The sequence below is a fragment of the Lolium perenne genome, chromosome 3, assembly GCF_019359855.2.
Source record: "Lolium perenne isolate Kyuss_39 chromosome 3, Kyuss_2.0, whole genome shotgun sequence".
Taxonomy (NCBI): Eukaryota; Viridiplantae; Streptophyta; class Magnoliopsida; order Poales; family Poaceae; genus Lolium; species Lolium perenne.
Genome location: NC_067246.2, coordinates 145,334,258 through 145,406,346, shown reverse-complemented (window position 1 = coordinate 145,406,346; position 72,089 = coordinate 145,334,258). Strand labels below are relative to the sequence as shown.

General features: G+C 42.6%; 2 protein-coding genes across 3 annotated transcripts; both read left to right on the top strand.

Moving 5' to 3' along the window:
- The first annotated feature begins 30,711 nt into the window (after positions 1-30,711).
- LOC127327072 (uncharacterized) lies at positions 30,712-35,431 on the top strand. 2 transcript variants are annotated; one of them, XM_051353856.2, is made up of 7 exons: positions 30,712-30,895; positions 31,721-31,864; positions 31,953-32,032; positions 32,117-32,617; positions 33,574-33,924; positions 34,017-34,229; positions 34,453-35,431. In XM_051353856.2, the coding sequence occupies exons 2-7, from the start codon at positions 31,783-31,785 to the stop codon at positions 35,176-35,178; spliced, it is 1,953 nt and encodes a 650-aa protein (XP_051209816.1). In that variant the 5' UTR covers positions 30,712-30,895; positions 31,721-31,782; the 3' UTR covers positions 35,179-35,431. The 2 variants fall into 2 exon arrangements, with proteins under 2 accessions (XP_051209816.1, XP_051209815.1); XM_051353855.2 differs by having other exon boundaries at positions 33,469-33,924.
- A 19,312-nt stretch (positions 35,432-54,743) lies between these two features.
- Positions 54,744-58,546, top strand: LOC127327117 (GDSL esterase/lipase At1g09390). The gene is made up of 5 exons (XM_051353902.2): positions 54,744-55,215; positions 56,381-56,566; positions 57,272-57,426; positions 57,518-57,788; positions 57,988-58,546. Exons 1-5 carry the CDS (start codon positions 54,810-54,812, stop codon positions 58,236-58,238), a joined length of 1,269 nt encoding a protein of 422 aa, XP_051209862.1. The 5' UTR covers positions 54,744-54,809; the 3' UTR covers positions 58,239-58,546.
- Positions 58,547-72,089: the final 13,543 nt, after the last annotated feature.

Genomic DNA, 72,089 nt, shown 5'->3' with positions numbered 1-72,089 from the left:
AATCATATATGATTAACAACTGTACCCTATAAACATATTTTATTTCTATCTCTCTTCCTTACCTCCCATGATTGACTCATCATGGTCTATACTACCTCATATGACTCATAGTTATCACTTACTATCAGTTGTTTTACAAGTCTGGATAATTTACTTACTCATTACTTAACTTGGTCTATATTTTCTATTAGGAGATCTTAATTATCTTCATCACTTGATATTACTTCTATTACAGGTCTGAATATTTTTATTTAACCATAATAGGTGTTGGTACACATCTTCCAATAGGATATCTTCCTTATGGTTGTATCCTCTCTTTGGACTACCATGTATTGTATACCAACTGTGATCTACTCATCTATGGTTTGAAGGACTTAATGTATGCTACATATTTGGGATTAGCTAACTAACTTCACTTAGGAAGGATAGATAAGAAAGGTTGGCTCAAGTGTGTCAGGATTATTCTCAAGTGAATATCCATCTCAAGTCATAAGAAGTATTTGGTTTACCTAGGACAACTTCCTATAGACACTACCAATCCTATAGGTCTCCTTTAAAGGTTTTTAATCCTAGGGTCAAAGCATTTGCTCTGATACCAACTGTGGTGACCCGGCATACCACTGCATGGTGTAGTATGCAAGTCTGATATAACACCAATGAAACACCGTTCCACTAGTATTATATCGCTCAGAGTGGTACAACAGAAACATATGCGGGTCCAAGGCATGTCTATAGAATTACATACAGGCTCTGTTACATAAGATCAGCACAGCCTCCTACTTTACAATGAGGTAAATCTGCAAATAACTCCAGAAGAACGACTCGTAGTCTAGTCTTATCACGAACTCTATTTGTAGAGTATTTCACTAACTACAGAGGCTAAGAATAGACTCTAGCTAAATAGGAGCTAGGTTTAGGAAGCTAGTTCCCTTCTATGGCTAAACTAGGTTTTCTCCTTGTGGTATCTGACTCCTCTGACAGCGTCCCGTCTCGTGAAGTAATTGTTGACTCCTCGGTCTTCGAGTTGCACTGTAGATCCTCCTTTGATGCCTCCATATCTAAGCAGGGGATTTAAGAGTGGGATGAGTACGAGCGTACTCAACAAGTTCATTATAGGAAAGAGGTGTTTAATGCACTAGCTACAGCATTAGACCAGAAAGTCTAATACCAATGCAGGTTTTCATAACCATTTCTTCAAAAGGTTGCTTTTATTCAGAAGAGCTATGTCCGTCAGCCTTCACCGGTTTACTAGAACTTCATGGAGCTCCTTTCCGGCCGCGTTCGCAGTTCCATATCCGTGAACAGGGAGTGACTGGTCACAGTTCGTTACACTCTGCAGAGGTGTGTTGCTTTACCCATAAGAGATCTTAACCTTGGTGCCAACCGGGCAATTGTTCCCGTCCACACTTCCTTTGGTGTGAGGCCCGGTATAAGGTCTAGCCAATCATGTTCCTCCGCTACCTCGAACACCCACCCTTTGTTGCATACCCCGACCCTGGGTCCTCGTCGGTCCTCTTATACCACTTAAGGATGGACCCCGACCACGACAACAGTTTGGGACTCGTTAACCAAACTCCTTCGCCGTAGGCGCAACCCATCATAGACCGCAATACCGTGGGGACTTTAGGCTTCCCCAGCCCACCGCTTGCACTTCGAGCGACAAGTGTCTACGGACTATGCCGTGGGGACTTAAGGCTTCCCCAGCCCACCGCTTGCCCTGACAGATACAAGTGTCTACGGTAAAGCGCATCCGTTGATGAACGAGAGGTGGAAACACTTTTGACTACTCCGTCCCACTCCGGATCTTATGGTTAACACGGATATTACGGCACAAGAATCATCAGACATTTGTTGTTTAATCCTAGATGGATATAAGCCCGTGCAATGGAACCTCCACCATATCAACACAATCCATGGTTCCATTGCCCACCACATAGTCATATTCATAGTTATGAAAGTAGTGGTTTTGATTTTTGTGCAGTAGTGATAACCATAATACTTTGCAAGTAATTTGATAAAAATAATCAAATGACATGAGCAAGTGATGAACTTGCCTTTCTTGACTGCAAGATTATGCAGGCAAGGTCTTCGATACGTGATAACTCCAAATTCTGAAATAGCATCATCGTCCGGTAAGGACGATGTTTAAAAGATTGGCAAGGATGCAATAATGCATAAGAATGAGATGCAATCGCTCTAAGCGTGACCTAACCCCGATGATTTAGGATCAGTGAGTTGTAATGATTGGTTCAGGGTGTGTTGCACTTTTAGAGTGATTCACATACAAGGTTCTTATTCAGGTGTGATTACTTGGTATTATCAACAGGTAGATAATAAAGCATAGTAATCCATTGAGCACACAAAGAATAATAGTTGGCATAATGTTATCAAGTAAAGAACAGTGGTCAGTTTTAGTACTATATGGCATGGTTAATGATTGATTATCATATACTTCAAAAGAATAACTTTTGAAGAACATGTTCTTCGATAAAGAACAAGTATGGTATTTAGGTTGGGTTTCTATGGTTGACTATGGTTTCATGTAGTTCTTTGGAGTAAATATTAGATAGATCCCAACAAAGTGGGATTCATCAACACCTAGGGCTTGTAAGGTTAAGATAATCCTAGGTATCCTAAGCAATTCATTATACAGGTTGTTGTCAAGGTTGGTTTATCTTGCTAGTGATAGCTGGCTAGGGTTTATAGGTCCTTATAAGCAGGGTTGGTGATGATTCCTTATTTTCTTCAAAAGAATAACTTTTGAAGAACATACTTCTTAAATAATAAGAAGTATTGCAATTAAGGTTGAGGTTGTCTTGTATTAGCCATTGGATTCACTAAGTAAGGAATGGTGATTTCCTAAATAGGATGTTAATAATTATCTCACACTAATAGGGTTTAGTGTGTATGGGATATGATGTCAATATTAGCATGGTTGCTATTGGAGTTCATCACAATGGTGTGATGCTAGTTAAGGTTAATTAAGGATGAGATCCTTGTGATAGGAACTAGGTTTGATTAAGATGAACACATGGGATACTAATTAGTAGTGATAGGGTTCCCATATGTTATGTGGATTTGAACAAGCATTTAGTTGCTAACTATGAATCTATGGTTACTAATGAAGTAACATGATCACATGTTACTTAGGGTTCATGTTTGGGAATAATTTAGGGTTCATATGAAATAGTGGAGCTAGGGTTTCTAGTTGAATTAGGGTTTTGAGTTCACACATGAGATGATGAATTTACTTTTTCTACCTTGTGGAACTAGGGTTTACTAATTATCAATTAGTTCTTCGATTAATAACTTCATTTGTAAAGTTGAAGTTATTAATAATTTTGAAATAAAAATAATATTGGATTTGACATTTTATTATTTTTAATGAATTCCTAATTTAGGTAATTATTAATTAGGGTTTAAATCCTTTTAATAAGGATTTAATAAGTTATAAATAAAGATAATTAGTGTTACTATTTTCTTTATTTACCTTACTGGTTTTTATTTGTTTTAGATAGTTTTCCTAATTATTGAATTTTAATTGAAATTTTGAATTAAATTAAAGGCTTAATTAACAGGTATTAAACAATTAAATTTTTATTAAAAATAAAAATTTCATATTATATTTTTATTAGATAGAATTTACTTCTATAAGAATTTTGATGTCTTATTTTTATTTTTCTGAGTTGATATGATTTTTCTATAATTATTTGAAGTTGCAGTATTTTCTGGAATTTAAATTTAAAATGAATAGGCTAAACACACCCGGCTATCTACCCAAACAGTCACTGGCTGGTGGGCCAGTGACCAGGTCATCTGCCACGCAGGCATTGACCAGGGTCAAAATCGCCACGTTGGCAGAGGAGCTCACTGCCGGTGGTTTTGGCGGCGATCGACGGCGTTTCCGGGCGAGCTAGGATGGGCTCTGGGTTCTTTCGAACCAGCACGCCGAGGCAGACCAGATGGTGGCGGCGCCGCCCCGAATTGGTCGCCGGAGCTTGCTTGCCGGCGAGGCCGAGCGGCGGCGTGGACATGAACACGGTGCGGCGGCACTACGGCGGGCTAGAGAGCAAAGCGGCATGTCCGGGGATTCAGCAGCTCACCAGAAGGACGCAGGGCGTGACGGCGTGGTCGGGGATGGTCCGAGTCGCCGGAATCGACACCTCCGGCCGTCGGGAGTGGCGAGCTTGGTGAGGACGTTGCAGGAGGCTTCGGTTCAATTCCCCTTGTGGGTTGGGCGAGAAGAGCACGGCGGTCACGATGATGGCCACGGCTTGGCCAGGGGAGGTTCCTACCGGCGGCGTTGAAGATTGCCGGGCTAGCTAGGTTTTCGGCCTAGAGAGAAAATTGAGCAGAGAGAGGGGATTCTAGGGTTAGGGTTTGTCTGGCGGCGGCGCATTGAGCTTTATAGACGCCAGGGAGCGGCGGCGAGGATCTTGGCGTGGCCAGACGGCGTCGAGTCGACAATGAGCAGCTTGTCGGGATGGACGAAGACGATGGTCTCCACCCGTGCGAAAACAAGACGAAGGGGTATTGGGCTGTCATATGGGCACAGTCGTTGGATTGTTGTTGGGCTACGCACAGGCTCCGTGGCCTGTTACGGTAAGTCCTCCTCCTCTCTTTATTTCCTTTTCTCTTTTCTGTTTTTATTTTCTGTTTTATATTTCTTTCAAATTTTGAATCTCTGGTTTTAATTCAGCTTTGAATTCTTTTCTGTTTTGCAGATGTTCATCAATTTGTATTTCATGAGGTCTAATTCAAGGATCATTGTATTATTGTATTGTTTTTGAATAAACACAAATATTTGGGAGCTTTTGCTGTAATTTTCATTTAGGCAAGAATTCAAGTACTCATTTTAATTTCCTTTTTCATTTGGAACACCACTCCCTTTTGGAATGGTTAGAGTTAATATTTATACTCCAAGTGTTTTAGAAGGGATGATTAGGATTTGTTCTCTTAATTGAGAGTTTGGTTCCTGGCATATGATTCAATGTGAACACTCCTTTAGTAAGGTCTTGTAAGACTTACTATACTCCTATTTAAGGTTAGCACTGGTATTATAATTTAATGACACCTTGAAATACCTAAAGTAGGTGTTTCAATCATCATAGTTTGATATTGGGTTTAATGATAAGTGGTTGATCACCACCATAGGTTTTAATTATGGATTTAGCATTAGGTGACTCTTATGTTTAATAATTGAAGCATAAGGATTAACTAGAGAGCAATTATAGAGTTCTAACTATATTCACCTTATGATGCATGGTTTGGAACTTAATTATGGCCTGGTTTTATATTATGATCACCATAGTGATACGAAACTAGGGTTGAGATATAACTCTGGTTTATGGAATTGGAATGACATCATATTGCATTTGCTAGGGTTTAATCTCCCCTAACCAGGGTAATATGGTTACTTGCTTCATATTTTATGTGCTTCCCTAATTACTAAGGATTTGAGAATTGGTTTTATCTTCTACCAATTAACTTCAATTATTATCCTCAATTTATCATTAAAGTAACTACATTGGTTATAGTTCTTTTTATAGTTAACTTTGGTCATATGAATAGATGGTTTCTCACTATATTAAGTATGGAGTTTGACTCTAAGGTTTCTTAGGTCCTTTAATTGGGGACTAGTTGGGATATAGATGTGACAGGGTTCTACTTATGATCACCATGTGGTTCACAAGTTAAAGATAGGATATAAGCCTAGGGTTGCTTACTAGTTATCTTCCTGGAATTTTATGTGGGGATGAGATCTACTCATTCTAGTAGGGTTTAACTTATCCTCACATATCTCAATAGCATGATCATGGATTAGGCATGATCAACTTATTCTTAGTATCTCTACCTCAAGTTCTTATGGTTTATGATCATCACTCAATTTATAATGATCAAGGGTTGGCTTCCTAAGGTATCTCTCCTTGAATGGGTTTCTCACTCCCAAGATCAGGTGTTGTCTTGATCAATTAAATATTTACTTTCTTTTATAGTTTCTTGAATGGGCATGGTTATGGTTGTCTCAATTATCTAGAGTATAACACCATAGGTTGAGCTTTCTCATTTAAGAATGGTTATTCTAGGGTTTATGGTGTACTCCTAATATCTCCTTAGGTATCTAGGCTAAGGTTTCATTTGTCTAACTTAATTGGGTTAGTCTCTTCCTCACCTTATCAATTCAGGGGTATGGTATTATTCCATGTGATATTGGTTTGTCCCACCACTCCAAGGGAAATGGTTTTCAACCTAAAACTTTAATTCAATGATTGTCCTTGAGTCTTAAATAGGTAAAGCTAAGGTTGGTAGGAGTGGTCTCTCTCTTATTTGGGGAAGGTCTTTAATACTAACCTAAGGTTAGGCTCCATGGGGATTGATGTGATCATCAATATCTATGTTTAGAATAACTGGTCTCTCTCTCTAGGAATGTCTTGAATAATATCCTAGGCTACTCTTAAAGATAATGATTTGAATACTTGGATGTATGTCCAAGATTTAACTCAAGGTTTGTTAATGCTTCTCTAATAATTATAATAGAACTCTCACCTTTCTAGGTTTGATGCCTAACTATTTGGTATAGAGAAAGATATATTTCTAGAGTTGATCTCCTTGTTATGTTTCCAAGAATTAAGTAGAACGAATACCATAGGGTTCATGGTAGGATCATGGTTTGGTTTAAGACATGGAAAAGATAAGTGAAGACTAGTTTCTCCAATTATTGTTGCTTGATTTCCAATTGAATGAATGTTCATATGTTATGGCAAGGAATATCATGTTGTGGTCTTTAATAGGATCAAGTAGTTGATCATTGATTTAAGTGTTGTTGTGTTAGATGTAATTCCATTTGATCTAAGTCCTTAGATCAAATCATCTCTACCCAAAACAAGGTTTTATCAAAGTCACCTTGAGGTTTATAGCGCTTGACTTGATGAGCTACTTCAATTCCACCAAGGTCAAGTGAAACTTCAGTTACTGTGACTGTTTTACTTTAAAGCGCGAAAATTCCCCAGATTTTCTATGCATGGATGCAATGCACACATCTGTTTCCTCTATTTCTGTAACCCCATTACCTGGGATATTACAATTATCCTCTTATATTTCTGTAATTTATCAGGATAAATATAACTCATAAGTAATACAAGTGACATTATCTTGGTACATAATGATAGGTGATTCGAATAAATCTCCACATGAACTCACATGTGGCCAATCATTCTACGAATTCATACACATCTTCCGATGCTTCATATGATTTCTGCACAATGATCACCGGAAGGATCCATTTAGAGTCTATTCTGAAGGCTTCCTTCTGAATACTCTTCCAGTAAATCCAGTCTTTGATATGGCACTGTTGGGATCAGATAATTAGCCAATATCATATATCACACATTGGTTCCATCTTGATTTTCATACTAGAATTAATCAAGAGTTTTGTGCCTTGGATATATATCTTAGAATAATCCATACACAAACCTTATACCTTTCGGGGGATTGCACTCTCAATAAATTGCCAACAAACATAATGTCAGGCCTGACGTATTTTGCAAGATATCTCAGTGCTCCTATGGTAGATATGGAACTTCAGCTTCATCTATCACTTCACCATCTTCCCACCTTTTCAAGGATTGGTATCCCATATTAGGTATAATATGACCATATGTGTCTCTGATATTATATATCCGTATTGAACTTATTCAATATTTTGGGATATATGGAGACTGATATACATTTATTCCTGGGGGAACAAGCTCAAGTTAAAAACTTAAGCATGATTTGGTTTTACCCAAATCTCCGTCTTAAAATGATTGTGTGTATCTCAAATGTCTCGCATAAAGACATTGATTATAAGATCATCAACACCATTTAGGTGACGTAAAATCCAATTAAGGATTTATCCATGAGTACACATCAACAATCATTAATATTAGAGTTATCCTTATCATGGAAGAACTCACACGGTCGGTTGTACCACATGATTACTTCCGACTACTTCAAGTCATAAAATGACTCTAGAAGTTTCACACATACATGTTGCGATTTTCCTTTGGATTCAGAATATTAAGTCCTTCAATGACTTTAATATAAAGTCCAAATTGAGTGACTAGTGGGATTATGCAGGCACAACTACATACATCGACCACATGGATCAGTACTGCCAATTTGGATCCAATGCGAGAGGAATCGGGGTGACGGGGAGAATGGAAGTGTTAGGGAACACCGAGGGAGACGCCACGGTGGTGGGGCGCGAGAGGAAGACAGTGGCGGCGGTGGTGCGCCAGAGGAAGACGGTGGCGGCGGGGCGCGGCGACATGGATGGGCAAGGGGATGAGAGTGGGAGGGAGGAGGGTGAATGGCGAGGACAACAAGTGGGAAACGTGTCCGTGCGAGAAGCCACGGAGGGTGCAAAATTGGAAACTCCAAAGTTGGCGGCTCAAAGTTTTCTTCGATAGAAAATGCCCTGAAAGTTGCAAGCAGTCCGTACAAAGCCCGTTACACTTTTCATCTTCTACCCACGGATCAAAACTGGCCGACGGATCCGCCCGGCACGGCACAAGCCCAACACCTAGGGGCGCGTTTGGTAGCCTGCATCTATTTTGTGCACCTGTTCCCGATCGTTCGCTCAAGTATGCGCAAGCGCAACCAGATGTAGGGTGCACCAAAAGCACCCGATAAATGAGATGTGCGATTCAGAATTACACCCTCCCTTTTTTAGGGGGGCAGAGGGAGTATATACGGAGGGCCCGATCTGATCTCGCACACATTTTGGTTACTAACAATTTCTTCTACACGTTGTTGCAGAAGCCAAGCCATGGTTATCTGGTTGCCTCCATTTAGCATATCGGGTAATCAACCGTCGTTTGGTTACGTGCAAACTGGCTAATAGGTTACCCAACGACAATGTGGTGAGATTATGAAGTATATAGGGATAATTGCGATTCATGCGATAACTTTTTCTAATATATGGCACATGATCACAATCATAGTAGTACCATTGGATCACAATCAAGACGATAGTGTCAAACCCCAAGCGCCACTGCCGAAATAAGAGTCGTACAACCCAAGGTCCACGGCTCGAAAATAGACTCGACTGCACATGTGCATCAAGCGGTATGTACAGGGAGATTCCCCATTGTGCCGACCGATCGCTCTAGTGATCACTTCATTGGCATGGTAGCGCTGGATGAAGGGAGTCAATTCTTTTTTTTTTTTGAGAAGCAGCGGGCGGAAGGCTGGCTCACTCTCCTCCTCTCAGGCTCTCACGCGTCTACAGTACTGTTGCTGTCAAAACCCACCGGCGGGCAGCGACGGGCAACACCGTAGAGCCGGGAACAACCTAGGGCTGCGGCTGGCCGAGGTCCCTCCGATCGACGGCCCGCAAAGCCTTCTGGTACACACGTCCGATGCTGATGCAAGGGCGTGCCACCTGACCTATACCTGGTCAGGAAGGTGATGGAGATGCCTCGCTTAGTTTTCTGCATGGCATACACGTAAACATTAAATACGAGCCTCGATCGGCTCTCAGGTTATCCTGTGAATCGGCTCAAGGAGCCGATCCACCCATGATTCGTACGAGGTGCACGAATATATGGTGGTCCTGCTTGATCAAGATAAAGCTAATGAGATCTACGACGATTTAGGGTTTTCACCGCATAATCGGATCATCCTACTCAGGATTGGGCCTCGCGGCCACGCACGGTGATCATAAGCCGATCCTAGACAAGGCCTAAAAACCAACACGAGGTTGATCCCCGGAACATCCTGTATAGGACTAGCAAACGACACCCTACGTGCCGCTGGATCCTCCAGCCCTTTGTAAGGCCTAACTATTGCAGATATTAAACTAATCCTTGATGAACAAGGAGCAACCGTAACGGATCAGATCTACTAAATAATGATCAAGCGGGGTGCCGCCCCTACACCTAAGATAGGTGTAAGGGCGGCTAGATACGCAAGGGTTGCACTACGATAGCATGTTACGCGAAGAACTATGCTAACCCTAACATATCTATGATAACTACGTTGCTCGCCATCAAAAAGGCTTCAGTACGAGCAACGCATGAACAACATAAAGCTTGTGCTGCCTAGATCGCAAGATGCGATCTAGGCAGCATGTTGCTTACCGGTAGAAACCCTCGAGACGAAGGAGTTGGCGATGCGCCGAGATTGATTTGTTGGTTGAACGTTGGTTGTTGTTTATTCCATAAACCCTAGATACATATTTATAGTCCAGGGGACTTTCTAATTTAGGCGTGCACCTAACCGTGCACGGGTAAAACTCTATCTAAGATACGATCTATTATATTACAGATATATGGGCAATCTAGCCCAACTTTGCATATAAGGCCGATCCACGTATTTTCTCCGTATATAATCTTCAAGCCCATCTTGATCGTGGCCCACCTCTGACTCGGTCAAATTCTGGTGATAACACATGCCCCCCTGGGTTTGGAATTATCAATTCCAAAATCACTCCGTTTTTTCTTCGTCGGGTCATGTCATGGCAGAGCAGAACCGTCGCAGCATTCTTCATCATGATGCCCTGTCTTCTCAACTATTCCGCGTGATTTGACCGCTGTCTTTGGGCACCGCCTCCTCGGAAACTGCTGTGGCATTGAATTTCTACCATAGCCCCTTTATTTAACCGCTCTGAGCAGTTTGCCATTTCATCATCTTGCTCTGTTCTGGCCATCGGCACCCAAAAAACCCCCAATCTCCCATAGCCATGTCTTCCTCTTCCTCCTCTTCCTCGTCGGTCTTTTCTGACTCCTCCTCCTCCCGCGAGCCGACGCCAGAGTGGGGCTCGTTGGCGGCGCACGACATTCTCGCCCCGACGACGTGGGACAAGGAGGAACACGATTCCTCCATCTGGTCTGAGGATGACAAATCCCTGACCGACGGCGAGGGCGACCTCCAATTCCTCGTCGAAGGGGAAGAGGAGGCGGAGAGCGAAGACGACCGCTTCTCCTGGGATGATTTCACCTCTTCCGAGGAAGAGGCGGAGGAGGACGACGACGACGACGACTCCCTTGAAGGTTACCCACCAGCGAAGCGCCTCCGCACCTGGTGGGATGATGACAGCGAGGACGACGATGAGGAAGATGAGGCTCCCGTAGAAGGCTACGGAAGTTCCGATGAGGAGCCTTTCAGCAGCTGCGCCGGAGGCAGCGACGACGAGGGCAGCAACGGCCCCTAGATTAGGGATCAGTAGTAGTAGTTGGCTTTTGCCCTTTTCTCCCTTGAGCAATCGGCTCTTTCTTTGTAAGGAATCCCCCTATTAATGAAGAAAAATCCCTCAATTAATTCCGCTTCCTTGTCAACCTTGCCGATTATCGAATGGGGCTGCCGTACAGAGAGCCGATAGCAGAACATCGGCTCATATCGCGATCCGAGGTCAAGCTGTTGCCTAAACATGCAGTCCAACAGGCCTCAATAGGCCTAATTCTCGTCCAAACCATCAGAATGAACTCCTCAGCAACCCCTAAGAAATTCGTCTCACACATCATGATTCCTGGTCTGAACCGATTCTGTTAATTTGCTAGTTTGGGCTTATTCCTCTAAAGTCGATATCAGCGTATCGGCTTTGTTATTCTGAAGTCGATGTCCGTGCATCGGCTGTACTTGCATACTGTTATCTCCATACGTCTTCTCAAGTCAATGCCTGCGCATCGGCTGTGATGATTTTTTTTTTACTGGCCGATTTTAAATCGGCCCTCACATCTTACTGCCCGTCATCCCACATGCTTGGGAAATATTTCTTGAGGTGTTGACCATTGACAGCTACTGGGAACTTTTCGCCGTCTAACTCTTCCAACATGTATGCATTACCCTTCAAGGCCTGGACAACTTTGTACGGACCATGCCAATTAGGAGACCATTTGCCATATGCCTTGTCCCTGGTTCCTAACGGCAACACAGCTTCCCATACTAGATCACCAACTTGGAACTCCTTTGGTCTAACCTTTTTATTGTAGGCACGAGCCACCCTGGCTTTGTTCTCCTTAATCTTCTCCAACGACCAAAGCCTAAGCTCTGTTGCGTCCTCAATAGTGTCGCTCATCAAAGCTGCATATTCTTCAGTTGTCAGATCATTCTGAAACGTGACACGTCTTGATCCAGCCGTAATTTCCCAAGGCAATACGGCTTCCTGTCCATAGACGAGCTGGTACGGCGAAGTCTTTATAGCTCCATGGCACGACATGCGGTAGGCCCATAATGCTTCTGACAACTTCTCATGCCAATCCCTAGGGTTCTCATCAATTTTCCTCTTGATCAGCTTGATTAGACTCTGATTGGACGCTTCAGCCTGCCCATTAGCTTGAGCATAGTACGGGGATGATCGGATCAGTTTAATCCCCATGTCATCGCAGAACTTCCTGAATTCTTTAGAAACAAAGACCGAACCTCCATCGGTCGTGATAGTTTGGGGAATCCCGAACCTATGAATGACGTGTTCTTTCACAAATTTGATCACATCTTCTGATTTCACCTTTTTCATAGGGACGGCTTCCACCCACTTGGTGAAGTAATCTGTGATAACCAAAATCCATTCATGCTTTTTGCTCGACGCCGGATGGATTTTGCCGATCATATCCATGCCCCACCCCCGAAACGGCCAAGGTTTGATGATAGGGTTCATCGCTGATGCTGGTACCATCTGAATCTTCCCGAACATCTGGCACGCTTGGCACCCCTTGTAATAATTGAAGCAATCTTCAAGCATGGTGGGCCAATAAAACCCTGATCGCCTGATTAACCACTTCATCTTATGAGCCGACTGATGAGTTCCACAGGCGCCTTCATGCACCTCATGTAAGAGCCGATTAGACTCAGTTGGCTCCAGGCACTTAAGTAGTAACCCTTCCAACGTCCTGTAGAACATATCGTCTCCTATGAGGACATACTTCATGGCTTTGTACCTTATCCGTTTAGGTGCCCCCCGAGCCGAATCTTTTAAATAATTGAAGATTTCGGCTCTCCAATCATCCTGTTCCAGGAATTGTACCTGAACCTCCGACCCGTCAGATATATCTATATAGCCTGACGCCATTTGTACGAGATTGTTGGCCTCGGCATTTTGGGATCTTGGGACCCAATTAAAGTTGATGTACCAAAACTGTGTCATCAACTCACGGCATTCCACCCAATATGGGAAAAGCGATTCACTTTCGCACTTATATTCATCCGTGAGCTGGTTAATCACCAACTTTGAGTCTCCAAAAAGCTCTACTGCTTCTGCCCTGGCTTCCAGTAGCAACTCCATTCCCTTACGTATTGCCTCATATTCTGCTACGTTGTTGGTGCAAGGGGTAGATAATCTGATGGAGAAGGAGTATTCTGCCCCCCGAGGCGACACGAGCAGAATGCCGATGCCACAACCATCGTCACAAACCGATCCGTCGAAGAACATGGCCCATGCACGTATAGATAGTGCTGCTATATTGGTACTGATCCGTTCAGCGATAAGATCGGCCAACGCTTGTCCCTTGACTGCTTTCGCAGGCTGATACCGGAGATCGAACTCTGACAACGCAAACATCCACTTACCAAGTCGGCCTTTCAGAACAGGGGCCGACAACATGTGCTTGACAACATCTGACTTGCATATGACGATGATCTCTGCCGTCAAAAGGATGTGATGAAGCTTGGTGCAGGTAAAGAACAGGCAGAGGCAAAGTTTCTCGACCTCAGGATATCTTGTCTCCGCGTCCAGCATCCTTCTGCTGAGGTAGAAAACGACCTTTTCAACGCCCTCGTAGAGTTGCACCACTACCGAAGCGATGGATGTGTCAGCTACTGACAAGTAGATGTAGAACGGCCGATCTTGCTGGGGCGGAACTAGCACAGGCGGCGTTGTCAGATACCGCTTAATCTCATCAAACGCCTATTGCTGTTCTGCCCCCCAGTGGAACTCGTCCTCAGATTTAATCTTCACCAGCGCCATGAACGGCTCGATTCGCCCTGACAGATTAGAGATGAATCGTCGAACAAAATTGATCTTGCCGATGAGACGTTGGAGCTCTTTCTTCGTGGTTGGCGGCTGCATGGTACGCACCGCCTCCTGACTTTTCAGGCCGATCTCAATTCCCCGTTCATGAACCAGAAAACCTAGGAATTGACCAGCCGTCACGCCAAAAGCACACTTCTTTGGATTCATTCTCAGTCCGAACTTCCGAGTTCGGTCTAGGACGCGCCGTAAATCATCCAAGTGTCCCCCCATGGAGACAGATTTGACTACCACGTCGTCGATGTAGATCTCCACCAATTTACCGATCAGATCATGAAATATATAATTCATGGCTCGTTGGTATGTCGCACCAGCATTCTTCAACCCAAAGGTCATGACCACATATTCAAACAAACCTACTGCTCCTGGTACTCTGAATGCGGTCTTGTGTATATCTTCCGGAGCCATGAAGATCTGGTTATAGCCGGCGTTGCCATCCATGAAGCTCAACACCTTGTGGCCAGCAGCGGCATTTATCAATGTTTCTGCCACCGGCATCGGATATTCGTCCTTTGGAGTGGCTCTATTGAGATCTCGGAAATCGATGGCCACACGCCATCGGCCGTCCTTCTTCTCTACAGGCACGATACTGGAGATCCACTCAGCATACCTGCATGGCCTGATGAACCCGGTGGCCAACATCTTCTCGATCTCTTTCTTGACTTCTTCTAGAATTTCGGCTCTCATCTGACGTGCTCGTTGTTGGAACGGCCGAAATCCTTTCTTAAGGGGGAGCCGGTGTTCAATGATGCTCCTGTCCAACCCAGGCATCTCCGTGTAATCCCATGCAAAGCAATCCGGGTATTCCTTCAACAGAGCTATCATCTGTCCCCTGAGCTGTGGGTCTAACTTCTTGCTGATAAAAGTCGGTCGCGGCTTATCCCCAGGACCAATGTCGACTTCCTCTAGCTCATCAGCCGATGTAAACCCATACCCTAGCTTTCCGTCACCTGTGAGGTCGACGCCACATACTGGGAGAGCAGGTGGTATGGATAATACGGGCCGATCGCTAGAATCGGCTTCCATCTTGATCATCACCAGGACCTTTTGGCAGTGTCGGGGCCGATCGCATGGAGCAGCTTCTTCCTTATCCTCGCTATGAGAGCAGCTGCCCTCGTCTCCACCCTCATCAAGGCGGTGCCCCAGTTCTACCATGTGGATGTTGAACAAGTATCTGGGCTGGCACCTCGTGGGGTAAGTGTCTTCAGCGGCGCATGACGGTGGATCAGGCACTTCTGGTGTCGCCAACGCGAATGACGACGGTGGAAGGGGCTGAAGTGGCACTTCTCCTTGGTAGGTCCCGAGAGCTGGTCCTGATAGAAAGTGCTGATGTTTCATGACCTCCTGGATCATCCGAAAAGCAACACGCTCCAAAGTATTCACCAGGCTCTCAGAATGGCGATGCAGCGAGTGAGTCACCATGCAGCTAATCTCCTGGCGCAGGGACCTGGTACGTTCTTCTGACGGGACGGATAGGTCCACTCCATCGAGCGCGCCTTCCGGTGAGAACCCCTTCCACCGGATGCCATGTGCACGGGTTCTGTAAAAAGAGCCGATGAGGTCGGCTTCGAGGATGACTTTGATCTCGTCATACTTCTTCTTGAGCTCGTCGGTCAGATCCTCGTACGTGACTGGAGTGCCGTCCGCCATCTCAGATGTAGATGGCGAGGTGGTTGATGTCGGAGCTTGTCCCACCGGGCGTGCCAGAATGTGTTGCTGTCAAAACCCACCGGTGGGCAGCGACGGGCAACACCGTAGAGCCGGGAACAACCTAGGGCTGCGGCTGGCCGAGGTCCCTCCGAGCGACGGCCCGCAAAGCCTTCTGGTACACACGTCCGATGCTGATGCAAGGGCGTGCCACCTGACCTATACCAGTCGGGGAAGGTGATGGAGATGCCTCGCTTAGTTTCCTGCATGGCATACACGTAAACATTAAATACGAGCCTCGATCGGCTCTCAGGTTATCCTGTGAATCGGCTCAAGGAGCCGATCCACCCATGATTCGTACGAGGTGCACGAATATATGGTGGTCCTGCTTGATCAAGATAAAGCTAATGAGATCTACGACGATTTAGGGTTTTCACCGCATAATCGGATCATCCTACTCAGGATTGGGCCTCGCGGCCACGCACGGTGATCATAAGCCGATCCTAGACAAGGCCTAAAAACCAACACGAGGTTGATCCCCGGAACATCCTGTCTAGGACTAGCAAACGACACCCTACGTGCCGCTGGATCCTCCAGCCCTTTGTAAGGCCTAACTATTGCAGATATTAAACTAATCCTTGATGAACAAGGAGCAACCGTAACGGATCAGATCTACTAAATAATGATCAAGCGGGGTGCCGCCCCTACACCTAAGATAGGTGTAAGGGCGGCTAGATACGCAAGGGTTGCACTACGATAGCATGTTACGCGAAGAACTATGCTAACCCTAACATATCTATGATAACTACGTTGCTCGCCATCAAAAAGGCTTCAGTACGAGCAACGCATGAACAACATAAAGCTTGTGCTGCCTAGATCGCAAGATGCGATCTAGGCAGCATGTTGCTTACCGGTAGAAACCCTCGAGACGAAGGAGTTGGCGATGCGCCGAGATTGATTTGTTGGTTGAACGTTGGTTGTTGTTTATTCCATAAACCCTAGATACATATTTATAGTCCAGGGGACTTTCTAATTTAGGCGTGCACCTAACCGTGCACGGGTAAAACACTATCTAAGATACGATCTATTATATTACAGATATATGGGCAATCTAGCCCAACTTTGCATATAAGGCCGATCCACGTATTTTCTCCGTATATAATCTTCAAGCCCATCTTGATCGTGGCCCACCTCTGACTCGGTCAAATTCTGGTGATAACAAGTACCCTTGAGGGTTTCTCACCTCTGGCCGGGCCGCCGACGACCACTCCGCCAGAATAGTTGGCCGGAGTGCGTCTCGGTATGGCGCCGGAGTAGTTTAGGGTTAGGATCTGTAGTTTCTTTGTGGATCTCGGCCACTGGATCCATGGTGTTTATAGGGTTGCTGCTGCCTGCTCTTCTGCTCCTGCGGCTGGAGGGAAGCGGGGTGGCGGCAACAATGCCTTCCCCAATAAATCGGTGGCTTCTGGCTCTGTTCTTCCACGATCTCTCGGCGTTGGTGAAGCTCTCCTGTCCGGCCGTGGTGGCGAGGGGGAGTGCAGATCTGGTGCGGTGAAGAGGGTTCATGTTCCTCTCCTTGCTGGCCATGGTGGTTGATGACCCACAAGTATAGGGGGTGTATCGTAGTATTTTCGATAAGTAATAATGTCGATCCCAACGAGGAGCAGAAGGTGTTGACAAGCAGTTTCGATGAAGGTTTCACTGTAAATGCTCACAGACAAGTTATCAGGGGGTTTTGATGTAGCAGATGAATAAAGTACGAGTAAGTAAAGTGCGAGAGAAATAATTGCAGTGAGTGGCCCAATCCTTTTTAGCACAAAGGACAAGCCGGTTTGTTTACTTATAATGACCAAATGTTCTTGAGGACACACGGGATTTCAGTCTAGTGCTTTCGCGTCATATAGCTAATTAATCTTCATTGTTTTGATAAGTGTTGTGTGGGTGAACCTATGCTAATGCACCGCCCTTCCTAGGTCTAATACATACTTGTGATTATACCCCTTGCAAGCATCCGCAACTACAAGAAAGTAATTAAGATAAATCTAACCACATCCGTAAACTCTGAGATCCTGCTATCCCTCCTGCATCGATATACCAACAGGGGTTTAGGTTTCTGTCACTCAGGAAAGCCCAGCAATTGGCAAACGAGTACAAGATGTATTTCCCTAGGCCCATAAAGGTGGAGTATCATGTAGTCGACGTTCACATGACACCACTAGAAGAATAACACCACAACTTAAATATCATAACATTGAATATTACTCAACCATAATTCACTACTAACATTTAGACTTCACCCATGTCCTCAAGAACTAAACAAACTACTCACGAGACATCATATGGAACATGATCAGAGGTGATATGATGATGAATAACAATCTGAACATAAACCTTGGTTCAATGGTTTCACACAATAGCATCAATAACAAGTAGAAATCAATACCGGGAGAGTTTCCCCTATCAAACAATCAAGATCCAACCCAAATCGTTACAGCGGTGATGAGGTGCAGTGGTGGAGACGGCGGTGATGATGATGGAGATGATGGTGATGACGATGGAGATGATGTCCAGCTCGATGACGGTGACGATGGCGTCGATTTCCCCCTCCGGGAGGGAATTTCCTTGGCGGATCTCAGCCTACCGGAGAGCTCTTTTCTCTCTGGTGTTTTCCGCCCCGCAGAGGCGGCTGTGATTCTTCGCGACTATCCTCTGGAGCTTAGGTTTTCGGGACGAAGATGTACGCGAAGGAGAGGAGGCCAGAGGGGGCTGTGGGGCCCCTCCCCACAAGGTGGCGCGGCCAGGCCTTGGCCCGCGCCGGCCTGTGAGGTGGGCCCACGGCGGCCCTCCTCGGCTCCCCCTTCTGGCTCCCTTCGTCTTCTGGAAAAATAGGATTTTTCATATAAATTCCGTCAATTGTTGATCTTCCAAAATATTGCATTCTGACGGCGCTTTTTCCAGCAGAATCCTGACTCCGATGCGCGATCCTCCAATAATCATGAAACATGCAAAATAGATGAAATAACATAAGTATCATCTCCAAATATGAAATATATCAATGAATAACAGCAAATTATGATATAAAATAGTGATGCAAAATGGACGTATCAACTCCCCCCAAGCTTAGACTTCGCTTGTCCCCAAGCGAAACTGAACTCGGTAAACAGGACCACATGTTTATGGAGTGAAGAGTCGATAAATAAAATACGGACAAGAAGCATCATATTCATTCACACAAGACATTCTAGTGAACAACTTCCTCATATAATTCAACTTGAAACAAGTATAAGGTAATCACAAATAAAGGTGCACAAGAAATCACAATTGGTGATGGCAAACTTCGTTCTTGGTCAGAGAACAATTAACATGTTATACTTATCTATCGAGCAGCGCTCTCATGTTAAAGTTTATATGGCATAACTTGCATACTCAATCATAATAATCTCCTCATAATCATTGATAACTTCCAAAGTTATATTCATTCGGATAAAACTTGTACTAAACAAGGAAGAGTAAAAGACATGATGAAGTAAATCACAATATAGATGGTTTGATCACAACAACTCAAATGCTTGCTTAAGATGGAGGGAAATAGGTTTACTGACTCAACATAAAGTAAAAGACAGGCCCTTCACAGAGGGAAGCAGGGATTAAATCATGTGCTAGAGCTTTTTCAGTTTTGAAATCATATAAAGAGAGTAAAAGTAACATTTTGAGAGGTGTTTGTTGTTGTCAACGACTGGTAGCGGGTACTCTAACCCCCTTGCCAGACAAACTCTCGAAGAGCGGCTCCCATAAGGTTTTATTTTAGGTTGGCACTCCTCCCAACCTTTGCTTTCACAAACCATGGCTAACCGAATCCTCGGGTGTCTGCCAACAGTCTCATACCATGAAGGAGTGCCTTTTTATTTAGTTTTATTTAGATGACACTCCTCCCCTCCTTTGCTTTCTCAAGCCATGGCTAACCGAATCCTCGGGTGCCTTCCAACAATCACATACCATGGAGGAGTGTCTATTTGTAAAATTATGAAGATTAATTAATCGGGGCTGGGAACCCCATTGCCAGCTCTTTTTGCAAAATTATTGGATAAGCGGATGAAGCCACTAGTCCATTGGTGAAAGTTGCCCAACAAGATTGAAAGATAAAACACCACATACTTCCTCATGAGCTATAAAACATTGACACAGATAAGAGATAGTAAATTTTGAATTGTTTAAAGGTAGCACACGAAGTATTTACTTGGAATGGCAGGAAATACCATGTAGTAGGTAGTTATGGTGGACACAAATGGCATAGGTTTGGGTTAAGGTTTGGATGCACGAGAAGCATTCCCTCTCGGTACAGGTTTTTGGCTAGCAAGGTTAATTAGCAAGCATAAAAGTTGAGGAAAACAAACAAATATACATGTGATAGAAACAATCATGCATCTTCCTTGTAAGCACAAACAATTTTAACTTCAGAATAATAAGCTAAGGAGCTAACAAGAAAGAAAGACAATGAAACAACATATCTACATGTATTTCTCTTTTCTACTTAAACCTCAAAGTGTTGTTGCTATTGACCAGTGCTAAGTTTGCCAAAACCAAATAGATTTACTCAATGCTCCCAAAGTGATACCAATACTAATAACAAGATCAATCATATAATAGAGATTGCAAACTAAAATAAGATGTGTAATATGTAAATGATAAGACTTCTCATTAATATTCCATAACGATAACTCACACCAAGGGATACATAGACAACCAACTAAGGAGAGATACTTCCACACTGCAACCCATCTTATATGATAACTTCCCTACTCATGATTTGACACTACTTATAGTAAAAAGTAAAAGATAGTGATGATGTGATACCGTGGCACACCCCCAAGCTTGCCAATACCGATGATGAATTACTCCTTCGGTGATGGTGGTGATGATTTCTTCCCATCATCAGACTTCCAAGGAAGAGGCTCTCCATCAACAAATGACATCTTGGTCTCGGGAATCCTGAAACTAGCAGCATAGCTTATGTGTTTAAACCTGTTTTCATACTCACTGTTTTGATTCTGAACATCATAGAGTTGCGCTTGGAGTTTGTTGGTGGTGTCGTGAAGTGAGAGAATGTCGTCCCATAGCTTTGCAGTCTCCTTCTTGTGTCCATCAATAAGTTCAGACACAATCTTGTGGAAGATGCCCACTTCACGCTCAGCCATCTTCTTGTAGTTGAAGACCTCTTGTTCTAACTTCTCCATCCTGTCTTCCAAGCTTCCTTCTCCTTTGGGACCCTGGACATCTTTGATCTGCAACTCTCCATCAACGAGCAGCAATTCCTTGGGGTGCATCTTCAGCTCGTTCATGTACGGGTTGACGACGTCCTCAAAGAAGCTGTCCTTGGCAGTTCCCGATGAAGACATGATGGCTCTAGATCCAAAGCAGATCCCGGCAGAAACATCTCGAAACAAAACACGTCGAGAAAACGATATACGGACCTCCAGGGGTCCGGGGGATTATATAGCAAGAATTTTTACGACAAAAGGAAAGTACCAGGTCGAACCAGAGTCGGAGAGGGGCAACGAGGGAGCCACCTCATAGGGCGGCGCGGCCAGGCTGGGGCCCGCGCTGGCCTATGGGGGCGCGCCCTCGCGCGTCTCCACTCCGTTTCGATCTCGTAATTTTTCATATTTTCCAAAAACAGCAAAAACATTGTTCGGAAAGTAAAACGCGAACGCTTTATTACCAGTACTGTTACCTATTCAAAGTCGAACTCTGCCGGACTGTCAATTTGACCTTTGATGAAAGCTTCGGGAGTTTCCACTCGAATAACATCAACATCTTCATTATAGGAATCACCTGAGATATAATGCTTGAGTCTTTGTCCATTCACCACTTGTGAGGCATCGCCTTGGAGAGAACTAATTTTAATCGCCCCTGAGCGATATACCTCCTCAACGACATATGGTCCTTCCCATTTTGAGAGTAATTTCCCTGCAAAGAATCTGAGACGAGACCGATACAATAGGACTTTATCCCCAATATTAAATTCTCTTTTGATAATCCTTCTATCATGCCATTTCTTAACTTTCTCTTTAAAGAGTTTAGCATTTTCATAAGCTTCACTTCTCCATTCATCTAGAGAACTCAATTGTAGCAATCTCTTCTTACCGGCAAGTTTAGGATCTTTATTTAGTTCTCTTACAGCCCAATAAGCTTTGTGCTCTAGTTCTAAAGGTAAATGACAAGCTTTTCCATAAACCATTTTATACGGTGACATACCCATGGGATTTTTATAAGCAGTTCTATAAGCCCATAGTGCTTCCTTCAATTTACTAGCCCAATTCTTTCTAGATTTATTAACAGTCTTTTGCAAGATAGATTTAATCTCTCTATTTGATAGTTCTACTTGCCCACTAGTTTGAGGATGATAAGCAGAAGCAATTCTATGATTAATACCATATTTAGCAAGAGTTTTTCTAAAACCAGCATGAATAAAATCAGAACCTCCATCAGTCATAATATATCTAGGAACTCCAAATCTAGGAAAAATAATATCTAAAAGCATTCTTAGAGAGGTCTCACCATCAGCACTTTTTGTGGGTATGGCTTCCACCCATTTAGTAACATAATCAACAGCGACAAGTATATGAGTGTTACCTTCTGAAGAGGGAAAAGGTCCCATGAAGTCAAATCCCCAGCAATCAAATGGTTCAATGACAAGAGTATAATTCATAGGCATTTCATTGCGTCTGGAGATATTACCAAACCTTTGACATTCATCACAGGATAAAATAAACTTCCTTGCATCCTTGAAGAGAGTTGGCCAATAAAAACCTGATTGTAGAACCTTTTGCGCGGTTCTATCTCCGGCGTGATGTCCTCCATAAGCACTACCATGACATTTACTCAATATCTCTTGTTGTTCATATTCGGGAACACATCTTCGCAGAATACCATCCACTCCTTCTTTATATAAATGTGGGTCATCCCAGAAATAATGCCTCAAATCATAAAAGAATTTCCTCCTTTGCTGGGCTGAAAAGGTTGGAGGCAAGTACTTGGAAACAATAAAGTTAGCATAATCAGCATACAGTGGGCTATCTCGCGAGCTCACCTTTATTACAGCCAATTGTTCATTTGGAAAACTATCATTAACAGGAACAGGATCATAAGCAATATTTTCCAATCTAGACAAATTATCAGCAACAGGATTATCAGCACCCTTCCTATCTACAATATGCAAATCAAATTCTTGCAACAGAAGCACCCATCTAATAAGCCTTGGCTTAGCATCTTTCTTTTGCATCAGGTATCTAATTGCAACATGATCAGTATGAATTGTAACTTTTGAATCAACAATATAAGGTCTAAACTTATCACAAGCAAAGACTACAGCTAACAATTCCTTTTTAGTTGTAGCATAATTTCTTTGAGCAGCATCAAGAGTTTTACTAGCATAATGAATAACATTCAACTTTTTATCTACTCGCTGTCCAAGAACAGCGCCTACAGCAAAATCACTAGCATCACACATAATTTCAAAAGGTAAGTTCCAATCAGGAGGTTCAACTATAGGAGCAGTTGTTAAGGCTTTCTTTAGAGTTTCAAAAGCTTCCTTATAATCATCATCAAAAACAAAAGGTACATCTTTTTGAAGAAGATTAGTAAGAGGTTTTGATATCTTGGAAAAGTATTTAATGAATCTCCTATAAAACCCAGCATGACCAAGAACACTACGAATACCTTTAACATCCCTAGGATAGGGCATCTTCTCAATTGCTTCAACTTTAGCTCTATCAACTTCAATACCTCTCTCGGAAATTTTATGTCCCAATACAATTCCTTCATTAATCATAAAGTGGCATTTCTCCCAATTAAGAACAAGGTTAGTTTCTTCACACCTCTGCAAAACTTTATCGAGGTTCCGCAAGCAATTATCAAAAGAATTCCCATAGACAGAAAAATCATCCATGAATACCTCTACAATGTTCTCGCAAAAGCCATGAAAAATAGCAGACATGCATCTTTGAAAAGTAGCAGGAGCATTACATAAACCAAAAGGCATGCATCTATAAGCATAAGTTCCATAGGGACAAGTGAAAGTGGTTTTCTCTTGATCCTTAGTTTTAACAGCAATTTGTGAAAACCCAGAATAACCATCAAGAAAGCAAAAATGAGTATTTTTGGATAACCTTTCTAACATTTGATCAATAAAAGGTAAAGGGTAATGATCTTTCTTAGTAACCTTATTAACTTTTCGATAATCAATGCACATTCTATACCCTACAACTACTCTTTGAGGTATGAGCTCATCATTATCATTAGGCACAACAGTCATTCCTCCTTTCTTAGGAACACAATGCACAGGACTAACCCATATACTATCAGCAATAGGATATATAATACCAGCTTCAAGAAGTTTTAATACCTCATTTCTTACCACATCCTTCATCTTAGGAATTAGACGACGTTGATGTTCAACAACAGGCTTTGCATCATCTTCCATATTAATGGCATGTTGGCAAATAGAGGGAGCAATCCCCTTCAAGTCATCAAGAGTGTAGCCAATAGCTCCTCGGTGTTTCTTCAATATTTCCAATAACATTTCTTCTTCAAACTCTGAAAGCTTAGAACTAATAATAACAGGATATATTTTCTTATCATCAATATGAGCATATTTAAGATTATCAGGCAATGGTTTTAAATCAAAAACATGATCTTCTTTTGGTGGCAGTGTTCTACCTAGATCTTCTACAGGCAAGTCATGTTTAAGAATAGGTTGACGAAGGAAAATTTCATCAAGCTCATTTCTTTCTTCCCTAAAAACTTCACTCTCACTATTCTCCAAATGTTGCTGCAAAGGATTATTAGGAGCAAGAGCAATAGATGCACACTGTTCAACTCTAAAATCATTATTAGGCGAATCAGCTTTATAAGGAGTTTTGGCAAATTTAGAGAAATTAAACTCATAAGATTCACCAGCAAATTTAGTCAAAATGTTCTCTTTCTTGCAATCTATAACGGCTCCACAAGTATTTAGAAAAGGTCTACCAAAAATGATAGGACAATACTTACTAGCAGCAGAACCAAGTACCAAAAAGTCAGCAGGATATTTAATCTTACCACATAGAACTTCCACATCTCGAACAATACCAATTGGAGAGATAGTTTCTCTATCAGCCAGCCGAATAACCACATCAATATCTTCAAGTTCACAAGAACCAATTTCGTGCATAATCTCCGTGTAAAGCTCATAAGGAATAGCACTAATACTTGCACCAATATCGCATAAACCATAATAACAATGATCACCAATTCTAACAGATAGCATAGGAACACTAGTTTTCTTGGACTTATTAGGACGTGAAACAATATTAGAAGCATCTTCATAGAAAATAATATGACCATACTCCACATTTTCAGTCACAAGATCTTTAACTATTGCAACAGCAGGTTCAACTTTTATTTGCTCTTCAGGTTCTATAGGTTTCTTTTCACTTTTATTAACCGCACTATTTATAACAGAGTACTCCTTCATTTTAGCAGGGAAAGGAGTTTTTTCAATATAAGCTTCAGGAATAACATGATCAACAGTTTCAACTACAACACATTTATTTATAGATGAATAAATTTTATCTTTATACGGTTCATGATACTTATCAAAGTTCTTCTTAGGCAATTCATAATGGGAGGCAAAAGCTTTATAAAGATTTGCAACGACTTGAGAATCAAGACCATAAGTAGCACTAATATTACGAAATTTATCAGTATCCATAAAAGCTTCAATGCATTTATAATCATATTTTATACCTGACTCTCTATCTTTGTCGTTCTCCCATCCTTCAGTATTCTCCTGGATCCGATTAAGAAGGTCCCTTTTAAACTCTTCTTTGTTGCGTGTAAATGATCCAGAACAACAAGTATCCAGCAAGGTCTTGTCTTGAAAAGAAAGTCTTGCATAGAAATTATCAATAATAATATTACCAGGAAGCTCATGAATGGGGCATTTGAGCATTAAAGACTTCAATCTCCCCCACGCTTGGGCAATACTCTCTCCATCATGAGGCCAAAAATTATATATGCGGTTCCGATCCTTGTGAATTTCACTTGGAGGATAGAACTTAGAATAAAATCGGGGCACAATATCATTCCATTCAAGAGAATCCCCATTATCCAGTAATTTATACCAATGCGCCGCTTTACCAGACATCGATATAGAGAATAGTTTCTTCCTCACTTCATCCATAGCAATACCTGCACACTTGAATAAACCGCATAATTCATGTAAGAACAGTAAATGATCTCCAGGATGGACAGTTCCATCCCCTGTATAGCGGTTATCCACAACACGTTCAATAATTTTCATAGGTATTTTGTATGGAACTTCTTCCTCACCTGGCGCCTCATCCACTACCTTTGCAGTAGTAGTAGATTTTCCAAATAAAAATTCAAGAGAAGATCTCTCCATAATGAATTATAGCAGCAGGCAGGAATAAAATCAGCACAAACAGTAAAAGTTTCCCTTACCAATTCCACTTACCAATAGCGCTCCACTCCCCGGCAACGGCGCCAGAAAATAGTCTTGATGACCCACAAGTATAGGGGGTGTATCGTAGTATTTTCGATAAGTAAGAATATCGATCCCAACGAGGAGCAGAAGGTGTTGACAAGCAGTTTCGATGAAGGTTTTACTGTAAATGCTCACAGACATGTATTCAGGGGGTTTTGATGTAGCAGATGAATAAAGTACGAGTAAGTAAAGTTCGAGAGAAATAATTGCAGCGAGTGGCCCAATCCTTTTTAGCACAAAGGACAAGCCGGTTTGTTTACTTATAATGACCAAACGTTCTTGAGGACACACGGGATTTTAGTCTAGTGCTTTCGCGTCATATAGCTAATTAATCTTCATTGTTTTGATAAGTGTTGTGTGGGTGAACCTATGCTAATGCACCGCCCTTCCTAGAACTAATACATATTTGTGATTATACCCCTTGCAAGAATCCGCAACTACTAGAAAGTAATTAAGATAAATCTAACCACAGCCTTAAACTCTGAGATCCTGCTATCCCTCCTGCATCGATATACTAACGGGGGTTTAGGTTTCTGTCATTCCGGCAACCCCGTAATTGGCAAACGAGTACAAGATGTATTCCCCTAGGCCCATAAAGGTGAAGTATCATGTAGTCGACGTTCACATGACACCACTAGAAGAATAACACCACAGCTTAAATATCATAACATTGAATATTACTCAACCATAATTCACTACTAACATTTAGACTTCACCCATGTCCTCAAGAACTAAACGAACTACTCATGATACATCATATGGAACATGATCAGAGGTGATATGATGATGAATAACAATCTGAACATAAATCTTGGTTCAATGGTTTCACTCAATAGCATCAATAACAAGTAGAAATCAATACCGGGAGAGTTTACCCTATCAAACAATCAAGATCCAACCCAAATCGTTACAGCGGTGACGAGGTGCAGCGGTGGAGACGGCGGTGATGATGATGGAGATGATGGTGATGACGATGGAGATGATGTCCAGCTCGATGACGGTGACGATGGCGTCGATTTCCCCCGTCGGGAGGGAATTTCCCCGGCGGATCTCAGCCTGCCGGAGAGCTCTTTTCTCTCTGGTGTTTTCCGCCCGCAGAGGCGGCTGTGACTCTTCGCGACTATCCTCTGGAGCTTAGGTTTTTGGGACGAAGATGTACGCGAAGGAGAGGAGGCCATAGGGGGCTGTGGGCCCCCTCCCCACAAGGCGGCGCGGCCAGGCCTTGGCCCGCGCCGGCCTGTGAGGTGGGCCCACGGCGGCCCTCCTCGGCTCCCCCTTCTGGCTCCCTTCGTCTTCTGGAAAAATAGGATTTTTCATATAAATTCCGTCAATTGTTGATCTTCCGAAATATTGCATTCTGACGGCGCTTTTTCCAGCAGAATCCTGACTCCGGTGCGCGATCCTCCAATAATCATGAAACATGCAAAATAGATGAAATAACATAAGTATCATCTCCAAATATGACATATATCAATGAATAACAGCAAATTATGATATAAAATAGTGATGCAAAATGGACGTATCAGTGGTCTGAAGGAGTGGGGGCAAGACCCTCTGGTTTTGGATCTGGGAGGTGGAGGTCATGGTCGTCGGAGATGTTTGAGGTGGTGGAGGTCTTTGTTGCACGCCTTCCCGGCCTGCCGTGGCGGCAAGGAGGAAAGGTGCGGCGGACCGGCTACTCTCCAAGGTCAGCATCGACGTCACCTTCCTGCGTGGTGCTATGTGCGTTTCGTCTTCGAGCTCAATCACGCGGATGGCTGGCTTGCCTCCGCGCTCTTCTGCTGGCATGGCGGCATGTGGAGGTACTTCCTCCAAGCGGGTGGAGCTCGACGCCGGGCTTCCACCAAGTGGTTTGTCCCCGGTGGTTCCTTGGTGTCCAGCAGCAACTGAGCTTCGTCGGATTCGGGCGTTCGAGCTTCTGTGCCCAGTTCATCGGCGGCGACGCCTTGAGGATGCCGATGACTGGTGGTGGGGGAGCACAGGGACCTGATTGCGTTTCTACTTTCTATTCCAGGGTGTTCCTTGTAACTTTAGAGGACCATTTTCAAATTCCAGGTTTCTCAGAGCGAGAGATGCCAAATGGGCCTCTTTGTAATTTGTACCCGCCACGTGTGTGCTGAATGAAATCCCACCCTTGTTCAGATTTTTTTTGTCATTTTCGTTAAACCTACTTATTTAATTCTACGATTCGCCCCGTTCGTTAATTTGGTACATTTAGTTCGGGTGTGGCTACTCCTTAGTTCCTCAATTATTGTACATTCAAATCTAACCGGATTCCTACCCATCACAACCGGTAGACTTTTTTGGCAGAAAAAACAAGGCACCGAATAAGAAACAAATCCCGTGTGCTTGAGGAGGCATGGAGGGAATATCACACGTACATGTATATTCCTCTTGGCACCAAAATAATTTCATGAGCATTGTAACTGGCGCCAAAAAGTCCATGCATGATCATCTCCTGCAGATTGAGGATCGCAAGATGGGCATCTTTGGTTCCGCCTCCAAGTGAGGCCTCGCCACCACTATTGATACATGGCCCTTCCTTGACGACTCGTCGGCGGCAGCTTAAAACATCATCCTTCCTTGATGCCTTATCACTCGCAGTGAGGCAAGAGACAAAGAAACAAGATACATATCACTACTCATCTCACCTCTCACCTTTATCCATCCCTAGGATCTTGGGTACCTACAAGTCCATGGATCGAGACATGAGACAAAAAAACAAGATACATATCTTCTATTTAATCACCACACAATATTCTCATGTATTAGATGCACATAATTGATGCGAGGATTCACCTCAACCCGCAGCCCGTGAGGACTACTCACTCATATCAATAAGATCAATGATGGTTTCCTGAAATACATTATTCAAAAGAAAGATTTCACCTGGATTGCAATATTAACATTAGTTGAAACACAAAATCCAATGAAAAGCAAATGAAACCGAGAGATAAGTGGTGGAAAATCCGTAGTAAAAAATCATCAAAATTTAGAGCTATCACATATATATGAGTTTGGCATCTATATGCAAAGTGTATTGCCTATTACTGTGTTGAACCTGCGAACCATAAAGTGACAGTTAGAGAAAACAATGGTGTTATGCGATAATTTGAGGATATTATGTGTTCATGAAGTGTTAATGTTTTGTTTCGGGCTATTTGAAAGGATAGGTCTTAACTGCCTGTAGTTCCAATTTAGACCCAGTGAAATGAGCATGCAAGAAAGATAAAAGACGTTATGCAAATTCTGTTGGTTAGTATGCATAACTACATTAGGATCACATATCTACAGACAACAAAAGTAGAGATAAATATTATGTTATTAGGATTACATTATAAGATCAATATCATTCATTTAACACCCCGTCATCATCTCATGCCTACGCATTTAGCCACTAAAAGTTACACGTTACCATTTCCGGTGAAAACTGGTTGCTGCTATTGTTTATTGCTTGTTTTATTGCTTTGAATCAACTTCCATAAATTTTTGTTAGTATTGTTATGTTCCCCTTCAGTTGAATTATAATTAGTTGTATCAAGACATCTAGCAATCTAGCTTTCCGTGGTTCGATACTCTTATTTGGTATGAACAAACTGTACACTTACACTCGTAAAACCATTTTCTAACGGCATTGCTGGGAGTTAAACGCTTTCGATCTTTGTTTTTTTATTTATCTTAATTTGTTATTGTTATACTAAAGTTGTTTACTAGTCCACGATGAGTGGCTGAGGCTTATGAACCAACCCAAAGCTTACACCAAGTTCAGGGACTTCAATATTGCCAGCATGAAGGGAGACCTGAACGTAAATAGTGGTAATAAAATTAATCCTCATTTTTTTGCAAATTGTCGCAAAAAATAAATTTTGCAGGAGATAGTACCGATAAAGATTCATATGAACACTTAGGCTAGCCATAGTGCTAGTATCATAGTAGTATAATGCACATTGGTCCCATAAAAATGCTGATGTGGCAGCTAATTAAGGAGGAGAGAGGAGATTAGAGTAACATAGGTAGATACTGTATCATAGCGCATGTCACGAGCAAAATTAATGCTAAACAAATCTTGTGCACAAATTTGCATTGAGATTCTAAAAAACAATAAATATAGCATGACTATGATACTACTTCATGATACTAACCACTATAGAGATAGTATCATATACAAGTATATGCATGATACTACTACATGTTACTTACCACTATGACCAGCCTTAGATATTTCTTTAAAAATCGATGAGAAACTTTTTAAACTGAAGATTGTACCCGCTGTCATGGATAAAACCGACCTCCTCATTTCAGACGGCGTGTCCCAAGCGGTTCCTACTTGACACGGCAAGGGGCCCCAACGTGTCACGTTAGCCAACCGTGCGTGACCCGACTAGCAGGGTCCATGTGTCATAGGCACCGTGCCGGGGCGCTACTGTTCCCAACCGCCATATATATTATATTATATATATATATATATAGGCCAAGGGTACAACCGTGAAACCGCAAAAGGAAAGCCTGAATAAGTAAAGAAACGGAGACGCAAATAAAAAAAAAACTCGTCTCCAACTTCGCCTCTCGCATTTCCCGCTTTGCCTCCTCCACCCTCGCTCCCCCTCGCCTGCGTCGTCGCCGCCTCTCTCCTAGGTTTAGGGTTTCCGCCGGCGGCGACCCCAGTCAAGGCTTGTATCATCATCACGGCGTCACCGGTGAGTCTCTCTTCTCTCCCCAACCATCTGATCCCTGCTTCTCGGCACGCCTCTCCTACTCTCTCTCCTTGGCCGTAGCGGTGCCGGTTCCACCCTTAGTTGCCGTTCCGGGATCGCGCAAGATTGGATCTGTTTTCCCCGTGTCCGGCCGGGGAGTTTGGGTTGGCGGAATCATGGCGTGGAGTATCTGGTTTTGGTTCTGTGTAGATGGTTTTTGGATCTAGGATCTCCATCCATCGGGGCGGTGGCGTGTGGACTGGAGATCTGTTGACAAGTCTCCTTCATTGTTTTAAGCTTTTCTTAGGGGAAAGAACAGGTTGATTAGGGTATTGCGTCTTATGGTTGTTGCAGCCGTTATTAGTTCGATTTATTATTGGGCGGACTAATTGGTAATTTGAGCGGCTAACTTCACTAGATTAGTTTCGAAATCAGCCTGTTGTTTTTCTATATAAGTGGTAGAATTAGCTGAGAATATGACAAACTGCAGGCTTATTTTCTTCTCTTAATTCTTTTGAAAGGATGGTGGTAACCTATTGTTATGTGGCCAACCTAGAAAATCTTGAATGATACTGAGTTGAATCTAATTATTTGTATCACACCATCCTCTCACATGTTTATAAGTTGTTATATATATCTTACTGAATTGCATATTTCCTTGCTTATTTTTGTGTGTGCCCTTTTAACTAGTATAAAATACCTACCGAGAAAGATCTTGTAGCGCAATACGTGGAGTTTGTGTTGCTGTTTTTTTCGCCTCCTTCATTCATCTGTGTGAATCACACTTGTTATTTTTTTGTATAACAGTTTCATTATTACTCATTGCAGCCAAGTTTAGGTACTAGAGTAGAAAGAGGGACGTTTTCTTCCAAGCTGTGAATTTTATAGAGATGGAAATGACCCCTGAACAAATGTATGGACAAAGCCTTTATGTCCCTGCTAATGGAAATCCCTATACATATGGTTATGCAGGTAAATTCTTAACTTGCAGCTGGCTGTTTACGCTGCCTTGTTTCTTCCTCTGTCATTAGATTGTAATATACTCTTCTATTAAATGCAGATGTTGGATCACCTATGGATTGGTATAACCATCACAACTCTTTAGGATTAGGATATGATGCTCAAGGTGTTTATTATCCGGTATAACCACCAGAACTCTTCAGAAATCTTTCTTCGCTAGTTGCTCATTTTAGGTTCGTCAAATTTAACATGTTTCTCTCACAGGCTTTCAATACCGATGGCACACAGTGTGTTTACTATGCTACCTCTGACAATGGATCCATCCATCCTTCCTACAGCCCTTACCATATAGATCCTTCTTTCATGGTTGATGGCTCGTTTCCGCCACAAGAATATGTTGCTGATGCTGACCCTACATGCCAAATAATTCCCTCACCCTATTACATTCCAGCCGTTCTTCCTTATGCACAAGATGGTGTCCTGGGAAACACAGCAACACCACTTCACCCATCCAGTGTTGCGTTTATTCCAAGCATGCCAGTTTATGCTGCAACTTCCACAAATCATTTATTGCCTTCAGTTGCACCTGTTGCCCCCAAAAGCGATCTTGTCGTGAATCCACCTGTACAGTCTACCATTGTCTCGTCAAAGCAGTTTCAGAACCATGCAGTGCTACCAATGGTTCAATTGCAGAATCCACTTCCAGTGAAGCAAGAGCTGGCAAATGGGTTGATGGCGTCTGCTAAACCTCCTCATACTTCACAGGTAGGTGTGCGGGTTCTTGTGTGACTTCCTTGCTGTTGTCCTCTTTTGGAGGTTTGCTGTATAGCAGTACAGTAACATTCTCTATTTTTTTTTATTGAGTTCAAGCTACTGTAGGATTCAACGTTTTTTCTCCTTATGTGGTGTATAAACCCTTCAGCCTTCAATATGAAAAATAATCAGAACATGTTCCAGTAAAAAGGAAAAACTTAGAATGATAATCATGCTGTCATTCTGAAGCTTTTGGGCACCAGTAGTTTTTGATGCTGTAATCTGAATAGATAATTATTATTTCCACAACCTGCGAGATCTGTTTAAAAAATAAACTTTTCTATATATTAGTCTTAATTTCTTTAAGATCTTTTTGTGTTTCTTGGGGGGCCTTAGCTTGGTGACATTGTGAAGATGTGCATATTGGGAAGTAACATCGAATGTGAGAGTACTTTTCAAACTGCTATATATTTTTAGTGTGAAATAATTGCCAACTTGCCAGCCCTTGCCCCCTTCTTTTGGAGGACAGGGTGGGTGCAAATGTTCGATGGTTAATCATTAATGTAAATATCTAATAGAAGGTGGTTATCTGTAACTGCAGCATGAAGATGCATTTCGAATGTTCTTTTTTGTGTACCATGGCAGGATAGTTTGTTTATATTTTGAATAATATCATATTTTATCTGAGCATAGTAGCTTCTATATTCTCCAGTGGATGTAAAACCTTGTACTTTCTCTGCGTGGTCATTCAAGCACCCTCATTAATAGATTTGCACTGTTAATATCACAGTTGACACATTATTTTCCTGTGCAACAAATGTGTCTTTCCACCTTGAGCTGACAAATATTATTGCCATGATTAGGCATCTACTGATATGATCGATAGACCAATGCCTACTGTAAAGCATCTACCAGCGGCAAAATTATCTGGAAATAACCATTTTGCATGTGTTGGATCTGATCCTCAGAAGTGGGCTGCTGCTGAGAAATTCCAGCCGACTTCAAAGCCGAGTGGCCATCTGAATGCACATGCCATAGTTGCGAAATCCTACACATCAAAGCTCGCCGTTGCCAATTCAGATGGGACAATCCTTATAAGACCTGAACAATATAATGGCAGCGATGTACGAGTGGACTATCCATATGCAAAATTCTTCGTTATCAAGTCAATTGGTGAGGCGGATGTCCACAAATCAATCAAGTATGGTGTATGGTCAAGTTCCTCCAGTGGAAACGGCAAGCTGGACTGTGCATTCAGGGATGCTGACAAAATAGCTAGGAGGAATAATACAAAGTGTCCAGTTTATCTGTTCTTCTCTGTGAGTAGTTCTAGCTCTTACACTTCCATTCTTTTTAAAATATTGTTTTGTGCTTCAAGTTCAGATTACTAATCTGAGACGTGATTTATTAGGTGAATGGTAGTGGCCACTTCTGTGGCATGGCTGAGATGGTTGGTCCGGTCGATTTTCATAAGGACATGGACTTCTGGTGCCAGGATAAATGGACTGGTTGCTTTCCTGTAAGATGGCACATCATCAAAGACGTACCTAACTATACCTTGCAGCATATCTTGCTTCAGAACAATGAGAATAAGCCCGTCACACACAGCAGAGATACACAAGAAGTAAGTATTCCTTTTAAGTTCTATTGAGTTGCAGCATCTATCTTCCAAATTATGCAACGTGAAACTAGTTTTGGTCCATGGAGTATCGGAGTGTACAATAGTTTTGACATAGTTTTGTTGAATTATGTTCACCTAGCATTTTTTCTGTTCTTTTGGGAGGTTTCAAGTGTACAATTGGCGCGTGTTCTTTTCACGATTATGATGATCTATATTTCAACTGCAGATACCGTACATTCCTGGAATATCTATGGTCAAGATCTTGAAGGATATCAAAGTGAAGGAGTGTCTGTTTGATGATTTTATGAGATACGAGGAAGATGAAGCAAGAATTAAGCAGCACCGATGGTCTAAGTTGAGCCACAATGCTCCAGATTTTGTGCCAGTCTCACAGCGTAGAAGGGATGCGTCTGAGGCTCCGCAGCCAAAATTGGGAAGCGTTCTGATAGACAGAACGTCAGAGATACAGAATGTGTCGGATAAACCACAGGAGTGTAATGGGACCAAACATCAGGATCCATGTGCAGATGCTGCTGAAAAACAAGTTGGTGGCGAGGCTGGGAAAGAGAATGGACATCAAGAAAGCCGCTGTACCGGTAAACAGGGTAACGAAAAAGCCCCGAAGTCTTTAGCTAGCCAGCCACAGACTTCAACATTGAAGACAAGTTTGGATGGGAAGCAACAATACTGGAAGAAGGTGGAGCCCCCTAGAGTGAATCCTGATGGTGCTGCTGTACAGGGATCATCAAAAGTAGCTGAAAAACATGTAAACGGAGTCAACGCTAGCTCAGCAGTTGTTGCTTTGGAGACACCTGATGAAGAAACAATTTCTACGAAAGTTGGTTCTCTTACTGTCAGTGGCAAGGCAAGGAAGGCTGACGATGAGAGTCGCTTGGTTGATGTTGTGACCATTGGCTCGTTGCCAATCCGTGTCAGCAAATCTGTTGAGTAGTAGGCAGTTTTCCTTTTGGGTTGGTAGTCTCTTTCTGGTCCGGCTTTAAGCATTATATTTCAGGTTTAATGGGGTGATGAATAGAAGAAAAACAGTACCTCGATTCTAGTTTCCTGGTCAAGAAAAAAGATCGACAATTTTCCCGACAGTTTGTTCTTTGTTTTCTGCAAAGGATGCAAGGACAGTGAAAGATGTACTCTCTTGAAAATCAAGAAAAAAAAGTGAAGATGAAAGTAATTGTGTGGATTTGGGATGCCAGCTTTTCCATTTGCTTTATTTTCTTGCATTGAATATGTTGATTGACGCGATTTGTCACTGCAAATACTAGTATTCTCTGCTCGGCTCCAATTCGTGGTTGCTGTTGGGTGAGCCATATTCTGTCGCCAATTTTGGGCCTTACATTTGGTAGCATATCTGTTGATGGAACCATGCTACTGTGCACTTACCCTGTTTTAGCGTCAAATGTTTCCTGAAGGTGCATTTCTTTTGAGTTACGTTTGGGACAATTTCTTTTGAGTTGATGTTTGCGGCAAAATAATCAAAAGGAGTATGATGGATACGTTGTCCCCGCTTCTTGTTTTGTCTAGACGCCCGTATCCATACGGTGCTCTTTGGTGCTGAGTAATACTTGTTACCTTACGAGATGTGATGTGCTGAGCAGGGCCAGTGTCACCCACGGCTGAAAAACGTTTGCGACCCAGCTACACACTTGTCCTTGACATCTCTGCCAGGCGAGGATCCCGGCTTTGCTTGTGTACTTGTTTAGCATGTCTGATACCGACACTTGCTCTCTCGTAGTAGTACCGGCGCGAGGCAGAGGTCCGTGCAGAGGCCACCATGAATGGCCGAAAGAAGAAGCCATAACCGGCGCTAGCGCTAGCTATCGTGTACGCCAGCGCAATCCGCACTTGTGCTGCAAGCGACGGTCCAAGATGGATGCTGGCGTACATGGTCCTGCAGCCACAAGTGCCGTGTTGCTTCAGGGCGGGGTTGCTCCGATGCCACGGCCCGGCACCTACCCGACCGACGACCGACGAGAGCGTGTCCACGAGGCCGATGCGCCGTCGCCGTTGCAGCCGGTGGCGTACGGAGCACACTTTTGCCGCGGAGGCCACGACCCGGCTGGGAAAAGAAACGAAAGCCACTAGACTGCTGCCGCATCTCACCAACCACCACTGTCATGAGTCGCACGATCCATCCTCTCGCGGACGGACACGGGTCCAGCCCAGCCGATAAGGGCATCTCCGGTGGGCGACGCAAATAAACCGTGGGTGTTCCTTTCGATCCACGCGGATACTAGGTAGGAAAACTTCAACGGTCTGATCTAAATGAACTGATCTATCCATGACAATTCGTCAACGGCTTAAATTTAGGTTTCAGTTGCATCGATGCGGACAAAGAGTTTGTCCGCGCGTGTGCCCTCGCATTTCCCTCTTCTACCCTAGGGTCCCCCGACATAGAAATGATTTCCTCTCGTGCCACCAAAAAGTTGACCCCACCGCCTCCCCAACACCTTCCCCCACGCCAACCCCTACCCTTGGCCACAAAAAGAAGGTTGCGACACCAAACAAAGAGATGACACCGATGGAGAGTCACCGACACCAAGAAGCGAGGTGAATGGCACGCCTCCGTGCAGGACAGGAAAGTCCAGCTGGTAGCCAACGTCTCTTCTACGGCTGCCACAAAGATGACTATGGTCCTTCAGGCCAATACCAACGCCAAGGTGTTGACCTGTATATCCGTTGCACATGTCGTTCTCTTAATCAAGCAGGAGGCGCTTGCCAAGGTTCAAGCAGCTTCCGGCGATGCCTCTTCGGCGTGCTCAGTGATGTCCCAAGCCGCAAAGCCTCATATGGTATGTTACACGCCTCATGTGCCGCATCTTCGGTGTGATCATCGTCACTGGAGATCCCATTCTACAAGGAGTCCTTGCGTCTCCTGTCCTTGACCTTAACCACACGCTTGTGGCCGACGACTTGGGGTTGACGCCTTGCAAAGAGGCAAGGGCGATCCCGCCGGAGCACATGCCCATGCCCTCACAACCTATTCGACAAAATTAATGACTGATGCTATGCCGATTAACAAGGTTTGCCCGCGACCCATATGCTTCCTTGTCCATTATCTTTTGCGATCGGGCCTCTCGGCACGCGATGATCGATGGTGTCGGCTGAAAGTTGATGGGATTCGTAGCATAGAATTTTTTTTCCTACCGCAAGAACGAAAACCAAGCCAAGATGCAATCTAGAAGATGGGAGCAACGAGGGGATCACGAGACTAACCCTTGAAGATTTCCAAAGCCTACGAGATTAGATCTCGTTGTTGCAGAAGATGATCACTTGCCGCTTTCAAAAGCGCGTAGAAGGTCTTGACGGTGCCACAATCGGGCAGCACCTCCGTACTCGGTCACACGTACGGTGTTGATGAAGACGACGTCCTCCTCCCCGTTCCAGCGGGCAGCGGAAGTAGTAGATCCTCCTCGGAATCCCGGCAGCACGACGGCGTGGTGACGGTGGTGGTGGAGAACTCCGGCAGGGCTTCACCTATGCGCCGCGGGAGTATTATGTGGAGGAGGGGCGCTAGGGTTTGGGGAGAGGGGGTGTGTTGGGCGCCGGCCACTTGGGGGCTGCGGCCAACTATGGCTTGGTGTGGCCGGCCCCTCCCCTTTGCTCCTCATTATATAGGTGGAAGCCCCCAAGAGTTGTAGTCCAAGTCTTCGAATAAGACCCCAACAACAAAACTTGCCATAGGTGGGAAACGTACTCAAGGGGGAAGTCCTACTCAAGGTGGGACTCCCACCTTTCCTTGAGGGGGGGGGGGGGGGGTGGCCGGCCACCTTTAGGTGGAGTCCACCTGGGACTCCTCCCCTTAGGGTTGGCCGGCCATACTAGTGGAGTCCCTCCGCCTTCCATAGTGATTTCTTCCGGACTTTTCTAGAACCTTCTAGAACCTTCCATAAATGCACCAGATCATTTTCAAACTTGTAAAATGACTTCCTATATATGAATCTTATTCTCCGGACCATTCCGAAACTCCTCGTGATGTCCTGGATCCCATCCGAGACTCCGAACAAAACTTTGAACTCCATTCCATATTCCATATCTACTTAAACGACATCAAACCTTAAGTGTGTCACCCTACGGTTCGCGAACTACGCAGACATGGTTGACACTTCTCTCCGACCAATAACCAATAGCGGGATCTGGAGATCCATAATGGCTCCCACATATTCAACGATGACTTAGTGATCGAATGAACCATTTACATACGATACCGATTCCCTTTGTCACGCGATATTTTACTTGTCCGAGGTTTGATCATCGGTATCTCTATACCTCGTTCAACCTCGTCTCCTGACAAGTACTCTTTACTCGTACCGTGGTATGTGGTCTCTTATGAACCATTCATATGCTTGTAAGCTAATTAGATGACATTCCACCGAGAGGGTCCAGAGTATATCTATCCGTCATCGGGATGGACAAATCCCACTGTTGTTCCATATGTCTCAACTCACACTTTCCAAATACCTAATCCCACCTTTATAACCACCCATTTACGCAGTGGCGTTTGATGTAATCAAAGTACCCTTCCGGCATAAGTGATTTAAATGATCTCATGGTCGAAAGGACTAGATAACTATGTATCGAAAGCTTATAGCAAATGAACTTAATGACGTGATCTTATGCTACGCTTAATTGGGTGTGTCCATTACATCATTCACATAATGACATAACCTTGTTATTAATGAGATCCAATGTCCATGATCATGAAACTATGATCATCTATTAATCAACAAGCTAGTTATACAAGAGGCTTACTAGGGACTCCTTGTTGTTTACATAGCACACATGTATCAATGTTTCGGTTAACACAATTATAGCATGGTATGCAAACATTATCATAAACACAAAGATATATTATAATAACCATTTTATTATTGCCTCTTGGGCATATCTCCAACAGTCTCCCACTTGCACTAGAGTCAATAATCTAGTTTACATTTGTAAAGATATAACACCTTGGCCTTCCGGTGCTTTATCATGTTTTGCTGACGGGAGAGGTTTTAGTCAACGGATCTGACACGCTCAGAAACGTATGTATTTTGCAATTCATTTGCGTCTCAACGCATAACTCATTTTCCAAATGAGTCGGCATAATCATATATGTTCAGTCCTCTGGTGGAACCTTAATTCCGCGGTCTGAAATATGTCACTAATATTGTCATACACAATATAGCTTCAAAGTTCTGACACTATCGGAACTACACCAAGTTCTCAAAGAACTCTTCGACTTAAACATCCTCAGTCATTGTCAAACAATGACATACTCTGCCTTCGATTGTAGAATCCGTCACAATATTTAGAACTCATCTAAATCTAGCATAGACAACTTCTAGCTCATTGTGCTACCTTTTAAACAACACTTAGCCTAATTTGAGATTGAAATTTTATTTTTATATGTGACAAAACTAATATCGGTGCAACACCTTACAACGATTTGTTTGTCATTTCTCCATACAAAACTATATATATATATATATATATATATATATATATATATATCATTGGTTCTTCTAAAGTACTCAAGGATATTCTTACTGTCATCCAATGATCATCACATGAATCATTCTGGTATATGCTCATAACACTTTAGAGCACAGGACATCTGATTTTGTACATATTATTTGTGATCTAAAATCACTCATGTGTTTTTACTCATCGAGTGTCAAATACACTCAAGTCTTGTGAAACCTTCACATGAAAAGAACACCTTCTTAATATTTCTATATTGAACTACTTCAATATCCATTTTATGTACTTGAACTTAAACTTATTATGTGTTTCAATCTATCTTCATAGGTCTTGACACTAAATATGTTTCAGTTCATACCCTTTTCATTGAAGTTAATTCTCAATGAAACCTTTTATAATCAAGTATATGATTACATTATTTATAACCAACTATATGTCATCTACATAAAGTATTATAAATATGTCTCAGCGCTCCCACTTAATTTCTTGCAAATGCAAGCATCTTCATCGTTTCTAATGAAATCAAAAACTCTTTGACTATTTCATCCGGTGAAGATTCCAACTCCGCGATACTCACTTCATCCAATTGAAGTTTGTATACCTATCTAGTATTTCACGGACCAGCAAACCTCTTGGTTGTATCTTGTATACACTTTTAATACACACTTCTGTTAAGTAATGTATTTTGCCATCCTACTAGCATATCTCATGGGGGAAACATGGCTGGTCGATGGAGAGGCATCGGTGGTGATGATGGCGATGATCTCCTCCAATTCCCCGTCCCGGCGAGGTGCCAGAACGGAGTTTCTGGTCCCGAGACGGAGTTTCGCGACGGTGGCGGCGTACTGGATGGTTTCTGGCGACTTCGACTTCTCGTCTCGCGTTTTTAGATCGAAACCCTTAAGTAGTCCAGAGGGGGGCGTCAGAGGCCAGCCGAGGCGGCCACACAGTAGGGCGGCGCGTCCCCCTCCTGGGCCGCGCCGGCCTGGTGTGTGGGGGCCTCGGGCCTCCACCTGGCTTGCCCTTCTGGCTCCGTAATTCTTCTGGAAAAATAAGACCTTCGACATAAATTCCGGGGATTTTCCTGAAAGTTGGATTTCTGCACAAAAACGAGACACCAGAGCAATTCTGCTGAAAACAACGTTAGTCCGTGTTAGTTGTATCCAAAGTACACAAATTAGAGGCAAAACAATAGCAAAAGTGTTCGGGAAAGTAGGTACGTTTTGGACGTATCAACTCCCCCCAAGCTTAGCTTATTGCTTGTCCTCAAGCAATTCCGTTAACAACTGAGTGCGATAAAAAAACTTTCACGAACACATTTGTTCATATGATGTAAATATCCTCATGATATGACAAGTACTTAAGCAATTCATAATAAGATACATGCAAATAAAATCATCCAATAGCTATGTCAATCATGGAAAAGGTACCAACAAATTAACAATAAGCATCATGAATCATGTCTATCAGCAGGATTGCAATGTTCATAAAAGGATATGATAAAGTGGTATCTCGCTTGCCCGTATTTGTACAGCAAAATATAAATGTTCGGGCACCTTCGAAGTTCATGGAAAGACTGGAAGTAGAGATTATCAAAGATAAAAGCATCAAAGTTATACCACAGTTAATCACATTTTGGGACAAGCATATTATACTAAGAATGACAGTTGTGCTCTCAAAAAAGTGCTCAAAGAAAGGATGGTGACTCAATGTAAAAGTAAAAGATTGACCCTTCGCAGAGGGAAGCAGGGATTAACATGTGCTAGAGCTTTTTTATTTTTCTAAAGACAGAAGTAAAATGGTTTTGAGAGGTGTTTGTTATTGTCAATGACTGATAATGGGTACTCTAACTACCTCGTCAACCAGACTTTCAAGAGCGGCTCCCATGAAGGACGTTATCTCTACCAGCAAGGTAGATCATCCCCCTTCTCTTTTGTTTATACATGTATTTTAGTTTCATTATGGATGACACTCCCCCCAACCTTTGCTTACACAAGCCATGGCTAACCGAATCCTCGGGTGCCTTCCAACATTCTCATACCATTGAGGAGTGTCTATTTGCAAGTTAAGTTGCTTACTGATAAATCAGGGCAAAGCATGTGAAGAGAATTATTGATGAAAGTTAATTAATTGGGGCTGGAAACCCCGTTGCCAGCTCTTTTTGCAAAATTATTGGATAAGCGGATGTGCCACTAGTCCATTATGAAAGTCTGTCAGGAGTAAATGACAAGATTGAAAGATAAACACCACATACTTCCTCATGAGCTATAAAACATTAACACAAATTGAGAAGCATTTTGAAGGTTTTAAAGGTAGCACATGAGAATTTACTTGGAATGGTTTGAAATGCCATGCATAGGTATTTATGGTGGACACTCTGGAATAAATTGGTTTTCAGGGGTTTGGAAGCATGAGCAGCGTTCCCGCTCAGTACAAGTGAAGGCTAGCAATAGACTGGGAAGCGACAATCAAGAGAGCAGTAACTGTCATAATCATGCTTGCGACAAAATAAATTAACGGAGGCATAAAAGTGATACAAGAACTCTGAGGTAAAGTAAATCATCGAGGCTTAATTGACTTTTGTTCAGTCATATGCATGCGTGAGCATGTGCCAAGTTGATTCAAGTGAATTATTCAGAGGAGGATACCACAATGTCATATCTATCTATGAATAAAGCAATGCAAGCAAATATTTATGACATGCTACTCATATTAATAAATTGGAGCTAATCATGAGAGATCATGAACTACTAGACTTTATTAAATGACATATACCTCACATGAACCAACTAAGCATGCTCACATGGATGAGTATATGTACAAAAATGAAAACAAATAGAGTTCATACCAGCCTCTCACCACAATCGGATTGTTGTAGATCGTCATTATTGCCCTTTCACTTGTGTAGCTTGAATAATATGGAGTGAAAACCAAGCTCCAACCGCCGAAGACCACTGAACTCCATAATGAAATTTACAAAACCAAAGAAGAACAACAAATATTTTTGGTGTTTTCGAATTGGAAACAAGAACAAAAGGAAACAAGCAAACAAAGCAAAATCTTTTTGGATTTTCTTATAGCAAACCAACGATAGCAAATAAAACAAAAATGAAAGCAAGAAACCAAAATAAGCAAATGATAAAGAGAAACAACAGAAATATTTTTGGTCTTTTTGTGTTTTAGGAAAGAAACAAAGCAAAAACAAGAAAATGAAAACTAGAAGAGTCACATAAACACAAAGCAGCAGGAATTCGTCAAACTTGACAGCAGTACAGTAATCGATTTTTAAGAAATTATTCCGCTGCCCAGATCGAAAAGTGTTCAACTAATGAAAGTTAGATAACAACCTGGGGAACATGCACAAAAATTGGCTTCGCAAAATAACGTTCTGGATGTTTTTGAGAATTTTTTTGGTATCAGTCCAGAATCTGTTTTCAGGCAGCACTTCCCCAAATATCATCCCCCTCTTATTAGAAAACCACTCTAAGAAGCTAAACAAGTATGTACAAGTATCCAGCAACCATAATATGCAAAGAATGAGTGATGCCGGTATACCAGATCAATCCCATGGTGCCCATGAACATTTTTGGGTGTTAAAATTATTATTACAGGGCATAAAAAGATTTTTCAAACCTCTAAACAACTTAAGCATCTTGCAAAACAAGTAGTGCTACAGTAAGTAAAACAAATGGAGAAGGAAAGAAATGTTGTTTAGCTCTTCTATGCATATAAAATATACTTGTTAACAAGGTTGATCAAGTCTTGCCACCAAATAAATTTTACATAACATAAGAAGAATTAAACCTCAAATCAATCATGTTACCTTGTATTGTATTGATATGGATCCAATCACAAGAGTTTGATATTCTTCTTTAGGCTCATATATTGGACAATCAATATCTCCCACCTTGATAGATCTCAAATTAGAAATTGTATTAACTCCATATACTTTATCAATCCTCTTGGGAAAATAAACAGTATGTTCCTTGTCATCGACATTGAAAGTAACTTTTCCTTTATTGCAATCAATAATAGCCCTGCGGTGTTAAGAAAAGGTCTCCCAAGAATAATATACATATTATCATCTTCAGGCATTTCCAACACAACAAAATCAGTTAATATTAAGCAATTTTGAGTAACTTGAACAAGAACATCCTCACATATACCAACAGGAATAGCAGTAGATTTATCAGCCATTTGCAAAGATATATCAGTTGGTATCAACTTATCTAAATAAAGTCTCTTATAAAGAGAAAAAGGCATAACACTAACACCCGCTCCCAAATCACATAGAGCAGTTCTAACATAATTATTCTTAATAGAACAAGGAATAGTCGGTATACCTGGGTCGCCAAGCTTCTTTGGAACCTTGCCATTGAAAGAGTAATTAGCAAGCATAGTGGAAATCTCCTCATTAGGAATTTTCCTTTTGTTAGTGACAATATCTTTCATATACTTTGAATAAGGAGGCAATTTAATAGCATCAGTCAAAGGGATTTGCAGGAATAAAGGTTTTATCCAATCACAAAATTTATTATAGTGTTCTTCTTCCTTTGATTTTAATTTCTTAGCAGGAAAAGGCATTTGCTTTTGAACCCAAGGTTCCCTTTCATTACCATGTTTCTTAGCAATAAAATCTTCTTTGATATACTTTTTATTTTTAGCATGCTTTTCAGGTTCTTCTTCAACCTCTTCTTTATCAGAAGCATCATTCTTATCGTTATCTTTATCATGTTCATTACCGCTTTCAGTTTCAGCATCAGAAATAGAAATACTATTAGGATCATTAACAGGCTCAGAGGATTCTACAACAGTTTTATGTTTCTTTTTCTTTTTCTTAGATGGGGCACTAGTTTCAGTTCGTTGAGAATCTTGTTCAACTCTTTTGGGATGCCCTTCAGGATATAGAGGATCCTGGGTAGAAACACCGCCTCTAGTTGTTACTTCATAAGCATGTTTTTCTTTAGAATTGTTTTTTAACAAGTCATTTTGCACTTTAGTGAGTTGATCAATTTGAGTTTGAACCATATGAAAGTGTTTAACAAGCATCTTAACATCATTGGAGGTTCTCTCCACAATACCATGCAATTCACTAATAGCTCGAGAATTTTCCATTAAATGATTCTCTACTCTCATATTAAAATTTTCTTGTTTAACAATATAATTATCAAACTCATCTAAGCATTGAGCAGGAGGTTTTGAATACAGAATATCTTCCCTAGTAAAGCGTTCAAGAGAGTGTACCTCAATCATGGATGAAGGGGGAGTGATCTTACATAAATCTTCTATAGGAGGTAAATTCTTCACATCTTCGGATTTAATACCCTTCTCTTTAAGAGATTTCTTGGCTTCCCTCATGTCTTCATCATTTAATTTAATCATACCCCTCTTCTTCAATATTGGTGTCGGGGTTGGTTCAGGTGTAGACCAATCATCATGATTCCGGCCTATTCTAGCCAATAATTCTTCAGCGTCGTCTGGAGTTCTTTTCCTGAAAACACAACCAGCACAACTATCCAGGTATGCCCTAGACTCAATGGTTAATCCACTATAAAATATATCAAGTAAATCATGCTTTTCCAAATCATGTTCAGGCCGAGCTCTAATAAGAGAGCAAAATCTCGCCCAAGCCTCAGGCAATTTCTCTCCATCTTCCTGATCAAAATTATAAATTCTCTGCAAAGCAATATGTTGAGCACTAGCAGGAAAGTATTTCCGGAAGAAAACATCAAGCAATTCTTTTGGACTATTAATAGAATCAGGTGGCAAACTATTATACCAAGTTTTAGCATCATCCTTTAATGAGAAAGGGAAAATTTTAGCAACAAAATATGTACGCTTCTTAACATCATCATAAAACAAGCTACTCAGAGTAGACAGCTCAATCATGTGTTCTACAACACTTTCTTTTTCAGTACCACAAAAAGGTGTTTTCTCAACAATAGATATATGAGATAAATCAAGAGAAAAATCATAATCCTTATCCTTAATGTTTATAGGAGATGTGGCAAATTTAGGATCAGGAGACAGTTTATATCTAACAGTATGTTGTGCAAGCAACTTTTTAATTTTTCTTGCATCAGTAGTAGCATTGCATTTATCAATGAAATCATCATCAAGTTCCACATAATCCTCATCAGGATCATCACTAGAGTATTCAACAGACTCAGGTGAATTAACAGGTGTAGCATCATTTTCATTAGGAGTTTCAGCATTTTCAATTTGTCTAGACCTAGCAATTGTAGCATCTAGAAAAGATCCTAACGAACCATCATTATCAAGTACAGTAGAAGCATCATCAAAATTATAAGAGGAACTTTCAGATCTAGCAGAAGTACCAGCATGTGAAGCTTGTGGTGGTGAAACAAGTTTATCTATCACAGATGGTGAATCAAGAGCAGCAGAGGTACTCAGAGTTGTACCTTTTCTTGTAGTGGATGGTAATATGGCGACTTTAGTATCGCGAGGTTTACCCATGATGGAGAATTTGCAGCGAACAATATCAATCCAAGTGAACTTCCAAATAAAGCTATGCTCCCCGGCAACGGCACCAGAAAATAGTCTTGATGACCCACAAGTATAGGGGATCGCAACAGTCTTCGAGGGAAGTAAAACCTAATTTATTGATTCGACACAAGGGGAGACAAAGAATACTTGAAAGCCTTAACAGCGGAGTTGTCAATTCTGATGCACCTGGAAACAGACTTGCTCGCAAGAGTTTATCAGTAGTAACAGTTTTATAGCAGTAGTCAAATAACAGCAGCAAAGTAACAAAGACAGCAGTAGTGATTTTAGTAAACAGCAGGATTAAAATACTGTAGGCACATGGATGGATGACGGGCGTTGCATGGATGAGAGAAACTCATGTAACAATCAAGATTTGGCATTTGCAGATAATAATAAAGCGGTATCCAAGTACTAATCAATCAATAGGCATGTGTTCCATATTTAGTCGTACGTGCTCGCAATGAGAAACTTGCACAACATCTTTTTTCCTACCAGCCGGTGGCAGCCGGGCCTCTAGGGAATCTACTGGAAATTAAGGTACTCCTTTTAATAGAGCACCGGAGCAAAGCATTAACACTCCGTGAACACATGTGATCCTCATATCACCGCCTTCCCCTTCGGTTGTCCCAATTTCTGTCACTTTGGGGCCTCGGGTTCCGGACAACAATACGTGTATACAACTTGCAGGTAAGATCACACATGGATGGGGGAAACATGGCTGGTCGATGGAGAGACATCGGTGGTGATGATGGCGATGATCTCCTCCAATTCCCCGTCCCGGCGAGGTGCCAGAACGGAGTTTCTGGTCCCGAGACGGAGTTTCGCGATGGTGGCGGCGTACTGGATGGTTTCTGGCGACTTCGACTTCTCGTCTCGCGTTTTTAGATCGAAACCCTTAAGTAGTCCAGAGGGAGGCGTCAGAGGCCAGCCGAGGCGGCCACACAGTAGGGCGGCGCGCCCCCCTCCTGGGCCGCGCCGGCCTGGTGTGTGGGGGCCTCGGGCCTCCACCTGGCTTGCCCTTCTGGCTCCGTAATTCTTCTGGAAAAATAAGACCTTCGACATAAATTCCGGGGATTTTCCTGAAAGTTGGATTTCTGCACAAAAACGAGACACCAGAGCAATTCTGCTGAAAACAGCGTTAGTCCGTGTTAGTTGTATCCAAAATACACAAATTAGAGGCAAAACAATAGCAAAAGTGTTCGGGAAAGTAGATACGTTTTGGACGTATCAACATCCAATGTTCATGATCATGAAACTATGATCATCTATTAATCAACAAGCTAGTTATACAAGAGGCTTACTAGGGACTCCTTGTTGTTTACATAACACACATGTATCAATGTTTCGGTTAATACAATTATAGCATGGTATGCAAACATTATCATAAACACAAAGATATATTATAGTAACCATTTTATTATTGCCTCTTGGGCATATCTCCAACAAAAGGACGAGATATCACCTATGGGGGATGGGCTCTTTAAATTTTTTGATGGACTTGACATCTAAAATAACATTTATTTCAGAAGCATAAAACCTAAATATGCTACGCTTAACTAAATGCACCAACAACAAGATACACTAAGCAAGATAAAGTACTTCAAGCATGCTGATTATCACAAAAAAGTAAAACCGCATATAGAGATAACCAAGACACACGGATACGAAGATGTATTCCTGTGTTCTTCCACATGAAGTGAGGCACGTCACGTTGGAGAGATATGGGCTATCACAAAGGTCTTCTGAACTCCACGAAGACCCACCTTCTTCTCCAAGCCAATTTCATGAGGGACAAGGTCATTTCCTTATGGCTACCTTTTCCTCCACTCTAGAGATGGAATGCTCCATAACCACTTCACAAACTCCACGAAGGAGAAGTCGGGCCTCTTCACAATCTTCCGCGAAGAGGTCACCCGATCACCAACCACCAAACCAATTAGGAGGTCACCCTCCAAGAATAACAAGCTCACGTTCTCTCACTTGAACTAATCGTAATGGAGAGATCAATACTATGCAAGGATGCAAAGCAAGAACACCAAAAAAAGTGCTAAAATCCTTGTCTCTCAAATACCACCAAAGCAACAAATGCTATGGAGAAACTAGAGAGGAAGAACAATGGTGGAGGTCAACCAATGACTGCAAGATATAGATCTCAAGAGTTCCCCTCACTTAGAGGAGGAAAGGATTGGTGGAGGTGTTATAGATCTAGATCTCCTCTTTCAAATCCCTCAAAAAGATGCCAAAATCATAGGAGGGGCGGTAGAGGAAGCAAGCTCAAGAAAGTCAACAATGGCGGGATAAAATAAGCTCTAGAACCCTTGCTAAACAATGGAGAAGAAGTCCTTTTTATAGGAAAAGTAAATACAACCGTTTAGGGGCCAAAACGGGCAGCCCGGTAGCTAACCCGGTCCAATCTGACCAAAAACCGGACCCATAACCGGGCTCCCACTATTACAAAGTTGCCAGTTTTGGTTCTAGACCCGGTAGACCGAGTGGACTACATGCATAAAATTATCCTTACGAAAATACGATATCTTTGGCATCCGTACTCCGATTTTAGCAATGTTGAGCTTTTTGAAAATCTAAGAACAAGATCATCTGATGAAGACTATAAAACCCAAGAAGGAGCAAGAAATTAAATGTCACAAGTGGGGAGAAGTGAAACCTCCCAAAATGAAGAACCGATAAAACCTCCAACCTCGAGAACGCAATTGAGGATGCATACAAATCTCGTTTTCAATGAACTTGGGTTTGTTGATAATCTAGAAACAAGCTTAAGAACCTCGCATAGAGAAATACAAAGAAGCAACACGAATAGAGGGATGTAAAGAATGCAAAGGATTGAGCTCCCTAAGAAGACCTGATCAAGTTACTCAACTGAAAGCCCCTCTTGATAGTAGAGCTATCTATCATATTACCCGGTCTCCCAACAACCACCCTAAGACCAGTAAAAGGAACACCTAGAAAGGCTATACCTTTTCCTTGGCGCATCCCGCTTGATATTCATAACAACGCTTCATCCTTCATTCAAGTCAGAATGCTTCACTTGATCATTGTTGCTTCGTGAAGACCCATAATTTCCCCCCATACACTACTATGATATTGCTTCATTAAGGCACAACTTCACATCGAGAATATCGTGCTTGAAGCTTGTCATTTTAGCACATCTAACGGTTACCCCGTGCTTTGGAGTACTTCCAAGTTATTTGGAAGAAGGGCTACCACACGGTCCATTGTTGGAGGGAGGTCAAGGATTGCCCCAAGTGGAGGCTTGGCTATGAGGCCTACAAACTCAACATCAAGAATGGCGGGGCATGGGTGGCGACAGCCATTGATTCTTGATGAGGAAGATCCGAACAAGGCGGCAATTCCATCACGACCAAGAGGCCACATGGCCACCAAGGCCGATTCTCAAGCGTGATGCTTTGGCACTTGTATTGAGTGAGATCTTGAAGGTGATGATGGCCGAGAAGGAGGAGGCCATTATCAAGAAGGAGGACAAGCAACGCTGAGACAGAGGCCACATGTGCCACCTTCATCGACCTCACAAAACAGGCAACACAAATCCAGAAGATTGATGCTGAGGCCAAGTTGCTCGCGGATGAGAGCCAGATCATGCTCACTGATGTGAGACTCATGGAGCCGAACGAAAGGGTTTGGTTCGAGAAGAAGCGACCCATCATCTTCCAATGCGATGCGTGATCGCATATAACTATCATACATTGTGTATTTCCATTGAACTTGAGTCATTTTATTCTGCATTCGACAATATTTTTATGAACCATGTGATTTCCTAAAATAGCCATGGTTTTGTGCAATATGTTTCTAGTTTCCATGACCTATTTCCCTAATATATTGGCCTATTTAGTGAAATTGAAAAAACGGTGAATAAATTCGTTCGTCAGTAGGCTATCCCACCCTAAACGAACATATATTGCCAAATGACCAATTTTGTATCCACGCTCGATTAAAACAAACACAAAATAGGTCACGCAAATGGAGATCCTACATATGGACGAAAAGGCGACCCCGTAGAAATACTGTAGATCGAAAGCTAGCGAGGTTTTATCACTTTACACCACAAGTTGTGGATTTTTTTATCACAAAACCACAACCCTAGGATTTTCTTTCACAAAACACCAACCTTTAGTTAATTGTTTGCACAAAACACATAATCTATAATTAGCTGGTTTGATAGCCCATGAGAAACATATAGTTGTGGGTAAAGTGACATATAATGGCTCATTGCAGCAACCAAGCAATTCCTAGAGTGCAAAAGGATCAAAGTGCATCGTTTGTGATTTTCTTACGAGGATGAGCATAGGAGAAATGATGTTTTGATTTTTGTACATGCTTGCTATGTGGGGTCGACATTGTTTCGAATCAGTCTTTCAGGATCCTAAACAAGAAAAAAAAATGAATTCTAGTTTGATATTTGTGGCAATGATTACATATTTAGCAGCAATTCATTCTGCTTACTCTGTTGTAGAAATTTTCTTAAACGAAAAAGGCAGGTGAGCCTATTTTTAATTGCCTTAGAGAGAGAGAGAGTTACAGAGCTGCACAACTACAAGTCTTTTTTTTTTGCGAATTTGCACAACTATAAGTCAGCTTACCAAACTTGAGCTAGGATTCAAGCGGTAAATAAAAACGGCAGCAAGCACACACAACATTTCCATGGGGAAAAAGAATAGTAGTTCAACTTCTATCAGTATCCCTCCACATGCCCTTCTTTCTCGCTGGCGTCTAACGAACTAAATGCTTGTCAGCCCGGCTAATTAGAGATTATGTGTTTTGTGCAAACAATTACCTCAAAAGTTGGTGTTTTGTGAAAAAAAATCTAAGGTTGTGGTTCTGTGATAAAAATTTCACAACTTGTGGTGTAAAGTGGTAAAACCTCAAAGCTAGCACCGCCAATGGTTCCATAAACGCATCCGCACAACCGACCCTACAAACACCAGTACTCAATGTTGTAGGCCGAAAACAACGCAGCAAAGCCTGAAGCGATCATCATAGAAAATAACCATGATGCGCCCAATCTCCGGCGACCTAGGGCTCGCCCGACGTGACCATGATGTCGCCCTTCCCATATAGCCCTGCCAATGGCGTTCAGTCCCACAGCTACCATGCTTCGTTGTCCTTTCCTTCCCTGCCTCTCATCCGACCATGGTGTACATATCTTGGACGCGACGACGCTTCTCTGCCGCATGCCGCCTAGGGTTTTTGGTGCCGAGAGCTACGAGATTGGGAGAGATGAAGGGTACACGGTCCACGCTTATATAACGATGGCTTTAGTCTGGGCCAGACCAAGCTGCGTGGGCTGCACGTGATCCTTTTCTCTCTGTATGTTAGCGCACATGCGATTGGTGGCTTGGAGCGATCGGCCCACACCCAGAGAAGAAGTGATCTGAGCGCGAACGATTCTGTGGATCGACGGAACGTTCCTTTTTCAACTCATGCGGTGGCAATGGATGTAATTTTGACTGAAAATAGAGGTAATTTCAAAACGGACGAAAAAATTGGGAGAAATCTTACTTCCTTTATTGGTAGATATAGATATAGATATAGATATAGATATAGATATAGATATAGATATAGATAGGTAAAGATAAAGATTAATTTGGTACGCGGTAGTACTATTTTTTAGGAGTAATTGATTTCTCTTGAAATTTTTTGAACCAATAAATCCATATCCATAGAATATTCCGTGATTTGGGTATTACTCAAGAATGGTAATTAATTATAGAGAACTATAGTAGGATAAAGTAATAACGCTGGATACAATAAAACATGGAAAATTGATACTGCAAGAGTCGGTCATTCCTCTATATAAACGCCGGCATAAGGAAGCAACTAAGCCCTACAACCACGACGAAAAGGAGAATAGGAGAGGGAAATAGCAGTAAAGGACTTCGTCATGGCTCTCATCCAGATTAACGCAAAGGTTCTTTGCTTGATGGCTCTTTTGATGATCTCAACCTCCTTTTTGTCTAGCCAAGCATCAGGGAGGAACATAGGTACATTTCCATCTACCAAAGCCTATCAATTATATACGTAGTTTATAGGACCAAGATTATGAGCCTGTTCCATCATTGTTTTTGTCCAGTAGGCAAGAACTTTTTGTTTTGTTTTATGTGCTTTAGGGGATCAGACGTTATAATTCACTTCTCAATTTAAAAGATAAATCTCGATGCATGGTCTCTTGCACCCATTGCCAATGGTTTATATCCATGTGTTATTCTTTTGTCTCAATGGCCCATTCGTCGGTTTATATCTGCCCGTAGTTTGCAATGTAAGTAGGACGTCAGATTGTTTCGTACTCAAGTTATTCAATCTGACGTGACATATAAATACATTCATATTTTCATGTGTTTTTTTTATAATTAGCACACTTCTTTTGCCATTGCGTGTTGTTGATTGACATGCCTCGCACTAGAAATCGTCATGACTATTGATTCTGTCATAGCTTTAAAGATGATCATGGCATAGAAGAGGTACTTGCAGAATATATGGTTTGTTAAATATGAAATTCTTATGAACTGCCTTCTTATGTCATTTTTTAAATCTTTCTTTGAAATAGGTATTGAAGCCAACATTGGCACTGCGCAGACACGCGAACCCTACAAATTCAAATGCACACCTGAAGATTGTAATCGTGCTTGCAATAGAGATTTTAAGGTTGGTGGGCAGTGCCACAATGATGGTGGTTGCTATTGCAACAATTGACACCCTACTGGCCGATGCAGAAATTTGATAAATTTAGGAAATAAACGGAGAGAATAAACAATTGTCTTCCATCCCTTTGATATATAAGTTGTTCTTATTAATGGATACCTGAGCTTTTTGGCCTCCCGTTTAAAAATACGGAATTATTACAACAGTAAAATGCATGCATGGTCATGGAACTTGTGAAAGAAGTATACGTACCCTCATAATCACCAAAATAAAAAAGGACAGCGAACCCCTTGAAATTAAAATGGCACACATAATCGGGACAACGAACCCCTTGAATTAAAATAGCTCACATAAGAGCATCTCCGGCCGCGTCTCCTAAAACGACTCTCAAAGGTTATTGGGGAGCGTCGGACATTTTTTTGTTTCCAGCCGCGCGCCCCAAAGCCTCCTTCGGTCCGGCGTGGCCCAATACGGTGTCCAGCGCGCCGAGCCCATCCCCGGTCTACAGGGGACGCTCCGGACATGCCAGACACAGCGAGAACGAGATGGGGAGTGGCGGGCCCGATGCATCATTGGAACATTCGAGTTTAATCTAACCGCCGCCTACCTCGCGACAGAAGTTATTGGCGCGCAGCGATGGTGCAGTTTTCGCAGAGGCGCAACGATGCGTCTCGTCGCGCCTAGCTCTCTGTGCCGGTGTTAATGAGCGCCACCGCTCCCATGCCTCCCTCCGGCCTATAAAAAAGGGCGCTCTCGCTTCGGCCCTCACACACAAATCCTAGCGTCTCTCTCCCCAACCCTAGTCGCCACCATCTCAAAAGTCAAGGGCCTTTCCATGGCTGGTAAAGGCCGAGGCCGAGGTCGAGGTCGCGGCCGTGGCCGTGGATGCGGCCGTGCTGGAGCAGGAAGGGCTGCACGGTCGCCGTCGCATGCGATGTCGTCGTCTTCCGAGGGGGAGTGGGAGTTCGAGTTCATCGTCGTCCTCAATGGCGACCCACTTGGCATCCAGATGCTGCCAGACAAGTTCGCCGAGTTCGTCGCCGGCAACGAGCCGGCCGCGCTGGCTGCGTGAGGCTGGTTGCGGCTTCTTCCGGTGGCCGGTGGACGTGCTCTTCGACGGGCGCGGTAAGATGTACCTCCACGCCGGCTGGGGGAAGTTCGTGCGCTTCCATGACCTCCAGGCCGGCTGCGTCCTCACATTCTCATACCAAGGCGACGAGGAGATGAGCGTGAAGGTGTTCGACGACACGTCCTGCCGTCGGCACTACCACGGTGACGCTGACGAGGAGGACGATTGAAAACGCCGAGTGTTCTTTCTTCGCTGCGAAAATGGTATGTTTCTGTATGTTCTCCCTTGAAAGGACCAACAGGGCTATCATTACCAGCTGGATTTTCCAGTTTGGGTGACTGAGAGTGCGTGAGAGTGTTCTTTCTTGGCAGCGAACATATGAAATCTGCGAGGCCAACTATAGATAGGTTTCCGCTACCCGACCCTATCTTTTCTTTTGTTCCGTGCTTCCTCCTCCGGGTCAGCTGTGATTCGAGTCACAAGAAATAACATAGTTCTCACTTTGCAATCTTTTAAAAATGTATAGTTTGTGGCGGCCTGAAAACCAATATTCATTGCAGCACGAGCGCGCGCGCGCGTATGCGGGAGCATCCTTCACCTTTTACCTTTATGATCCGGACCCTCTCTCTTTGATGAGATGTGTGACAACTGAAAAGCCATGCAATGCATCCTTCCATTGATCCATCTCATCAAGGACGACAAAGAAGCTCCAAGTGCGGTGGGCTCGACCCGTCAGCTCCCTACATATACACATGTACACAACCACACGCACACACTTCGAGGGGAGCCAGTTCGCCACTTGTGTTGGTTGCGCGAGAGACACAGGGAAGCCAGAGAGAGAGGACCAGGGCATGACCAGTGGCCTGATGAACGGCGGAGGCAGCGTCAGCGCCACCAAGATCAGCCTGCGGCTGCAGTATTATGTCCTGCTCGCCGGGGTGGGCGCAGTCCTCGTCGTCGCCTGCCTCAAGTACATGCCGGCGGCAGCCGCGGTGGCAGCGGCCGGGTACGGGTCCTGGCCGGGCGCCCAGGGGAGCGGCCTCGCCGTTGCCACCCGTGCCGGGGAAGCAGCAGCCAGCGAGAAGGCGAGCGGTGGCCGGTCTCCCGTGGTGATCTTCAACTTCGGGGACTCCAACTCCGACACGGGCGGCATGGCCGCCGCAAACGGGATGAACATTGCCCTCCCGGAGGGGCGCACCTTCTTCCGCCGACCCACCGGACGGCTCACCGACGGCCGCCTCGTCATCGACTTCATCTGTGAGTCACCGAACCCCAACACTTGATAATGTTTGCTATCTGCTGCTCACATTCAAGGTGTTTAGGCTAGAGGGACGAGACGACCTCTAAGGTTCAGTCCAGCAACAGTAAAAACGTAGGCGCGCACCCTCTGTTTTCCCCAGTTTATGGTCGGAAACTATAGCTTCCCTTTTACAGAAACATGAAATTCACGATCAAATAAAGTAGAGCTGCGTTTATGAGCCGTGCCATGAATTGTGTCGAATTTCAGTCACATATGCTCTTACCCAGCTTCTTGATCCAATACTCCGCTCCCTGGCTCCCTAGCTCCCTGGCCCTGCTTCTCCTTTCGCTTGTGCGAAATGGGACTTGGCTGGGAACAGCGCGGTGAAACTTTGGTTTGAGCTTGCCGCCGAGGAGCAGGAGGTCGTGGTGGCTGTTTTTTTACTAGTAAAAGAAAGGGCAGCAGTGGTATGCATGAGTTGTTGAATCAAGATCCAACGGCAGAGCGAGATATAACAACTTTTTAAAAGGAGAATTTAACAAAATTATAGGCAAGCTAGTGTACAATAATCGATCCTAAACAAAGGTGGCACTGGTCGGAACACGAATCTACACACTAAAGCATCATGATAAGAAAAACAAAGTGAGAGCTTGAACATGTAAAAAAGAAAGAAAAAGGCTGGCGATCAGGACATTAACCAAATTCATGACTTGTTCAGAGCAAGATATATATTCACGATTATACTAGCTAGTGTCGGTGTGCACAGATGCTTAGCCAGGGTGAGCCTAAACTTCAACGTTTATTCTTGGCAGACTGAAGTGGCAACTTCTTTTTCTGAAACTTTGAAGAAATGGCACCTTTAGACTAGGAAAAGTAAAGAGAGATCTTAAATAAAAGTGTTCAAAAGCAATTAAGGGAAAGGGATGGGCGCAAAAGGCGTGGAGGACACGTACGCTGATCGCAAACGGGACATCGCTGTAATGTGATCGCAAAGGTGATTTATGCGGGAAGATGGGTACTACTCGATCCACATGTACGGCAGCAGCTATGGGGGCAATTGCAGGACAAAACATCTCATCAGTCATCAGTATGTGGGGGACGATCCACCACCACACTAGTAGTGCACTCCTCATGTTTGCCGACATCATTTTGTTTAGGCGATGCCCTTCCTTAATTTTGCAGGTGAGAGCCTAAACACGCCTTATCTGAGCCCCTACCTCAAGGCACTGGGCTCGGATTTCAGCAATGGCGTCAACTTCGCCATCGGCGGGTCGACGGCGACGCCGGGAGGATCCCCATTCTCGCTGGACGTGCAGCTGCATCAGTTCCTCTACTTCAGAACCAGATCTTTCGAGCTCATCAACAAAGGTTGGTTGTGGATGATGCCCACGCTTTATTTTAACAGCTTCTTCTCTGCACAAACGTCCAAAATTTGAACCGATAAAACAACAACTTGTCGTCTGGGCCGGAAAAAGTATTATATCAGTACTTATTTTGTTTCTGTTGGCTTCGGTTTGTATGTCGCTCTTAGCAGAAGATTATTTTAGCTTACTTACTATACAAGTTTTTTCTGCTGAGCCTTGACTTAGGCACAAGCTTACACTGATGGTCCCAAACTATCCCGTCATGCGTAAAGCATATGCTGTATACACCATGATTGAACATATAAAATGAAGTTGCATGTTTCCACTTAGTTCACAGCTAGACTCAAGAGAAAGAATCATTGACGCTGATATGACACCGCACACAATATTTTTTTTAGATCAAAAGGGGCAAAAAGCCCCCTGGTTCCATTGACATGCAACCAAGGTTTCACAAATAGTGTTTGAGCTTTGTGGACTCTCATTACAAAGCCCAGAACTGGGAACTAAACCCAAACAAACTCTCTTTTTCAGCAGTCTTTTACAAATTAATCAGTCCTATAAATGTTCTGATCTGTCTTCTGTCAAGAGCAAGTTCTAGTCCTACAAATATATGTTCAGTCTATTTTTCAGCCATATATAAAAGTAGAAGGAGAATCTCTCCCAGAGAAAAAAACCCATCACGACTTGTAATACATGTTGTGAGATACAGGCCAGCGGACACCTATTGACGGTGAAGGATTCCGGAAGGCCATCTACGCCATTGACATTGGGCAAAATGATCTTTCTGCTTATCTTCACCTTCCTTATGATGAAGTGGTCGCCAAGATCCCCTTGGTAGTTGCTCATATCAAGTTCGGTATTGAGGTAAAGAAAACATATATGGCTGTATTACTGAGTAAGTAAATGATAAGTTATGGTAAACCAGACGTCAAACGAACATTACATGTGAGTGTAGACTCTGTACGCGCACGGGGCGAGGAAGTTCTGGATCCACGGGACAGGGGCGCTCGGCTGCCTGCCGCAGAAGCTATCCATCCCGAGGGACGACGACAGCGACCTCGACGGCAACGGCTGCCTCAAGAAGTACAACAATGTCGCCAAGCTCTTCAACGAGAGGCTCGCCGAGGCTTGCAACCAGTTCCGGCAGCGCATGGCCGACGCCACCATTGTCTTTACCGACATGTTCGTCATCAAGTACGACCTCGTCGCCAACCACACCAAGTACGGTAAGTCGGTTGATCCCAAGCCAGACCAGATTTTTCTTTTCGTTTTCGAAAAGGAGGTCTTTTACGGTGTTCAATTTCTACGTGCAAGTTTTCCTAATTCGTTGATCTGTTCTTCAGTTAAATACATCTTGTTGCCTCGTAATTAACTAACGTTTCTTCTCCCATATACATGTGTGTGTATGTCTCTCCATATATGCAGAGATTGAGAGGCCCCTCATGGCTTGCTGCGGGAATGGCGGCCCGCCCTACAACTACAACCACTTCAAGATGTGCATGTCGGGGGAGATGCAGCTGTGCGACATGGACGCACGGTTCATCAGCTGGGACGGCGTCCACCTCACCGAGTTTGCCAACTCTATCGTCGCATCCAAGCTGCTCACCGGCGACTACTCCAAGCCCAGGATCAAGATCGCAAGCCTTGTCAACTCCACCACACCTCACGATGGGTAGTACGTCCTCTTGATAGATATCGTGTATCCCTTGCTCTCGCGGCGGACTGGTGATCATATCCACCTCCATGTTGATTTATTTGGTTAATCTACCACTACCAGAGATGATGAGAATGTGGCCAAGCTGCAGTAGATCAGTGAGCTGCGAGCTATCACCGATCTCAGATCTCAGGGCTCAAGCCGCAGAAAAAGTAGTGAGTTGACCAACAGAGAGGGAGATTGACGGCGCGCTGGTCTAATCAAGCTCAAACATGCGACGTGTGTGTAATTCTTTTGAAATTTAATCAAGGAACTGACGTTTTTCTTGTATATATTTGATCACCTACAGATCTCAGAATGTTATGTCTTATGTTTTTTTTTTTACAAATCTCACATGCGCAGAGATTTACTGGGAACTGGTATATCTGCTTAGAGAAAATCGAGTTTCTGTATATCTAGAACTACAGAAAGAGAAGTGGGTGTACAGTCGGTAATTATTGCACAAACCGAGAACTCCGGAATGCACTTCACCCACATCTAGACACATGAAAAAATTGAAGGGTGGATACACTCCAACTACTTTTTTTTGGTAGTAGCCCTTGTGCGATAAATTTTTTGACAAATGAATGATATATATAATCAATTGATTCACAACATTGTAGTTCAATACATATGTTTCAAATGTGCATTATTTCAATATAAATAATTCAATAATATGCTTACATGGTGAAATATAACACAAATGGATAATTATATACTAGGATTTTCTAACTGTACTCTCAAATTCCGATGAAAGTTTCAACTATGTATCTTCGCTTATTTTTAAAAACACATCTCGTTCAATAAGTGTCATTAAGCAATGGTTGCCATTTCTCTTATAATCAAATATACAATTACAATAGAACATATAAATTAACAGCATATATATAAGAAGTCATTAAACCTACACAAACGGCCTTCATGCCTGGTCGACATATCCTTGAGGGAGTTGTCGTATTGCATGAAGCAATCCACGAAATTAATCGACAAAAATTGGATGGCGTTCTTTTCAAGATTCATTTTGAAAAGGCATATGATAAAGTCAAATGGCCTTTCCTTCAACAGGTGCTGAGAATGAAAGGTTTCGATCCTAAATGGTGTGATTTTATCAAACACTTTGTTCAAGGGGGTAGTGTTGGAATTAGGGTTAATGATGACGTTGGCCATAATTTTCAAACAAAGAAGGGTTTGAGACAAGGTGATCCTTTCTCACCTATTTTTTTTTAATATAGTGGCCGACGTGTTGGCTATCCTTATAGCTCGTGCAAAAGAAGAGGGTCAAGTTGGAAGTCTCATTCCTCATCTAGTTGATGTGTGTGTGTGTGTGTGTGGGGGGGGGGGGGTCTCTATTCTCCAATATGCCGATGATACGATTCTTTTTCTAGAGCACGACACCGAAAAGGCTATCAACATGAAACTAATACTCTCCATGTTTGAGTAACCATCAGTTTTAAAGATAAATTTCCATAAAAGTGAGATATTTTGTTTTGGGAAAGCGAAAGATAAAGAGATTGAGTATAGGCAGATCTTTGGTTGTGATGTTGGTGCCTTACCAATCAGATATCTTGGTATACCAGTTCATCATAGGAAACTTAGAAATTCTGAGTGGAATCCAATAGAAAGTCGTTTTGGGGCTAAGCTAGGTTGTTGGCGTAGCAAATTACTTTCTTATGGTGATCGATTAGTGTTAATCAACTAAGTTTTGACAAGTCTCCCTATGTTCATGCTTTCCTTTCTCGAGATACCTGTCGGAGTGAGAAAATGGCTGGATTTTTATCGTCCGAGTTTCTTTTGGCAAACAGATGATACAAAGAAAAAATATAGGTTGACAAAATGGAATATAGTATGTCGACCTAAAGATCAAGGAGGGCTCGGTACTGAGGTTCTAGAACTAAAGAATAAATGTCTGTTGAGTAAATGGTTTTTCAAAATTCTTACTGAGAAAGGAATGTGGCAACAAATTATAACTAATAAATATTTGAAACATCAAATGTTGGCACAAGTGGATGCTAAACCCACGGACTCTCCCTTTTGGAAAGGCCTTATGCGAGTGAAGAATGACTTTTTTCATAGGGTTTTTTTCCAAAGTGGGAATGGGGGATTCAGTTCGTTTTTGGGAGGATATTTGGTTAGGTAACACTTCTCTAGCACACCAATACCCGTTATTATATAATATAGTGCAGCGAAAAAATATTATGGTGGCTACAATGTTAGCACAACTCCTTTGAATATTACTTTCCGGAAAACTTTAAATGATTAAAAATGGAATCAATGGCTAAATCTATATCAACGTCACATGGGAGTTGAATTATCAAATGATCCGGATAAATTTATATGGAAACTTAACGAATCGGCTGTTTTTACGGTCAAGTCAATGTATCTAGATTTAATGCAGGGACATACTGTTTTTCTACGCAAATACTTACGGAAGCTAAAAATCCCTCTCTAAATCAAAATCTTCATGTGGCTTCTCGATAACAAAGTTTTACTCGCCAAGGATAATCTAGTTAAGGGGGTGTCAAAAATGTTGTTACTGTAATGAATCTGAAATTGTACAACATTTATTTTTAACTTGCGAAGATTATCTGACGTATGATCTACTTAACATATAATTTACCCCCTCCAACTAATATTATCAATATGTTCGGTAACTGGCTTAATTGGGTAGACAAAGCTAATAAAGCAAAAATAAGAATTGGAATTTCAGCTGTGTGTTGGTCAATTTGGACCAGCCGGAATGACATTATTTTTAACAGACAAAAGGAAACTAATTTTTTGCAGGTTATCGAACGAGCCACATAGTGGATTCAGCAATGGGCCTTTCTGCTCCCGGAGGATCAGCGGGAGAGTTTGGATACTGGATGCAACCGTCTGACGGTTACTCAGGACTTCTATTTCCAGGCTATTTGGTGGCGGCACACTAGTCGATTGAAGAATGATTAGGTTGAAGTTTTTCTCAACTTTTCGATGGTTGATACATGTCTCAACTCTATCTGATCCGTAATGTAAAACTTATACTTTGATAGACTCTGTTGAACTTTGCAATAAAGAAAATGCCGTGTGCATCATATTGATGCAGAGGCTGGACGCTGCCCCTTTTCGAAAAAATGCTATTGATTGCCATTTATAAATAGAAATCATCAATTCTGCAGTGTCAAATGGAGGCAATTTGCTGTTCGGTAGTGGGGCTGGACACACGCATACCTCTGCAATTTACTTTGACAGCGTGTTTGGGAAATTTGGGGATGGGGATGGGAAGTTGAGAGGAGGGAGTTAGTTCGAGGAGTAGGCTTGGGAAGTTGATTTTCAGTCCCAATCCAACATTTGGTGTGGCGTGGGAATTAGCAGGGAAATTAACCCGATGTTATATTCCATCAGTGAAAGCTTCCGGCGGTCCTTCACTGTCTCCGACAGCCAGTGCACCGCCACGTTCTTGACCATGGTTACCATCTAACTTGCTATGTGCGTCGATTCTGGCATGCTGCTCTTGTAGCGGCTTAAGGCATCAACAAGGGAGGCGTTTAGGCCGAGCGCTAGGGTAATAATCCCGCTCGGCTCGGCCTAAGCGTCTTTACTATAGACTAGATTTAGGGTGCGCATTGGCGCACGATCCGTGAAATTTTGTATAACAGTTATAAAAATGAGGTGAGAAAATGATAACGCCTTCCACCGTAGATGACATGCTTTCTTCTCCTCGACAGCGCCAACGCAGCACCATTGATTTCCCTCTAGTACCACTGTTATCTCTACCTCGTTGGCACGGGTTGCCGGGACGTAAATTTAACACTGTGGATGGAGAAGAGAAGATAAGAAATTAGCATCCACTGCTGTGTTGTGGCAACATGACAGCAAAAAGCGAAGGCAGGGCAGAAGAAAATCGAGAGGACAACTCGACCGAACGCCAACTGATCTGCCGGTCAGTGGTATGTTACTTTTCCCTGTATAATCTCTACGGAATAATGTATTACTCGGAGTCAAGATATATAGTATCATAGGAATTTTGCTTGTACCACCGACTGCACTCCAGTTTACATATCCTACTGAAGTGGTAACCTTTTAATTGTTACAACTGACTGAACTTCCATTTCAGTTTACCTATCCTACCAATAACTTTATTTGTAAAAACTTCATACATGAAAAACAATCCAATTGAATTTTAGTTTCACTTTGCTAACCCTACGAAAGTTTGGTTCTAGAGCTTGTTTATCTTACTTAGGTATATCCATTGATTGCAATTACACGCTGAGAGCACAATGGACAAAGATAGAGAACTGGAAGGTTCTACAAAAAAAAATTCCAACCAAACTAAACATATAGTAGATATAGGACATGGCCATCCCCTGCCGCCTTGTTGGTTCAGTAGTATAAGATAATGTGTGGTATGAAAATAAAATATGAAACACTAAATAAAGTGAGGAAAATAATCAGCACTAATTATTGCAGTGCCTTAAAGCTAGTTCACATAGAGTAATCGACTAAGCTAATTCATATGTCTTACAAAACTAACGAAATGTTAAGAATGGATAGAAGGATGGATCCGGTCCTGTTCTTTTGTTAGTGAGATTGTCTATGGAGTAATAATGCATATAAGGAATGGAAATCATAATCCTTCCAAAGAAAAAGAGCAGATATATAATTTCTATTCATTCGGCTGCTGCATATAAGCTCCAGATTTCTACAACAGACAAAAAATAATGATATTTAGTCAACAAATAATAGCAGATTGTTTGCCTACAATGCATCAGTTAGCTCGCGAGTTTGGCCTCATAAGTCATAACAATGGACTAATACAACCTAAATCTTTTTCTCTACACCAGAACAACTGTCTCCCTAGATCTCCAGGTCTCGGCGTTTAACCGAAGCGTTTTTAAGTGCAGGATAGGAACAAAACATCATCACATATATAAATTAGTATTGGCTCTAGCTATGCACAATCTTACAGTGCATTAGAAAAATATCACAAATTATCTAAGACCATAGATAACATGAGCTTCTTTGCTTTTCTAGAAATGCACCAAACATCTCTGGACAATGCTTGAATCGTTTTCTCAGACCAGTGAGAGTATATACCTCCCCATTCCGTTCGTACCTAATCAAAAGCAGGTACTGAGCATAAGAACAAGGGCAAACAATAGAGCAGGATCCACAAGCCATAGTACCTCATAGTTTGCTGGTGGTTCAATGGCCCAATTATCTCAAAATGCTTCATGAAGTACAATTGGTACGGAAAAATGTTAGGATGCATCAATCTAACTCTTAGGACTAAAGTAACAGATAAAAATCCAAGAAAGGAAACATTTATTCTACATAGAGGATGACATGTGGGACCCATTTTGCAGCAGTGTCCTCAATGTTGACAAGGCGGCAGGGGATCGAAAGAAACGGCAAAGTAGCCAGAAATCAGGGGTCAAATATAAATTCGAGAAAGGAAACGTTTATTCAACAGTCAGGCTGACATGTGGGACCTATCTTGCAGCCGCGGCCACAACATTTATCATTCAGAGAGGATGACATGTGGGACCCACGAACCAGCATCGTTCTAGACGTTTCTCAAAGGGGGCAGGAGATCGAAAGAAAAAGGCAAGTAGCTCGAAATCAGGGGTCCAAAAAAAATCCAAGCAAGGAAAGGTTTATCGCACATAGAGGCTGACATATTGGACCCAGTTTGCAGCAGCGTCATCAACGTTTCAAAGGCGGTGGAGCTCGAAAGAAAAAGGCAAATAGCCAGAAATTAGGGGTCAAAAATAAATCCAGCAAAGGAAACTTTTATCGTACAAAGAGGCTGACATGTGGGACCCATGAGCCAGCAGCGTCCTCAACGTTTCTAAGGCGGCAGACGATCGAAAAAAGGCAAATAGCCAGAAATTAGGGGTTAAACATAAATGCAACAAAGGAAACTCTTATTGTTCATAGAGGCTGACATGTTGGACCCATGAGCCAGCAGCGCCCTCAACGTTTCAAAGGCGTCACGGGATCAAAAGAAAGAACCAAGTAGTCACTAATTAGGTGTCAAAAATAAATCCAAGAAAGTAAATGCTTTATTTTTCATACAGGCTGACATATGGGAGCCATGAGCCAACAGCGTCCTCAACGTTTCAAAGGCGGTTGAGGATCAAAAAAAGCGAAGTAGCCATTAATTAGGGATCAACAATAAATCCAAGAAAATAAAGGTTTATTGTTCATAGAGGCTGACATGTGGGACCTATACGCTAGCAGCGTCCTCATCGTTTCAAAGGCGGCCGGGGATCCAAAGAAAAAGGCAAATAGCCAGAAATCAGGGGGTAAAAAAAATCCAAGAAAAGAAATATTATTGTTCATAGAGGCTGGCATGTGGGACCCATGAGCCAGCAACGTCCACAATTTCAAAGGCGGCACAGGATCGAAAGAAAAAAGCAAGTGACCAAAAATCAGGGGGTAAGAAATCCAAGAAAAAAACTTTATTGTACATAGAGGATGACATGCGGGTCCCATGAGCCAACAACTTACTCGACGTTTCAGAGGGCCGAGGCGACATGAGATTGAAAGAAAAAGGAAAGTGATCAAATATCAGGAGCAAAAAATAATCCATGAAAAGAAACTTTCATTGTACATAGAGGATGACATATGGGTCCCATGTTGTAGCAGCGGTCTGAACGTTTGAAAGACGGCATGAGATCGAAAGAAAAAGGCAAGTGACCAAATATCAGGAGCAAAAAAATAATCCAAGAAAAGAAACTTTTATTGTACATAGATAATGACATGCGGGTCCCATGAGCCAGCAGCTTACTCAACGTTTGAGAGTCGGCATGAGATTGAAAGAAATAAGTAAGTGACCAAATATCAGGAGCCAAAAATAATCCAATAAAAGAAACTTTTATTGTACATAGAGTATGACATGCGGGTCCCATGACACAGCAGCATCCTCAACGTTTCCAAGGCGGCAGGGGATCAAAAGAAAAAGGAAATAGCCAAAAAGCAGAGGGTGAAAATAATCGAAGAAAAGAAACTTTTATTATTCATAGTGGATGACATGTGGGACCCATGAGGTAGCAGCATCCTCAACGTTTCCAAGGCAGCAGGGGATCGAAAGAAAAAGGAAATAGCCAAAAATCAGAGCGTGAAAAATAATCCAAGAAAAGAAACTTTTATTTTACATAGAGAATGACATGTGGGTCCCATTTTGCAGCAGCGGTCTCAACGTTTCAAATGCGGCTTGAGATCAAAAGAAAAAGAAAGTAGCCAGAAATTAGGGGGAAAAACTCCAAGAAAAGAAAGTTTATTGTACATAGAGGATGACATGCGGGTCCCAAGGCGGCAGGGGAACAAAAGAAAAAGGAAATAGCCAAAAATCAGAGGGTGAAAAAAATCCAAGAAAAGAAACTTTTATAGTTCATAGAGGATGACATGCGGGTCCCATGAGGCAGCAGCGTCCTCAACGTTTCCAAGGCGGCACAGGACCAAAAGAAAAAGGATGTATCCCTGCTGGGCCTTTTGATAAAAAAATAATCCAAGATAAGGAAGATATCAATTGGGGCTGCATGGCCATCTGGGCCTTCTAACCTGCTGGACGCCTTTTGACTCGTACGATTTCAGCCCACTCCAAAACAGGAAAGTCCTATGCTTCACAAAAACAAAACAAAAACAAGGAGATTCAACATATTAGTTTGTTTACGTAAAAATAAAGATATAATTTATCCGTTCGCAATAGCTTAGAGCGAAATACACTTTTTATTGTCTGCAAAATAATCAAGATATCACATGTTTCTTGTACGGGGAGGCTGACATCGGGACCCATGAGCCAGCAGCGCCGTCAAAGTTTTAAAGGCGGTAGGGGATCGAAAGAAAAAATAAATCAAAAATTAGTTGGTAAAAAAAACGAAGAAAAGAAACATTTATCGTTCTGAGAGGATGACATGCGGGACCCATGTGGCAGCAGCATCCTCACCGTTTCCAAGGCGACACGGGATCCAAAAAAGGCAGAATAGCCAGAAATTAGGGGTCAAAATAACTCCAAGAAAGGAAAGGTTTATCGTTCATAGAGGCTGACATGTGGGACCCATTAGCCAGCAGAGTCCTCAACGTTCAAAGGCGGCAGGGGATCAAAAGAAAAAGGAAGTAGCTAGAAATTAAGGGTAAAAAATAACTCCAACAAAGGAAACTTTTATTGTTCATAGAGGATGACATGCGGGACTGATGTCTACGGGTGCTTCTATTCTTGTAGACAGTGTTGGGCCTCCAAGAGCAGAGGTTTGTAGAACAGCAGCAAGTTTCCCTTAAGTGGATCACCCAAGGTTTATCGAACTCAGGGAGGAAGAGGTCAAAGATATCCCTCTCAAGCAACCCTGCAATCACGATACAAGAAGTCTCTTGTGTCCCCAACACACCTAATACACTTGTCAGATGTATAGATGCACTAGTTCGGCGAAGAGATAGTGAAATACAAGTGGTATGAATGAATATGAGCAGTAGTAACGGCGCCAGAAAAGTGCTTGCTGGCGTGCAGTTGATGGTATTAATATTGCAGGAAGTAAAGATGCAGTAAAACAGTAAACAAGCGATGATTGCAGTATTTGGAAACAAGGCCTAGGGATCATACTTTCACTAGTGGACACTCTCAACATTGATCACATAATAAATAAGTTCTCTTCCTTTGTGCTACATATACTCTTGTTTGATAATGAACACCATTCGTTGTGTAGGGATACAAGAGCTCCCTCAAGCCGGAGTTAACAAGCGCCACAATATTCGATGTTCATATTTAAATAACCTTAGAGCATAATAGATCTTTGCAATTTAAACCGAGTACTAACATAGCATACACACTGTCACCTTTACACTATGAAGGGGGAATGAATCACATCAATACTATCATAGTAATAATTAACTCCATAACCTACAAGAGATTATGATCATAACCTACGCCAAGTACTACACGATGCACACACTGTCACCATTACACCGTGAAGGAGGAATAGACTACTTTAATAACATCACAAGAGTAGCACATAGACTAATAGTGATACAAAGCTCATATGAATCTCAATCATGTAAGGCAGCTCATGAGATCATTGTATTGAAGTACATAGGAGAGAGATTAACCACATAGCTACCGGTACAGCCCTTAGCCTCGATGGAGAACTACTCCCTCCTCATGGGAGACATCAGCGTTGATGAAGATGGCGGTGGTGTCGATGGAGAAGCCTTCCGGGGGCACTTCCCCGTCCCGGCGGCGTGCCGGAATAGAGACTCCTGTCCCCCAGATCTTGGCTTCGCGATGGCGGCGGCTCTGGAAGGTTTCTCGTACCGTGGCTTTTTCGTATCGAAGATTTAGGTCAGGGGGCTTCTTATAGGCGAAGAGGCGGAGTCGGAAGGGTTACGGGGGCGCTACACAATAGGGGGGCGCGCCCCCCCTTGGGCCGCGCCGGCCTACTGTCTGGTGGCCCTGTGGCTCTCCTCTGGTCCCTCTCGGGTGTTCTGGAAGCTTCGTGGAATTATAAGATGCTGGGCGTTGATTTCGTCCAATTCCGAGAATATTTCCTTACTAGGATTTCTAAAACCAAAAATAGCAGAAAACAGGAACTGGCACTTCGGCATCTCGTCAATAGGTTAGTTCCGGAAAACGCATCAAAACGATATAAAGTGTGAACAAAACATGTAGGTATTGTCATAAAACTAGCATGGAACATAAGAAATTATAGATACGTTTGAGACGTATCAAGCATCCCCAAGCTTAGTTCCTACTCGCCCTCGAGTAGGTAAACGATAACAATGATAATTTCTTAAGTGACATGCTACCAACATAATCTTGATCATACTATTGTAAAGCATATGAGATGATTGCAGCGATTCGAAGCAATGATGAAGACAATGAGTAAACAAATGAATCATATAGCAAAGACTTTTCATGAATAGTACTTTCAAGACAAGCATCAATAAGACTTGCATAAGAGTTACTCATAAAGCAATAGATTCGAAGTAGAAGGCATTGAAGCAACACAAAGGATGATTAAGTTTCAGCAATTGCTTTCAACTTGTAACATGTATATCTCATGGATAGTTGTCAACATAAAGCAATATAACAAGTGCAATAAGTAAACATGTAAGAATCAATGCACACAGTTGACACAAGTGTTTGCTTCTAAAATAGAAAGAAGTGGGTAAAGTGACTCAACATAAAGTAAAAGAATGGCCCTTCGCAGAGGGAAGCAGGGATTAAATCATGTGCTAGAGCTTTTTATGTTTTGAAATCATATAGAGAGCATAGAAGTAAGGTTTTGAGAGGTGTTTGTTGTTATCAACGAATGGTAGCGGGTACTCTAACTACCTTATCAACCAGACTTTCAAGAGCGGCTCCCATGAAGGACGTTATCTCTACCAGCAAGGTAGATCATCCCTCTTCTCTTTTGTTTACACATGTATTTTAGTTTCATTATTGATGACACTCCTCCCAACCTTTTGCTTACACAAGCCATGGCTAACCGAATCCTCGGGTGCCTTCCAACATTCACATACCATGGATGAGTGTCTATTTGCAAAATTAAGTTGCTTACTGATAGATCAGGGCAAAGCATGTGAAGAGAATTATTAATGCAAGTTGATTAATTGGGGCTGGGAACCCCATTGCCAGCTCTTTTTGCAAAATTATTGGATAAGCGGATGAAGCCACTAGTCCATTGTGAAAGTCTGTCCGAAGTAAATGACAAGATCGAAAGATAAAACACCACATACTTCCTCATGAGCTATAAAACATTGACACAAATAAGAGATAATAGCTTTTGAATTGTTTAAAGGTAGCACATGAAGTATTTGCTTGGAATGGCAGGAAATACCATGTAGTAGGTAGGTATGGTGGACACAAATGGCATATGTTTTGGCTCAAGGATTTGGATGCACGAGAAGAATTCCTCTCAATACAAGGCTAGGCTAGCAAGGTTGTTTGAAGCAAACTCAAGTATAAAACGGTGCAGCAAGACTCACATATGAACATATTGTAAGCATTATAAGACTTTACATCGTCTTCCTTGTTGTTCAAACACCTTAACCAGAAAATATCTAGACTCAGAGAACAATCATGCAAACCAAATTTTAACAAGCTCTATGTAGTTCTTCATTAATGGGTACAAAGTACATGATGCAAGAGCTTAAACATGATCCATATGAGCACAACAATTGCCAAGTATCAAATTATTCAAGACATTATACCAATTACCACATGCAGCATTTTTTGTTTCCAACCATATAGCAATTAACGAAGCAGTTTCAACCTTCGCCATGAACATTAAAAGTAAAGCTAAGAACACATGTGTTCATACGCAACAGCGGAGCGTGTCTCTCTCCCACACAAGCATGAATTTATTCAAACAAAACAAAAACAAACAGACGCTCCAAGTAAAGAACATAAGATGTGACCGAATAAAAATATAGTTTCAAGAGAAGAAACCTGATAAATTGTTGATGAAGAAGGGGATGCCTTGGGCATCCCCAAGCTTAGATGCTTGAGTCTTCTTAAAATATGCAGGGATGAACCACGGGGGCATCTCAAACTTAGACTTTTCACTCTTCTTGATCATAGTGTATCATCCTCCTCTCTTGACCCTTGAAAACTTCCTCCACACCAAACTCGAAACAAACTCATTAGAGGGTTAGTGCATAATCAAAAATTCACATGTTCAGAGGTAACACAATCATTCTTAACACTTCTGGACATTGCCCAAAGCTACTGGAAGTTAATGGAACAAAGAAATCCATCCAACACAGCAAAAGAGGCAATGCGAAATAAAAGGCAGAATCTGTCAAAACAGAACAGTCCGTAAAGACGAATTTTTTAGAGGCACTGGACTTGCTCAGATGAAAATGCTCAAATTGAATGAAAGTTGCGTACATATCTGAGGATCACGCACGTAAATTGGCAGATTTTTCTGAGTTACCTACAGAGAACCCTGCCCAAATTCGTGACAGACAGAAATCTGTTTCTACGCAATAATCCAAATCTAGTATCAACATAACTATCAAAGACTTTACTTGGCACAACAATGCAGAAAAATAAAGATATGGAGAGGTTGCTACAGTAGTAAACAACTTCCAAGACTCAAATATAAAACAAAAGTACTGTAGTAAAATAAACACATGGGTTATCTCCCAAGAAGTTCTTTCTTTATAGCCATTAAGATGGGCTCAGCAATTTCAATGATGCACTCGCAAAAAATAAGAGTTGAAGCAAAAGAGAGCATCAAGAAGCAAATAAGAAACACTTTTAAGTCTAACCCACTTCCTATGCATAGGAATCTTGTAAATAAACAAGTCATGTAAGCACAATGCAACAAGCGTAGGAAAACTAGACAAGCGCAACTTCAAGATTTTCAGCATATAGAGAGGTGTTTTAGTAACATGAAAACTTCTACAACCATATTTTCCTCTCTCATAATAACTTTAATATGGATATCCGGGCCTGGTACTCTAGGACATCCATTGATATGATATTTGGGTCTAAGGTTGTACCAGTAGTTTATTATAATCTTGTTATTAGGAGATAATAATGTAGCCAGGTCATGCTGTGGGCCATCTAGGGTTTTAATAGAGTCTGTTTGACTTGGGCCTGTCCAAGTCGAACTAGGTTAGGCCCAATAAGAGGGCCGGCCGGCCAGCTCTCCCTCTCATATAAGGAGATGGCACGGCTAGGGTTTAAGGTAGAACAAGTTTAGTCTAAAAGATTAGGGTTTCCCTATTGCGTGTGATCATGTGTATCATCCCTCCGGGGGTACGGCGCTGCCGTTATCTATTATATCCGCTGCGAAGGTTCTTGTGTTCATCAAGGATTGTCTAGCTCTTGGTTTGAGGTGTATCGTTCATCGATCCGTTGCTAGCTGGATTCGTTCCCTCTTCTCCAGGCTGCGTTCATCGCGTTGTTGGGAGGATTTACTACCCCAGGTTCTCGTTGTGAAAGATCGGGCATCAATCTAGGTGGATCCACTGGGATCCACCATATCATGTGGTATCAGCTTTCTAGGTTGCTCACGGCGAGGTGTTGTTGATCGATCTCTTTGATCGGTTTGCATCGGAGAGGATTAGCTCTAAGATCGGAGGAGTTTGGCTCTCGGTCAAAGGAGTTTGGTTGGAGGAAGTTTGGCATAGTTTGGTGCAATTTGGAGGTCATCCATGGCTGTTTCGGAGGTCAAAATCGCGAAAAATCGTGACCAGAATCGAGAAGAAGACGAAAATTCACGACCAGGAAAAATCCGATCTGGAATCCGGTCAACCGGGCCAGTGACCGGGCAGCCTGGCGTGAAATCCGGTCAACCGGGCGGCAAACCGGGAAGTTCGCAAAAATTCGTCCGGTTGTGTTCCGGTCTGATGCATCCGGTTGGCGACCGGTCAACCGGACCAGGGACCGGGCTGGCCGGTCTGGAGGCCGGTCTAACCGGGCCCTCGGCCGGGCTGGCTCAGACTGCTGCGGTTTTTCCTCCGGCGGTTTCTCCTGTTGCTGCGGTGGTTTCTCCGGTGATGCTGGTTCCTGCTGTTGATGATGTTCTTGATTCATTTGCAGACGATGTGCGTGGCATACGGTGCTTGCGTGGCACGAAGGCCGGTTATGTGTTCAATGATTACCTTGACATACGGAAGGGCGTACAACGTCATTTGTCCAAACTAAAGTGGTATTTACACCATGATGCGACTATTGAGGAATATGAACATTGGGAAAGGAACATGGAATTGGGTTTCACTCATTGTCGTCGATATGGAGGAAAGTTCACTGGTTATGATGCATATATTCTTGCTCACCGGCGTGTGGACGAAGAGTTGTATGCTTATTGGTGGGATGCGATTGACAGAGGTGAATTTGCTGAAACTTGGAAGG

Bases quoted from the DNA above. Each gene is read 5' to 3' on its own strand.
- LOC127327072 (XM_051353855.2), top strand. From the start codon at position 31,783: ATGGAAATGACCCCTGAACAAATGTATGGACAAAGCCTTTATGTCCCT. The intron at 32,033-32,116 runs GTATAACCACCA...TTTCTCTCACAG, and splicing joins CTCAAGGTGTTTATTATCCG to GCTTTCAATACCGATGGCAC. The intron at 32,618-33,468 runs GTAGGTGTGCGG...TGCCATGATTAG, and splicing joins AACCTCCTCATACTTCACAG to GCATCTACTGATATGATCGA.
- LOC127327117 (XM_051353902.2), top strand. From the start codon at position 54,810: ATGACCAGTGGCCTGATGAACGGCGGAGGCAGCGTCAGCGCCACCAAG. The intron at 55,216-56,380 runs GTGAGTCACCGA...TTAATTTTGCAG, and splicing joins CCTCGTCATCGACTTCATCT to GTGAGAGCCTAAACACGCCT. The intron at 56,567-57,271 runs GTTGGTTGTGGA...TGTGAGATACAG, and splicing joins TTTCGAGCTCATCAACAAAG to GCCAGCGGACACCTATTGAC.